General features: G+C 58.4%; 8 protein-coding genes across 17 annotated transcripts in view; 5 read left to right on the forward strand and 3 right to left on the reverse strand.

Annotated features, from left to right (window-relative positions):
• Positions 1–2750: 2750 nt before the first annotated feature.
• On the forward strand, positions 2751–9447 carry SLC25A41 (solute carrier family 25 member 41; the record flags this gene model as incomplete). The annotated part of the gene is made up of 7 exons (XM_080712280.1): positions 2751–2834; positions 3393–3548; positions 3663–3815; positions 3972–4079; positions 5543–5710; positions 7926–8073; positions 9275–9447. Exons 2-7 carry the CDS (start codon positions 3417–3419, stop codon positions 9445–9447), a joined length of 882 nt encoding a protein of 293 aa, XP_080568406.1. The 5' UTR covers positions 2751–2834; positions 3393–3416.
• Positions 9448–10953: 1506 nt separating this feature from the next.
• KHSRP (KH-type splicing regulatory protein) lies at positions 10954–18565 on the forward strand (the record flags this gene model as incomplete). Its single annotated transcript, XM_080712252.1, has 19 exons — positions 10954–11202; positions 12944–13040; positions 13698–13736; positions 13999–14038; positions 14540–14589; positions 14679–14750; positions 15378–15435; positions 15526–15700; positions 15773–15871; positions 16056–16154; positions 16226–16328; positions 16618–16718; positions 16800–16944; positions 17018–17178; positions 17259–17368; positions 17700–17788; positions 17872–18072; positions 18141–18218; positions 18288–18565. The coding sequence occupies 19 exons, from the start codon at positions 10954–10956 to the stop codon at positions 18563–18565; spliced, it is 2244 nt and encodes a 747-aa protein (XP_080568378.1).
• A 273-nt stretch (positions 18566–18838) lies between these two features.
• Positions 18839–27580, reverse strand: LOC308275018 (adenylate kinase isoenzyme 1-like; the record flags this gene model as incomplete). The annotated part of the gene is made up of 7 exons (XM_080713027.1): positions 18839–19005; positions 20499–20619; positions 21739–21852; positions 22059–22253; positions 25282–25395; positions 25672–25871; positions 27520–27580. 7 exons carry the CDS (start codon positions 27578–27580, stop codon positions 18839–18841), a joined length of 972 nt encoding a protein of 323 aa, XP_080569153.1.
• Positions 27581–29090: 1510 nt separating this feature from the next.
• Positions 29091–37179, forward strand: GTF2F1 (general transcription factor IIF subunit 1; the record flags this gene model as incomplete). 10 transcript variants are annotated; one of them, XM_080712264.1, is made up of 11 exons in its annotated part: positions 29091–29153; positions 33175–33368; positions 35001–35171; positions 35413–35603; positions 35842–35992; positions 36056–36117; positions 36194–36313; positions 36411–36484; positions 36556–36694; positions 36786–36906; positions 36975–37179. In XM_080712264.1, exons 1-11 carry the CDS (start codon positions 29106–29108, stop codon positions 37177–37179), a joined length of 1476 nt encoding a protein of 491 aa, XP_080568390.1. In that variant the 5' UTR covers positions 29091–29105. The 10 variants fall into 10 exon arrangements, with proteins under 10 accessions (XP_080568390.1, XP_080568392.1, XP_080568393.1 ...); XM_080712266.1 differs by having other exon boundaries at positions 36786–36888; XM_080712267.1 differs by having other exon boundaries at positions 36559–36694; positions 36786–36888.
• Positions 37180–39380: 2201 nt separating this feature from the next.
• Positions 39381–39905, forward strand: PSPN (persephin; the record flags this gene model as incomplete). The annotated part of the gene is made up of 2 exons (XM_080713028.1): positions 39381–39516; positions 39592–39905. 2 exons carry the CDS (start codon positions 39381–39383, stop codon positions 39903–39905), a joined length of 450 nt encoding a protein of 149 aa, XP_080569154.1.
• Positions 39906–40119: 214 nt separating this feature from the next.
• On the reverse strand, positions 40120–41776 carry ALKBH7 (alkB homolog 7; the record flags this gene model as incomplete). The annotated part of the gene is made up of 4 exons (XM_080712279.1): positions 40120–40276; positions 40345–40469; positions 40541–40714; positions 41573–41776. The coding sequence occupies 4 exons, from the start codon at positions 41774–41776 to the stop codon at positions 40120–40122; spliced, it is 660 nt and encodes a 219-aa protein (XP_080568405.1).
• A 2590-nt stretch (positions 41777–44366) lies between these two features.
• Positions 44367–48587, reverse strand: CLPP (caseinolytic mitochondrial matrix peptidase proteolytic subunit; the record flags this gene model as incomplete). Its single annotated transcript, XM_080712281.1, has 6 exons — positions 44367–44530; positions 45054–45159; positions 46244–46431; positions 48107–48203; positions 48318–48389; positions 48471–48587. 6 exons carry the CDS (start codon positions 48585–48587, stop codon positions 44367–44369), a joined length of 744 nt encoding a protein of 247 aa, XP_080568407.1.
• Positions 48588–60626: 12039 nt separating this feature from the next.
• ACER1 (alkaline ceramidase 1) overlaps positions 60627–65036 on the forward strand; it is a gene marked incomplete at both ends in the record, with an annotated part of 12794 nt that continues 8384 nt past the window's right edge. Inside the window, one exon of the mRNA XM_080712276.1 lies at positions 60627–60719. Within this exon, the coding sequence (XP_080568402.1) occupies positions 60627–60719 (93 nt within the window). The remainder of the gene's footprint in view (positions 60720–65036) is intronic.

The following is a 65036-nucleotide window of genomic DNA, read 5'->3' on the forward strand; positions in this document are numbered from 1 at the left end:
ACCCCGAACCCTGTGTCTCCGAGCTTGGCCACAGGGTTCTGGATGTCGAGAAACCTCAGCCTTCGGGTCCCGACACTACAATCCTAGATCCTGGGCCCCCACTGGATCCCGGATCCCCTGCCCTCACCTCTGGATCCGAGTTCCTTTCTTGACCCCGGGTCTCAGATCCCTCCACTCTGACTGCCGGATCCCTACAGTTCAACACCACATTCTCCACCCCTGCCGCTAACCCAGGGATCCTGGCTCCCAAGGGGCCAGCTGCACAACGGCAGATGCAGCCACTGGGTCCCAGACTCCAGAGCCCCCTCCCCTGGCCTCACTGGACACTGAACCTTCCTCGGAGAAGGCGCGTCCCCGATGCTCCCACCCGTCTAGACCCCAGCGGGTGCCACCCCATCCTGGACACACCCCCAGCCCGCTCCCACGCAGGAGCCCCCCTCCGGGCAGCCGGGGAGGCCGCCTCCTGGCCCTGAGTCCCAGCTCACGGGCTCGCCTCCGGCAGCTGGGGAGGGATGTGTCCCCACACCCGCATGGACGCTGGATCCCCCTCACCTCCCCGGCATGGCCACCCCTCCCGGACCTGGGGGGTCCCCACCCCACCCTGCCGTCCTCCTCTGTCCCTGCCCACCTCGTCCACTAATGACCCCAGGGCCGGTCCAGATTCACGTCCTGGGGGCTCACAAAGAGGTGGCCCTCTGACTGTCCCCGGCCAGGGACACAGCGAGAGGGTCTCCCCAGCACTGCCAGCCCTGCCGGGCCCCCCAGACTCCAGCATCGATTCTGCAGAAACAAATGAGCCAAGCCCTGGCCCCCGGGTCTGCCTTTCTACCAGAGGGGGACCCCTCCCAGCACCCCGCGCCCGCTGCACCCCTCCACTTCACCGCTGGATTCTGAGCTGGGGTATCGGGGACCCCCGCTCCACTGCTCCCCGGGTCCTGGGGGGCCATTCAGGGGCCGGAGGACCCCTCCCTCCCTACGTCATGCCACCTCCCCGCCTGTGTGTGTGTTTCAGAGGAAAAGAACAATACATTTTCTAAGCTCTTTGACTGTGGGCTGCTTTATTTCCCCTGACAGGAGGTGGGTGCATTGGGGAACCACAGCCGCCCCCCAGGGAAGGGCCAAGGGCCGGTGTCCCCGTCACTCACACACACACACACACACACACACACACACACACACACACACGAACCAGGCCGTCCCCATCGCAGGACCTGGAGGCTGGGGCAGGAGGCCAGCCTCAGCAAGTTAGCCAGGCCCTCCACAACTTAGACCTTGTCTCAAAATAAAGAATTAAACAGGACTGGGCGTGACTCCAGAGCGAATGCCCTGGGCTCAACCCCCAGGGCCGGGTGGGGACAGAGTCGCGGCCCGCCTGCGGGGTGAGCCAGGGTGGGCGGCGCGGGCGCCCCCTGCAGGCGGCGGGGCCTCCCTCACCGGCTCCGCCGCTCCCCATCTCAAAGTCCGCGGCCGCTGCCGCCAGGGCCGCCTCTGCTCACCCTCCACGTCAGGAAACTCCTCCGGGGGTCATGGGGGCTGAACTCGGGAGCATTCTGCCTGAGCGGCAGCTCCGAGGCCCTGTTTCCAAACAAAGAATAAAAAATAGGGCAGGGGGTGTATAGCTTGGAGGTCAGATGCCCCTGGGTCCCATCCCCAGACCCCCCCAAAAATAAGTAAATAAAAATAAAAAGGTCTGGGAACCTAGCTTGGAGGTAGAATGCCTCTGGGTTCAAACCCCTGTACCAAAGCAAAACGTGGTGGCACACGGCTGCCATCCCAGCACTCGGGAGGCTGAGACAGGAGGGTCGCAGGTTCAAGGCCAGCCTCAGCTACTTACTGACGCCCTGCTTCAAAATAAAGAATAAAAAATAGGGATGGGGGTGTAGCTCGGAGGTGGGATGCCCCTCCGAGACCGCCAAAAAAAAAAAAAAAAAGTGCTGGGGGTGTAGCTCAGAGGTAGAATGCCCCTGGGTTCCAGTACCATGCGCAGGTTCGAGGCCAGCCTCAGCTACTGAGTGAGGCTCTCTGCAACTCAGTGAGACCCTGTTTCCAAATAAAGTATAAAATAATTCTGGGAGTTTAGCCCCTGGGTTCCACCCCCAGTACCACACACTAAATAAATAAATAAATAAATAAATAAATAAATAACGCAAAAGGAAGAAACAGGAAAGAGGTTCCAGGAGATGACGCCTGCCCACCCGGCTGGTCCAGACCGGCCTTCCCACCCCCGACCCCTGCACAGTGAACCACCCCACACTGCCAGGCAGAAGTCCGCCTGTCGACGGGGCTGCTATGGCAGGACCCCGGGCACAGAGTGGCCTTTGTGACCTCCATCCCTTGGCTTCCTGGGGGCTGGCGCCCGGGATGAGGCAGCGTGCCCCGCCCACCATCTTGGGGCCACCTCCACGCCCATCCGCTGCCAGCCAGGGCTCCCACCTAAGAGTTTGGGCAGGACCAGGTCCCGCCCGACACAGCAAAGAGGCTCAGCTCTGGGGACCAGAATGTCGGCACTGGGGACTGGACAGCCGTCCTGCCTCCCCGGCCCGTGAGGTCACAAGGGCCTCTGTGACCTCATCCTCCCTGGGGACCCAAATTTCCCAGGCGCTCCCAGAGTCACTCCCAGGGGACCGGATCCCCAGGGACGAGAGCCTCGGCAGCCAACCGGCGCCATGGGAACTTGCCCTGAGGAACCCCACAAGTTGTGCTCTGGGGGCCCGCCCCTGCTTACGAGTGCCAGGACCCCGGCCCCCTCCTGGAACCCCGGCTGTACGCACGTGTGTGGCTACGTGTTTGGCCATTTGCTCGAAAACGGCCTGGAACACCTCCCAGCGCAACAGGTGAGTTGGGAAGCCGGCGTCCAGCCTGGACCGAGGGGCGGCAGCTACACTGCCATGCCCTCCAAGACACCTGGGGAGATCCACGTTGGGATGGGGGTCCGTCCCCAGGAGGGCTTTCCGGAGGGGTATCTGGGAGCCACGCGTGGCCCTACACGCCTGTCACCCCAGGATTAGGAGGCTCGCAGGTTCCAGGCCAGCCTCAGCAGCTCAGCGAGACCGTTTCCAAGTACAAAATTACAGAGGGCTGGGGTTAGGGTTAGGGCCAGCGGTAGGAAGCCCTGAGTTCCACCCCCAGGACCACACACACCACGCAAAACAGATAAATAAAATAGGGCTGGGAGCCGGGCGTGGGGCGCACACTTGGAATCCCAGCGTTGGGGAGGCTGAGATGGGAGGATTGCGGTGCGCGGCCAGCCTCAGCTACTTAGGAGGCCTCTGCCACTCAGTGAGACCCTGTTTTCATGCAAAGGATAAAAAGTAGGGCTGGGGGTGGAGCGCCCTGGGGTGAGCCCTCAGCAGCGGGGTGCGGCTGAGGACGGCAGGCTGGGTGCTCCACAGGTGCTGGACACGGGAGACGTGCTGATGGTCCCCATGGAGGTCTTGGAAATGGACAACCAGGGAGCCCTGTGGAAGTTCCTGCTGTCGGGGGCCATGGCGGGGGCCGTGTCCCGCACAGGCACGGCCCCGCTGGACCGCGCCAAGGTGTACATGCAGGTGTGTGCAGCGGGCTGGGCCGGGCGGCGGCGCGGGCTCTGGCGGGGGTGGGGGGGGGGGGTGGGGGGTGGGGTGGCGAGGTGGAGCCGGGGCTCCTCCCGTCCTCGTCCCCAGGTCTACTCCTCCAAGACCAACTTCATGAACCTGCTGGGGGGCCTGCGGAGCATGGTGCAGGAGGGGGGCGTCCGCTCGCTGTGGCGGGGGAACGGCATCAACGTCCTCAAGATCGCGCCTGAGTACGCCATCAAGTTCTCCGTCTTCGAGCAGGTGGGCGACCTCCCGCCCACCCTAGATCAAGTCCAAACCCTCCCGTGCCCCCAGAAACCCCAGGTCTGCATCCAAGACGCCCCTGCCCGCCGGGTTCCAGGCAGCAGGGGCCGGCTTCTCGCTCAGCACTCAGCGGCCTGCCTCTCTCCGTCCCAGTGCAAGAATTCCTTCTGTGGAGTGCACGGCTCCCCGCCCTTCCAGGAACGGCTCCTCGGGGGCTCCCTGGCCGTGGCCATCTCCCAGACACTCATCAACCCCATGGAGGTAAGAGGACGTCACCCCACAGAGGTCACCCCACAGAGGACGGGCACACACCGCCTGCGGGGGCAAAGCTCGCCCTCGGCCAGGGGCAGGGGCCCCGCTTGTCATCCCAGCAAGGGGAGGCTGAGGCAGGAGGGTGGCAGTTTCAAGAACAGCCTCATCAGCCTAGCGAGACCATGTTTCCAAATAAAGTAAGAGCCGGGCATGGTGGCGCACGCTTGTCCTCTCGGCATTTGGGAGGCTGAGACAGGAGGATGGCAATTCGAGGCCAGCTACTTAGTGAGGCCCTCTGCAAGTCAGTGAGACTCTGTTTTAAAGTAAAGAAAGCTGGGCGTGGTGGCGCACTCTTGTAATCCCTGCATTCGGGAGGCTGAGACAGGAGGATCATGGTTCACGGACAGCCTCAGCTACTTAGTGAGGCCCTCTGCAACTTAGTGAGACCCTGTTTCAAAATAAAGAATTAAAAATGGGGCTGGGGGTGTAGCTTGGAGGTAGAACGCCCCTGGGTTCCATCCCCAGATCCGCATTAAAAAAAAAAAAAAAAGAATAGGCCGGGCGCAGTGGCGCACGCTTGTAATCCCCGCGCTTGGGAGGCGGAGACAGGAGGATCGCGCAGGTTCAAAGCCGGCTTCGCTGGCTTAAGAGACCCTGTTTCCAAATAAAAATATAAAAAAATAGGTTTCTGGGAGTGTAGCCCAAAGGTAGAGCGTGTTGTTCGGAGGTAGAATGCCCCTGGTTTCCATCCCTAGTACCACAAAACAAACAAACAAACAAACATAAATTAAGAGCTGGGCAGGGTGACACATGCTTGTAATCCCAGGATTTGGGAGGCTGAGACAGGAGGATCGCAAGTTCAAGGCCAGACCTAGCAACTTAGGCCCTCTGAAATTTAGTGAAACCCTGTCTCAAAATAAAAGAATAAAATAGGAGCCAGGCGTGGGGCGCACGCTTGTAATCGCACCATTTGGGAGGCTAAGACAGGAGGATCGCGGTTTAAGGACAGCCTCAACTCAGTGAGACCCTGTTTCAAATAAATAACAAAATCACGCAGGGGTGTGGCTTGCGGTAGATGCCCCTGGGCTCATCCCGGGCACCACAGAGGCCTCCGCGAGCTGGCCAATGTGCAGGCGCAGGCGGGCTCCCGGCCCCCCATCCCCTTCCTTCCTTTCCAAGCACATGGCTCTGGGGAGCGAACCCAGGCACCTTCTAGCTCTGAGCTGTACCCCAGCCCTTTTTACTTTGACACAGAGTCTTCCTAGCTAAGCTGCTGAGGCTGGCCTCGACTCTGCGATCCTCCTGTCTCAGCTTCCCAAGCACTGAGATGGCGGGCCGGCGCCACCAGCCTCTGGGCGGAGCAGAAGGAACCGGGGTTTGACCCGGCTCTTTGCAATCCTGGGTGTCCCTGTCCTTGCGTGGCCACCCGGAGAGGATGAAATCAGACGAGCTCTCTTGCTCCCCCGCGCTAGGTGCTGAAGACGAGGCTGACCCTGCGCCGCACAGGCCAGTACCAGGGGCTGCTGGACTGCGCGCGGCAGATCTTGGCACGGGAGGGCACCCGGGCGCTCTACCGCGGCTACCTACCCAACATGCTGGGTATCGTGCCCTACGCCTGCACCGACCTGGCCGTCTACGAGGTGGGGCTCCCGCGGGCCGGCCAAGACCTTCCGCACTCTGTTAATTATTATTTTGGGGGGCAGTACTGTGGATGGAACCCAGGGGCTTCCTACCTCCAAGATCCACCCCCAGCCCTATTTCCTATTCTTTATTTTCGAACAGGTCTCGCTGAGTTGCAGAGGGCCTAAGTAGCTGAGGCTGGCCCTGAACCTGAATCCTCGTCTCAGCCTCCCAAATGCTGGGATTACAAGCGTGGACCACCACGCCCGGCCTCCTAGCCCTATGCCCCGCGGGGGTGTAGCTCAGAGGTAGAATTACCCTGGGTTCATTATCCAGCACCACAAAATGAATAAGAAACAAAAAAAAAAGGCCGGGGTGGTGGCGCACGCTTGTCCTCCCCGCGTTTGGGAGGCTGAGACAGGAGGATCACGCAGGTTCGAAGCCAGCCTCTCTGGCTTAAGAAACCCTGTTTCCAAATAAAATATAAAATAGGTCTGGGAGTGTAGCCCAGAGGTAGAAGGCCCGTGGGTTCCATCCCCAGGACGACCAAAGAAAGAAAGAAAGAAAGAAAGAAAGAAAGAAAGAAAGAAAGGAAAAGGGAGGGAGGGAGGGTGGGCCAAGGGCGGGCCGGGCGTGGTGGCGCACACTTGTAATCCCGGCACTTGGGAGGCTGAGACGAGGATTCAGGTTCTGGGCCAGCCTCAGCTTAGTGAGGCCCTTTGCAACTCAGTGAGACCCTGTTTCAAAATAAAAAAATAAAACAGGGCTGGGGTCTGGGAGTGTAGCCCAGAGGTAGAAGGCCCCTGGGTTCCATCCCCAGTACTGCAATTAAAAAGATAGAAATTAATTATTTATATGGTGCTAGGGACGGAACCCAGGGGATCCACCTCTGAGGTGCAACCCCAGTCCTATTTTATCTTCATTTTGAAACAGTGGTTCACCAGGTTGATGAGTCTATTTTCTGAAGCCGTCCTTGAACCTGGGATCCAGATCCAGGCTCAGCCTCGAGTGCTGGGATCACAGGCTGCCCCACCACGCCCGGCTAGGGCGTGACCCTCCCTCTGTGTATACAAGGGTGAAAATGGAAGGAGGGTTGGTCTGTCACTGTTTGCTAGAAACAATCAGTATCGGCTGTATTAGCTATTCTATTTTTTATTCTTTTATTTTATTTCTTTTTTTGGTGGTATTGGGGGTGGAACCCAGAGGCTTTCTACCTCCGAGCTACACTCCCAGACCTATTTTATATTTTATTTGGAAACAGGGTCTCACTAAGCTGCCGAGAGCCTCACTCGGTAGCTGAGGCTGGCTTCAAATCTGTGCGATCCTCCTGTCTCAGCCTCCCAAGCTCGGGGATTATAAGCGTGCACCACCACGCCCAGCTTATTCTTTACAAGCGTGTGCCACCACGCCCGGCTTATTCTTTATTTTTAAACAGGGTCTCACTGAGTTTCAAAGGGCCTCACTAAGTAGTAGCTGAGGCTGGCTGTGAACCGTGATCCTCCTGTCTCAGCCTCCCGAGTGTGCGCCACCACGCCCGGCTTGTTAAAGCTATTATTTTTATTTTTTTTTTTGGTGGTACTGGGGTTCCTGGAAGCCCTTCTACCTCCGGGCTACACTCCCAGACCTATTTTTACATTTTTATTTGGAAACAGGGTCTCCTAAGCCAGCGCGCGCGGCTGGCTTCGAACCTGCGCCATCCTCCTGTCTCTGCCTCCCAAGCGCCACCACGCCCGGCTGCTTGTTTAAGCTCTTTTAAAGGGACAGCTCATCCCGGCCAGCCATGGCTGTCCCCTCTGCCATCAGAGGACCCCCGATCCAGCAGTACCCAGTACCCACTACCCATCCCCAGTCCATTCTCTGCTCCCTCACCTGCCCCAGTCTCTGTAACCACTACGCTACTCTCTACTGCTATGAGATCTTTCTTTTTTCCTTTGCGGTACTAAGGATGGAACCCAGGGGCACTGTACCTCCCAGCTACACCCCCAGCCCGGATTTTTATTCTTTATTTTGAAACGGTCTCACTGAGTTGCAGAGGGCCTAAGAAGTAGTTGAGGCTGGCCGCGACCCGTGATCCTCCAGTCTCAGCCTCCGGACCTGGCTGATTTAGCATACGGTCCTCCAGTTCGGGGCTGAATACTAGTCCGCCGCGTGCACGCTTTGGCCAGCCCGCCCGGGACGCCCGCGGGCCCGGGTCTCGGTTCTCAGGCCTGGTGCCCTCGCTGTCTCCATTCACAGATGCTCCGGTGCTTCTGGCTCAAGTCAGGCAGGGACATGAAGGACCCCAGCGGCTTGGTCAGTCTGTCGTCAGTGACGCTGTCCACAACCTGTGGCCAAATGGCCAGTTACCCGCTAACGCTGGTGCGCACCCGGATGCAGGCACAAGGTCAGCAGGGCCCAGCGGCCGCCAAAAACGCTCCCTCCTGGTCGGACCCTGGCTCTTGGACGTTTTCATCCTCCAAACCGATCCTGTCCATTTCCACTGACCCCTGAGCCCACCAAGCCTTAGTATACTACCCACCCCAACCCAATCCCAGCCCTCAAATGAACACTTCAAAAAAACCACGAAGCCGGGCATGGCGGTGCAGGCTTGGAATCCCAGTACTCAGGAGGCTGAGACGGAGACCGCGGTTCACTGCCAGCCTCAGCTACTTAGCGAGGCCCTTTGCAATTAAGATCCTGTTTCAAAATAAAGAATAAAAAATAGGGCTGGGGATGTAGCTTGGAGGTAGATGTCCCTGGGTTCCATCCCCAGTAACACACACACACACACACACACACACACACACACACACACACAGAGGAATAAAAGCCGGGCCTGGCGGTGCACATTTGTAATCCCAGCGCTTGGGAGGCTGAGACAGGAGGATCGCGCAGGTTCGAAGCCAGCCTCAGCTACTTAGTGAGGCTCTCAGCAATTTAGTGAGACCCTGTTTCCAAATAAAGTATAAAAAAAAATAGGTCTGGGAGTATACTATAGCCTGGAGGTAGAAAGCCCCTGGGTTCACCCTCAGTACCACAAAAAAAAAAAAAAGAGAGAGAGAGAGAGAGAGAGAGAATAAAAATAGGGCTGAGAATGTAGCTCAGATGTAGAATGTCTCTAGTACAATCCCCAATAACACACTCACACACACACACTAGTAAAGAGGTATGGTGGTTCAAGCCCTTGGGAGGCTGAAACAGGAGGATCACAGGCTCAAAGCCAGCGTCAGCAAATTAGTGAGTCCTTCAACAACTTATCTATTTCAAAATGAAAAAATAAAAGGGCTGGAAGTAGATCAAAGGTAGAATGCTCCTGGGTTTAAGTTGTAGCTCAGAGACAGATTGCCCCTGGGTTCAATCTCCAGCACCCCTGCCCCCAAAAAAGGGATGAGGGTGTAGCTCAGAGGTAGAAAGCCTCCAGGTTCAATCTCTAGCACCCCTCCACCGCAGCACACACACACATAAAGAAAAAAAATCACTAAAACAACTATATCCCGGTGCCTCGGAGGCTCTCCCATAATACGACCCAGACCCCCCACACTGACCCCAAAGACAAATACCCCCTCAAATCAGCCCCTGCTCTGAGCTCGCCTCTGTGTCCACAGACACCGTGGAGGGCTCGAACCCCACCATGCGAGGAGTCTTTCAGAGGATCCTGGCTCAGCAGGGCTGGCCGGGGCTGTACAGAGGCATGACCCCCACGCTACTGAAGGTACTGCCAGCTGGAGGCATCAGCTACGTGGTGTACGAGGCCATGAAGAAAACTCTGAGCGTCTAGGCCAGAAGCTGGATTCTGCGACCCGGGCAGGGATGGGCCGTGAAGCCCCCAGTCCCTGGGTCCCCTGAGCCCTCCAGGTTCTGGCCCTGGGACGGTGTTTGGTTGCAAATGCCGGCTGGGGGCTTAGGTCAGAAGATTCCTGGGGCGCCCCCAACCCCGGGTACAGCCCGAGGCTTGAGTTTGGACGCGTCTGGCTTGTGAGGACTTGTCCTGGCTCCAGAGAGAGATGGTGTGCGTGCAGACAACCGGGAATAAAGAGGTAGTTTCTGCTGGACGTGTCTGGGATACCTGGATCTAAAATAGAAACTGGGGTCCTTGGGTCTAGCATGGGCGCAAACGGCTCGGATCCCTTGTGGGAAGGAAAGGGGGGGTAGGGAGGCTGGAATGTGGGGCTGGAACCCTCAGTCCTTGGGGAAGAGAGGAGCTGGTCCCGCGAATCCTGGAAGAGAGTGGAGACTCCAGATCCCTGGGTCGAGGGAGAAGGGCGTGCAGGGGATCCCTGGGATTCCCAGCTCCCCGGCCACCTCGCCCCGGGAAGCACCCCATCTAAGGGCTTCAAGCCGGCCACGTGCCGGGCCTGCCCACCAAGGCCCAGGGGCGGCAATCCAAACGCCGGGCCGAGTTCCGGCAGCCGGTCACCTGCGCCCACGTCGGCTGCCATTCACTCCGTTTCCGCAAATCCCCTCTCGCGCTCTGGGGGTCGGCTCCGCCCTAGTGCAGCTGCGCTCCCACTGGCTCCCTCCCAAACCGGGCCGTTTTATTCCCTTCGTTGCCATTTGTTCAGAGAGGTGTCAGTCACCTACATCCCGCCCTTGACCTTCAGCCATTGGCTTAGAATTCAGGCAGGGCTGGAAAAGGATTCTGGTTAACGAGAGAAGCCATCAGGTCCAAATCCAATCTGGTCGCCCAGAACTCATCAGGGACTGGATTCAAGGGACGGCCAATTTGACAAGTACCGCCTCCCGGGCGCGTCCATTGGCTGGCCCGCACGACTATCACGCCGAGCACCTGGCCTGCCAGTCCTAGGAGTCTTTCCCCAAGCCCCTCCTTCCTGCCCACGTGACTCCCCGGAGCCATCCATCTAATTCCGAAGCCGCCCCCGCGAATAGGGAACTCACCCTTCATTGGGCTTCCTAACTACTCGGATCGCCGGGATTTGCCCGCTCAGCGTCGGCACGCCTCACCTCATTGCCTCCTGGCGCTATCAGTCACTCGTTGCCGCCCGCCCACTGCCTTCCGCGGCGCTCCGATTGGCCATTCGCCTCCAGAGCCCGCGATTGGCGCGCAGCGGGCGACGGCCGCCGCCTATTGGCCCGGCGGCCCAGTCCGTCACGCCGCCGACGGGAGGGGCGGCCCTCTCCCCCCGCGTCGTCTTCCTAGCCGCTGGCTTCCCAGAGTGCTCCGCGGCCGTGTGGAGCGAGGCCTTGTTCCCGCGTTGAGCCGCCGCCGCCGCCGCCGCCGCCTCCTCAGCTTCAGCCTCCGCGCCAGGCCCGGCCCCGCCGCGCCATGTCGGACTACAGCACCGGAGGACCCCCGCCCGGGCCGCCGCCGCCGGCCGGCGGGGGCGGAGGAGCCGGGGGCGCCGGGGGAGGCCCTCCGCAGGGCCCGCCGGGCGCGGGGGAGCGGGGCGGCGGCGGCCCCGGCGGCGGCGGCCCGGGCGGGGGGTCGGCCGGGGGCCCCGCGCAGCCGCCCGGCGGGGGCGGCCCGGGCATCCGCAAGGACGCCTTCGCCGACGCCGTGCAGCGGGCCCGCCAGGTGAGCGGGCCGCGGCCGGGGGGCGCGGGGAGGGGGCGGCACGTGCGCGCGCGGGGCGCCGGGGCGGGGTCACGTGCGCGCGCCCGGGGTCACCGGGGGGCCGAGGCGGGCTCTGCGGGAGGCCCGGGCCCGGGGAGGCGGGCTCCGGGCTGCGCTGCCTCCCTCGCGGCCGGGGCCCCGGGCGCCCCCTCCCCTGCAGAAGGGGCCTGGTGGGGACGGCCCTGGCCCCGGAGCTGCGCCCCTGGCGAGGCTGAGCTCGGGCGACCTGGGAGGTGGGCCGGGAGGCAGGCGCTCTGATGTTTGGGGCAGTTGGACAGCGGGGTCTGCCTCTTGGGGAAGGGAAGAGAGGCCCACCTTCGCGTTTCGGGCTTGGCGACCGCACGGAGGTGGCGCGTGTTGGTGGGTTGAGGACCCCGTTCCCAGCCTCTCCCCCGCTGGAGGGGTGGGGGCCCTTGGGATGGGAGGGCTCTGCCGCCCTCTCCGGCTTGTCCCAGCGCCGCAGGGCTGGGGGCTGGCTTCTCCTGAGGTGGGAGGGCCCTCTAGATGGTCCATCGAGGTCTCCCCAGGTGTGGTCTCTGGCGTCCTCCAAGTAGGGTTAAGGTAGGCTTTCTTACTGCATTTGATTTTGTTTCCCCTCCCCATGTCTTGATTCTGGGGTGCCCAGTTTTTCTGGGGAAGGTGGTGGTGTCAATTGGAGTGACAGACACATGGCCCCCAATGGGCATCCTAGGAGCCTTGGTGAAAGGCAGGGGTCTAAGAAAGAGTTAGGAAGAGCCGGGCCTGGTGGCGCAAGCTTGTGTTCCCAGCATTCGGGAGGCCGAGCAGGAGGACCGCTGTTCACTGACAGCCTCAGCTACTTAGTGAGGCCCTTTGCAACTCAGTGAGACTCTCTTTCAAAGTAAAGAAGACCAGCATTCCGGAGGCTGAGACAGGAGGATTGTGGTTTGCAGACAGCCTCAGCTACTTAGGCCCTCCGCAACTCAGTGAATAAAAAATAGGGCAGGGGGTGTAGATTGGAGGTAGAATGCCCCTGGGTTTCATCCCCAGAACCACACACACACAAAAGTAAAGAATAAAAAATAGGGCTGGCGGTGTAGATTGGAGGTAGAATGGGTTCCATCCTTAGTACCACACACACACAAAAAAAAAAGTTGGGGAAGACTGATCAGAACTCAGGGTTAGGGTTTCCAAGCCACAAACAAGATGGTGGTCTTGGGTTGGTTTGTTGGGTTCAGGCATATTGAAAGTTGCTCCTCATGTATCTGAAATGCAATGTGTCCCAGAAGTGCCTGTGGTCTTGGTCACTGGAGGACTTCAGGTGCCTCGAGGCTGCTCAGCACTTGTTTGCAAAGAGGGTGAGGGTGGGGAGCGGAAGGGAAGGTGCACTTGATGGTACCCTCCAAGGACCAGGCTGAAGTGCTTCTCCAGTCTGCGGCATCCCACACCTCTATGCACAGAGGTGATCCAGGGGACCCCCCCCCAGCTGCTAATCCTTTCACCTCTTAGAATGACGAGGTTGTGGGTTACAGCTGCTGCCAACAGTTTAAACACAGGTCCTGCCAGAGAAAGGAAAAGAGATTTTGGAATTCCCAGATACCTTTGCTAACTTCTGGCCTTCTGTTAGTCCCACTTAGGGTGTCTGCACCCACGGGCTCTTCCCTAGGCTGAGGGGCCGTGAGGTTCCCCGCTGTGGAAGGTGGTTTTGGGGTGGTAACTCCTGTGCTTTCTACTTTATTTCTAGATCGCAGCCAAAATTGGAGGCGATGCTGCCACAACCGTGAATAACAGCACTCCTGATTTTGGTTTTGGGGGCCAGAAGAGACAGCTGGAAGATGGAGGTAACACTGCCTGCTGCTTGTAGCTTGGGAGGAAGGGCTGGGGACTGAGAGCAGCACTTGAGTGGGGTTCTGTCTTTTAAAACCTGTCGTTAGCTGAGCATGGTGGTGTCCCCACTTGTAATCTCAGCATTCAGGAGGATGGCGGTTCGCGGACAGCCTCAGCTACTTAGGCCTTCTGCAACTCAGTGAGACCCTGTTTCAAAAGAAAGAATAAAAAATATAGCAGGAGGTATAACTCAGGTAGAATGCCCCTGGGTTCCATCCCCAGTACTGCAAAAAAATAAACAAAATAAAAACAAACAAAACTTTTGTTGTCCCGCTAATGCTTTTGTTCAGTCTGCCACCTGGGGTCAGTTAGCTGCAAGGAGGGGAGTCGATTGTGACTAGCACAGTCATGAGCTCCCAAGGTCTTTCATCCCCTGGAGGCTGGGGGTAAGAGTGAGGCCGGCTGGCCCCGCGGCCTGCTCCTGACCAGCGCTGCTGTGGGCCTCCCCTAAACTGGAAGGGTCTGGGCAGCGCGGTCACAGTCGGCTCCCTGTTATAAAGGGCTCGGTGGGGGCTGGGGTCTTGCTCCCCTCCGGGCTAGGGGTGTTTCCTAGGACGGGTTGGGGCAGTCGCTGGCAGGTGGACATCGCTGACACTCTTTCTCTTCTGCAGACCAACCTGAGAGCAAGAAGCTGGCTTCCCAGGGAGACTGTAAGTCCGCTGGTGCTGTGCCCTGGGCGGTTCGGGCTTTGGGGTGTCTGGAGTTAGAAACGCTGGGCAGGTGGCGGCTCTCCTGTAGAGGCTTGTGGTCATTGTGGGGCCGTGAGTTTTAGGGATCCCAGAACCCTTTCCAGTTGAAGCCAAAAGCTGCATGTATTTTGGGGAGGGGGCACAGAGCCCCTAGGTTGGGGGTGGGCGTGTGTGGTGCCCAAGAGGGCTAAGCCAGCCTGCCCTTCGGGGCTTCTCTCTGCAGCGATGAGTTCTCAGCTTGGACCTATTCACCCTCCTCCGAGGTAAGCCACGATGGGGCAGGTTGGTTCTCGGCTGCCCCGTCCTGACCCAGCAGGGTTCTTTCGGGGCACACTGCTGAAGAGCATGGGAGGGGGAGGACGCCAGGCGGGCTCTGTCTCCCACAGGCACTGGTCCATGAGTGTCACTAGGACCTGGGACTCTTCCCTACTTCAGATAGACTTAGGTTAACCTGACTGCGTCATCCGAGACAGTTCTTAAAACTGCTAGGAGGAATAGGATAAGCAACCGGGTTTTTTTGTTTTGCGGTTCTGGGATTGAACCCAGAGGCATTCTACCTCCGAGCTACACCCCAGCCCGGTCTTATTTCTCATTTGGAAACAGGGTCTCAGTAGATGAGGGTCTCGCTGCTTGCTGAGGCTGGCCTCAAACCTGTGGTTCGTCTCAGCCTCTCTGGTGCTGGGGTCGCAAGCGTGCACCACCGCGCCGGGCGCAGCTGGCCTTATCACTGGAGGCTCAGGCCTAATGCCCAGTTCTCTCCGCAGGACCTCCATGACAGAAGAGTACCGAGTCCCAGACGGCATGGTGGGCCTGAGTGAGTGAGGGCAGCTGCCCATGCGGTGGGAGTGGCCGGCTGGGAGTCCTGGCTCGCCCGGCCAACGTCTGCTTTCCTTCTCCACCTAGTTATTGGCAGAGGAGGCGAACAAATTAACAAAATCCAGCAGGACTCGGGCTGCAAGGTGCAGATCTCTCCAGGTACGCAGAAGGTGGCCCTGCTCAGCTCCTCCCACTCCTTTAGTCCCTTCCTCTGCCTGGAGCCTTGGGGTGAGCCGGGGTCAGCCACTGTGGCACTGTGGCTGGTCTGACGGCGGCCGAGGCGAAGGCGTGGTCAGCGCGGCACCTCCTGCAAGCAGCGTGCTGCGACTCTCTTAAGCTGCGCCCTAAGCATGGGAAGGAGCGTGCGGCGGGGAGGTGATGGGGAACCGCGGTCTGAGTCCTGCTCTTGACTTTGGAGCCGGTCGGACAAGGCTGCGCTGCCGGAAGGCTGCTCGCAGGGCTCCGGGGATGCTCAGATGAAGTGTGTGGACTGTTCTTGTGTGGGGGCCTCAGTGCTGCTGGGGAGTAGCCTGGAAGTTTGGCCCTCTGAAATCTTCGCCTCCCTCCCTGTCTCTTGCCGGGAGGTGGGGGACTTTAAGTGTCCTGACCCTCTCTTGGGCTGAGCAGCGTTCCTGGCACTTGAGGGAGAGAGTGGGGAGGTAAGGGTGGTCAGGCTGAGGGATGGTGAGTGGGCGTGGTTTTCCTGGAAGCTGCCTCATCTCCAGGGCAGGCCTTTCTCTGCCCTCAGGCCCAGGAGGGCACTGACCGTCTCCCTCTTCTCTCCAGACAGCGGTGGCTTACCCGAGCGCAGCGTGTCCCTGACAGGGGCCCCCGAGTCCGTCCAGTGAGTCTCGGGCCGGTGGGGCCGTGGTGAGGGCGCGAATCCCTCCACGGTCCTTTCTCAAGGGGCGCCTCCTCTCCCTTCCCCTCCCAGGAAAGCGAAGATGATGCTGGATGACATCGTGTCTCGGGGCCGTGGGGGCCCCCCAGGACAGTTCCACGACAGCGCCAACGGGGGCCAGAACGGCACTGTGCAGGAGATCATGATCCCCGCGGGCAAGGCGGGCCTGGTCATCGGCAAGGGCGGAGAGACCATCAAGCAGCTGCAGGTGAGTGAGGGCGGCGCCGGGCTGCCCGCCCGTCCGCCCTGCGGAGCCGCCGACGCCGCCTTTTCTCGTTAGGAGCGCGCTGGGGTGAAGATGATTCTCATCCAGGACGGGTCCCAGAACACGAACGTGGACAAGCCCCTCCGGATCATCGGGGACCCCTATAAAGTCCAGGTGAGCCAGCGCTCGCGCGCAGGCGTGGCCGGTGGTTCCGCGCTCGCCATCCGCGGCTTGATCTGGGATGCCGGCTGCCGTGGGGCCCGCCGTGAGGCCCACAGGGAGCTCTGGAGTATCGTGCCTGCCGCGAGGGCAGGAGGGCACTGGGCCGGCCTGTGCCACTGCCCGCTTGTGTTTGCAGCAAGCCTGCGAGATGGTGATGGACATCCTCCGGGAGCGTGACCAAGGTGGCTTTGGGGACCGGAATGAGTACGGATCTCGGATTGGCGGGGGCATCGATGTGAGTGGGTCACCTGGGGGTGGAGGGCACAGCTGCGGGACGGCCGGGCTGACACTGGCCCCTCCTCCCAGGTACCTGTGCCCAGGCATTCTGTCGGGGTGGTCATCGGCCGGAGCGGGGAGATGATCAAGAAGATCCAGAATGACGCCGGCGTGCGGATCCAGTTCAAGCAAGGTCAGGCTGGCCCGCCGGGGCTGCGTGGTGGGCAGGTGGGCGGGTCGGCCGCGCCTCCGCTCACCGGACACGGGCTCCCCTCCGTGGGCTCACGCTTTGGCTGCCCTTGGTGCAGCCTCGCAGCATGGCTCAGGCGGAGGGGTCCTCCCAGAGGCTTTCCAGAGAGGGGCTGGTTCTCGGTGCCAGAGGCAGGAGGGCCCTCGGCCACCTTCTGCCCAGGTGTGTGGCCTGCTCTGAGACGTGGGGGCTGAGCCCCTGTCCCTTTAACACTGTCCTTGTGTCGCCTCAGATGACGGGACCGGGCCTGAGAAGATTGCGCACATCATGGGCCCTCCGGACAGGTGCGAGCACGCAGCCCGCATCATAAATGACCTCCTCCAGAGCCTCAGGGTAGGTGGGCAGCCAGAGCGGGCAGCGGGGGCCGCGGCAGCCGGGCTCCTGGCTCATCCTGCCTTCCCCTGTTGCCCGCAGAGTGGCCCCCCAGGCCCTCCGGGGGGTCCCGGCATGCCCCCAGGGGGTCGGGGCCGAGGACGAGGCCAAGGCAGCTGGGGGCCTCCCGGCGGGGAGATGACCTTCTCCATCCCCACACACAAGTGCGGGCTGGTCATCGGCAGAGGTGAGTCCAGCCCTCGCCCTGTGCTCCGGGCCTCGCCCACCTGCCCGCCCTCACCGGCTGCGGTTCCCTGCAGGGGGAGAGAACGTGAAAGCCATAAACCAGCAGACGGGCGCCTTTGTAGAGATCTCCCGGCAGCTGCCGCCCAATGGGGACCCCAACTTCAAGCTCTTCATCATCCGAGGCTCGCCCCAGCAGATCGACCATGCCAAGCAGCTCATCGAGGAGAAGATCGAGGTGGGCTCCCAGAGGGCTGGCGCCGGCTCGGGCCCAGCCCCTCTCACCCCCGCTTACCTCCCCTGCTTCTCCTTCCCCAGGGTCCCCTATGCCCAGTCGGACCAGGCCCCGGGGGTCCAGGCCCCGCCGGCCCTATGGGGCCCTTCAACCCTGGGCCCTTCAATCAGGGGCCACCAGGGGCTCCCCCACAGTGAGTATTGCTCTGAGCTCCCCGGGACTGGGGCACAGGGGTGCCACACTGACCAGAAGAGGGTCAGGCCCCATTGCTATTCCCACACCCCAAACATTGGGTGGGGCCCAGCACCAGCCTTCCCTGCTGCGGGTGCCATGCACGCACCCTCGAGTCCCGTAGTAGTTGGCCTGTCCCACCTCGTGCCCCAGGTGCCTCTGTGTGCCCGATTGTGGTGGCATCTGTCCTCTGCTTGCTAGCTGTCACAGATGCCTGGTACCCAGGGGCCTGCTGCGGGTGGTGACTGTGACCCCTGCAGCCCCGCTCACCTGCCCCTCCTCTCCTCCCACAGTGCCGGGGGGCCACCGCCTCATCAGTACCCACCCCAGGGCTGGGGCAACACCTACCCCCAGTGGCAGCCGCCTGCACCTCACGACCCCAGTAAGTGATGGCCACACAGTGGGCGGGCGGGGTGGGCACGGTGGCCAGGCTCCCGCAGGCCCTCAGCCACCCCTGTCCTGCAGATAAAGCCGCCGCAGCAGCCGCAGACCCCAACGCCGCCTGGGCCGCCTACTACTCGCACTACTACCAGCAGCCCCCAGGCCCAGTGCCCGGCCCCGCCCCGGCCCCCGCGGCCCCGCCCGCACAGGGGGAGCCTCCGCAGCCCCCGCCCGCCGGCCAGTCAGACTACACCAAGGCCTGGGAAGAGTATTACAAGAAGATAGGTAAGTGCAGAGAGCTGCCTGGCCTGCCACCCGCCTGGGAGGGCTGCTCTGACGCCCTCCCCCCACAGGCCAGCAGCCACAGCAGCCTGGAGCGCCCCCCCAGCAGGACTACACCAAGGCCTGGGAGGAGTACTACAAGAAGCAAGGTAAGCCGCAGGCGCCACAGGCGGCGGGGCCGGGGGTCTCCCAGCCACTCACCTGCCCCCACCCCGCAGCGCAAGTGGCCACCGGAGGCGGTCCCGGAGCGCCCCCCGGCTCCCAGCCAGACTACAGCGCTGCCTGGGCGGAGTATTACAGACAGCAGGCCGCCTACTACGGACAGACTCCAGGTCCCGGCGGCCCGCAGCCGCCGCCCGCCCAGCAGGGACAGCAGCAGGCAAGTGGGAACTGCCACCCTCCTCCTCCCCCCTTCTCCTTCCAACCCCCGGCCACCGTCCATCCTGCCTTAGTGGGGAGCGCCGGAAACCCCTTCCCCTGCGGGGTGTGCCCTTGATGCCTGCGGGGCCGAGTGGCAGACGGCGCAGTGCCAGCGCCCGCCGGGAGCGCTCGGGCCAGAGCCCGCGAAGAGGCCCTGCAGCCGCCTGCCGCGTGGCGCTGCGTGGCTGGAGCGAGCGCAGGTGGAACTCTGAACTGGTGGAGCCTGGGGACGGCGGCCGCCCCTCCCGACGGTCTGGCCTCTGCTCGCCCCTTGGAATCTGGCCACTTGGGAAGAAACGTCTTTTTTCCCTTCTGCACCACTTTTTTGGTTTTTGTTCTTTTTACCCTCTTATTCTTTGAAGCCACGATCTTTGTCCCCCGTGTCCGAGTGACTGTCGCGGGCGGCCCAGCTCCGGTGGGGACGAGGGGACAGCTGGCGCCTCCGCCCGCCCGCCCGCGGCCTGTGTCCCGGTCTTGTCTGTGAAGTGGGCATGACGATCGTTGCCGCCTTCCAACCTACCTCACAGGGGTGTTGTGGGGACACCGTGATGTGACTGTTGTGATGCGCCGGAGCGCCGCCCCCCGCCTGCCCTCACCCTGCTCTGCCGCCTCTGCGCCGCTCCTCCTCCTCCTCCTGCTCCTCCTCCTGCTCCTGCTCCTGCTCCTCCTCCTCCTCCTGCTCCTCCTCTCCTCCTCCAGGAGCTGTCTGACTCCAGCGAGTCCCGAGGGACTAGACAGCACGCGTGCCGCCCGCCGAGGGCAGGTGTGGAGCCGCTCCAGGGGCTCCGGCCGCCTCGGCCGGGCCCCTCCCCATAGTGACCAATTCCTATCTCTTCCCTCTCCGCAGGCTCAATGAATCGAATGAATGTGAACTTCTTCATCTGTGAAAAATCTTTATTTTTTTCTCCATTTTGTTCTGTTTGGGGCTTCTTGGTTTGTTTTATATTCCGTTGGCGAGGGCGCGATGGCCGCCGCGGGTGGCCCTCGCTCTCTCGCCCGTTCTGTCTCGCATACTCTTCCTTTCAAAATTGGGATCCTTCATGTTGAGCCAGCCTTAGAAGATAGCGAGAATTAAATCTCTGCCAAAAAATTTTTTTAATTAAAAATACAGAGCAGAACAAAACCTATAAAATTATATATGTATATATAAATCTATACCCCCAGCCTTCCTGAAAGCGCCTCTCTGAGGGGGAAGCGATTCATTTTCTCCCTACTGCCCCAGCCCTCTTCTTGTTTTTAAAATAAACTTTTAAAAAGGAAAAAAAAGTCACTCTTGCTATTTCTTTTGCTTTTTTTTAGTTAGAGTTGGAACATTCCTTGGACCAGGTGTTGTATTGCAGGCCCCCAGCTCGCTCCCCGCTCCTGCTCCTCCTGCTCCTCCTCCCAGCTCAGCCCCCCCCCCTCCCGCCCTCCCCAGGACTGGTCTGGTCTTTTGTCTTTTCATCTGTTCAAGAGGAGATTGAAACTGAAAACAAAACGAGAACAAAACAAAAAAATTGTATGGCAGTTTTTACTTTTTATCGCTCGTTTTTAACTTCACAAATAAATGATAACAAAACCTCCCCGTCTGCCGGGTGCTATCTGTCTCCTTCCTCCCTCCTCTCTGGTAGAGTTTTGAAGTTTGTTCTTTGTAGATTTTTTTTAAATGCCTGGTGATGGGGATTGGAAATGACAAGGTTTGTGTTTTTTTTTTTTTTTTAAGAAAACGAAATGTAAGAGAAAATAGTTTTCTGCAGGTGTATTGTGCTTTCTTAATTCTCCCCTTGCCCTTTTGTTAAATAAAATGCTTTTGTTTAAAAAAAAATACTGCATGCCAAAAATACTGTGCGCCGGCTGCAGTTTGCTCAAAGAAAGGGTTAACCGGTGGGAGTGGGGCGCGCCCCACAAGACCACCCTCAGGTGTGGGGCGGTGGCTGAGGCGCAGCCGCTGCCCCTGGGAGCTTGGGGAGGGGAGCACCCGGAGGGCCCCAGGGACGCGCGTTGCGCGGACGCAGCCTGGGGACCAGCACGGTGGCTGTGCCTCAGGGCGGCCTTGCTCAGCGCCCTGAGGTGGAAGACAGCTGTGCCTGTGCTGGGTGGGGTGACCCAATGGACGAGGGTGCCAGGGCCCATGGCCTTTGGGCCTGGACACTGGGAAGGTCTGGGGTTGTGGTTAAGCAGCATTTAACGATCAGATTGAAGCCGGGCGTGGTGGGCACGCTTGTCATCCCCGCGCCTGGGAGGCTGAGACAGGAGGATCGCACGGGTTTGAAGCCGGCCTCCGCAACTCAGTGAGGCTCTCAGCAACTCGGTGAGACCCTGTTTCCCAATAAAATATAAAAGGTCTGGGAATATAGCCCAGAGGTAGAAAGCCTCTGGGTTCCACCCCCAGTACCACCAAAAAAATAAAGATAAGATTGAGCTGGGCATGGTGGCACACTCTTGTCATCCCAGCATTTTGGAGGCTGAGACGGGAGGATCGCAGTTTGTGGCCAGCCTCAGCTACTTTGTGAGGCCCTCCACAACTCAGACCCTATCTCAGAATAAGGAATAAATAGGGCTGGGGTGTAGCTTGCAGGTAGAATGTCCCTGGGTTCCATCCCAGTGCCACACAAAAGGATCAGACTGGGCATGGTGGTGCACGACTGTGATCCTAATTGTTGGGGGGAGAGACAGGAGGATTGCGGGTTCCAAGACAGTCTCCTTAACTTAGCGAGTCTGTTTTGGGGGGGGTGTGTGTGTGGTACTGGGGGTGGAACCCAGGGACTTTCTGGGCTATGCTCCCAGACCTATTTTATACTTTATGTGGAAACAGTCTCACTAAGTTGCTGAGAGCCTCACTAAGTAGCTGAGGCTGGCCTCGAGCCTGTGATCCTCCTGTCTCAGCCTCCCCAGAGGAGGGTTGACAAGTGTGCACCACCACGCCCGGCTTGTTTCAGGATTTAAAGATCTGAAAGCCAGGCACGGTGGCACACGCTTGTCATCCCGGGACTTGGGAGGCTGAGACAGGAGGATGGCAGGTTCAAGGACAGCTGCAGCGAGTGGCGAGACTCATCAGCCTAGCGAGACCTTGTTTCAAAATAAAATAGGGCTGGGGGTGTAGCTCGGGTGAATTCCCCTGGGTTCAGTCCTCAGTACCAGAACTAAGCAAATGTCAGCCTGCCCACTCGAGCAGGCTGCCCGCAACGAGCATGTCCGCACGGCCCTAACAGCTGCCGCCTCTGGGGCCGGCACCGCGGTGCCCAGCCATGGCCCGGGGAGGGCGGTTACCTGGGGCTTTGCAGGTGTCGGAGCCCCACAGCCCAGGCCGCTCGGGCTCACCACAGACTCAATGACGGAGCAGCACTTGGCGAAAACATCCTCCCGAGCCGCCTCTGCCAGCACCTGGGGAGCACCGGGGCCTGGCCTGAGCCACCCGCCTGCCAGGCCAGGCCAGAGGGCAGGGGCTGAGGCTGGGGCACGGGGCACGGCATAGAGAAGCGTGCGGGAGCCGGGCAGGTCCCCAGAGCCACCACCGCCTCTGGAGCCCTCCCTGGTGTTGGAGGAAGTGGGACTGAGCCCGCGGCGCCGCCCGCCACGGGGATACCCACGTGCCACAACAGCTGCTTCTGTTGGTAGAAGGCAAGGACCGGCTGGCACAGGGTGTAGTGCGTCTCCAGGCGCCGGTGGATGGCCGCCTCCGAGTCGTCCGCGCGGTGCTCCACTGGGCCCCGGCGCAGCGCCCGCCGCACCATGGTCTCCATGGAGCAGTCAAACACGATGACGACATCGGGGGCCCGGCCCACCTGGGCCGACCAGGGACTGGTGAGTAGGCCCCCGCCCGCCGCGCCCCCGGCCTCCCTCAGCGATCTGCACTTGTTGCTGAGCCCCCAGGCCACCCTGGCATTCTTGATTTATTTTGAAACAGGTCTCAGTTGCTGAGGGCCTCACTTACATTGCTGAGGGAGGCCTCAAACCCACAAACCTCTCATCTTAGCCTCCCAAGTGCTGAGACGCCAGGCGCGTGCCACCATGCCAGGCTCCCGATTCCGCTTACCCACTCCACCGCACAGCCCTCCTCCTGCGGCAGCAAGGGCTTTACCCAGAATCAGAAAATCTTGCTGCAAACCCAACGACCTCAAAGTGACTTGCAAGGGCGTCTGGCAGCCCAGTGCTTGGGAGGCTGAGGCAGGAAGAGCTCATGTTCCAGGCCAGCCTCAGCAACTTAGTGAGGCAGGCCCTGTGTAGAAAGAAAAAAACAGCCCGGCGTGGGGCCACGCTTGTCAGCCCAGCACTCGGGAGGCTGAGACGGGAGGATCGCGGTTCCCGGACAGCCGCAGCTACTGAGCAAGGCCCTCTGCAACTCAGTGAGACCCCGTTTCAAAACTAAAGAATAAAATTTAGGGCTGGGGGTGTCGCTCAGAGGTAGAAGGGCCCTGGGTTCCATCCCCAGTACCGCAAGAAAACAAACAAAAAGTCCCGCACCAGAAACAAAGCAGAGTCCAACAGGAGACGCCAGAGGCGACATGAAGCGGCCTTTGCTGGCTATGGGTGTCAACCGAGCACCTCCCAAAGGAAAAGTGATGGCTGCTGATGGACGCGTGGGGCGGGCGGGAGGCTGGCCACCCCGGGCACCAGGGGCCAGGCCAGGGCGCCGTGATGCCCAAGTCGCAGCCTCGCCCCACAGGTTGGTTTTTCTTTCTGTGGTGCTGGGAATGCAACCCAGGGCCATCTACCCCTGAGCTACACCCAGCCAGCTCTTTTTATTTTTTACTTTTTGTTTGGAAACAGGGTCTTGGTAGGCTGTCTTTGAACCATGCGTGTCTGACGCCAGGCCTCCCGTAGATTTTTTTTTTTTTTTTTGGTAGTACTAGGGATTGAATTCAAGGGCATTCTGTCTCTGAGCGACATTCCCAGCCTTATTTTTTATTCTTTATTTTGAAATAGTTCCTCACTGAGTCACAGAGGGCCTCACTGAGTAGCTGAGGCTGGCTGCGAACCGCGATCCTCCTGTCTCGGCCTCCCGAAGGCTGGGATGACAGGACTGGACGCCACCAGCCCGCCAGACTTTAAGGCAGCTCCTCGGCGGGGCTTTGTCCAATCACAGCACCAGGACAAACACAGAGGAGCTTCCCGCAGGCCGGGGCCTGGGGACTTGCTGGGGCTTGCTGGATTCCAGTTCAAATCTCCTCAAAGAAGTCCAGAGCTTTGGTGGACTGGGACTGGAGGCCACTGGGGGCTGGCTGGGTGGCCCTGCCCTGGTCCACACCTCCAGGAAGCAGTTACGATTGGGATTCTCGGATGGACTTTGGGATTTTGGGGGTTTTTTTTCTTTGTTTTTGCACTGGGGATTAAACCCTGGGGCATGCTATCTCTGAGCTACACTCCCCACCCCTTTTTATTTTTTGTTTTTGTTTTGAAACAGGGTCTTGCCTGGCACGGTGGCACACAGGATTTGGGAGGGTGAGACAGGAGAATCCAGGCTCCCGGCCAGCCTCAGCCACTTAGTGAGGTGCTATGCAACTAGGTGAGACCCTGTTTCAAAATAAAGAATAAGCTGGGTGTGGTGGCACACGCTTGCTTGTAATCCCAGCATTTGGGAGGCTGAGATAGGAGGATCGTGGTTTGAGGCCAGCCTCAGCTACTTAGTGAGGCCCTCCATAACTTGAGGGACCCTGTTTCAAAAATAAAGAATAAAAATAGGGCTGGGGGTGTAGCTCAGAGGTAGAATGCCCCTGGTTTCTAACCCTAGTACTGCAAAAACTAAATAAATAAAAGAATAAAAAATCAGAAGAAGCCGTGCATGGTGGCACACACTTTAATCCCAGTGTTAGCGGGGAGCTGAGACAGGAGGATCGCGGTTCGCGGACAGCCTCAGCTACTTAGTGAGGCCCTCTGCAACTCAGTGAGACCCGGTTTCAGAATGAAGAATAAAAATCAGGCTGGGGGGTGTAGCTCGGAGGTAGAATGCCTCTGGGTTCGATCTCCAGCTCCACAAAAAAAGAAAGAAAGAATTTGTGGCCCACCTTAAAAAATGGGGGAGCTTCCACATGGAACTCCCTGCGTCTCTGGGAAACCTGGCCGACTTGGCACCTGGGGGTGCTGCTTGTCCCCATGGCAACAGCCTAAGAAACGGTTCCTGAGCGGTGCAGAGCGGCGCTGTTCTCAGCCCTGCAGGGGTGAATCATCTTCTGGAACGTTCCGTGTGTTCCCGCCACGCGCACTGGACTGCCATAAGGGGATGGAGGGCCTCTCCCAGGGCCACAAGGTTTAGAGGGTGAGGTGGGACTGAAGCGCCGACAGCCTCACACTCGAGGACCCAATTCTTTCTTTCTTTCTTTTTTTTTTTTTTTTTTGTGGTCCTGGGAGTGGAACCCAGGAGAATTCGACCTCCGAGCTCCACCCCCAGCCCAATTTTTTATTCTTTATTTTGAAACAGGGTCTCACTGAGTTGCAGAGGCCTCACCAAGTAGCTGAGGCTGGCCGCGAACCGCGATCCTCAGGTCTCAGCCTCCCGGATGCTGGGATGACAAGCGCGCACCACCATGCTTGGCCCAGCCCTATTTTTTATTCCTTATTTGGAAACAGGGTCCCACTAAATTGCTGAGGCTGTTTTGAACCTGTGATCCTCCTGTCTCAGCCTCCCAAGCGCTGGGATTACAAGTGTGCGCCACGACACCGGGCTCTGAAAACTCCATCCCCTCCAGTCCAGTCCCCTCCCTGGAGCCTCAGCCCTCCCTCCACTCAGCCGACCCCGAGGCCACCCTCCCGCCACACACACACACGCGCACACACGCAACACACGCACGCTCACACGCTCCTGGGCTCACTCACGAGGCGCTCGAACTCCTTGGCCTGTTTCAGCTCCCGGGGGAAGCCGTCGATGAGGAAGCCCGGGCTCTCTGGGTGGGCCAGCATGTTGTCACTGACCATGTCTAGGATGAGGCCCTGGGGAGGAGGTGGGCGCTTCGGTGGCGGGGCCTCCTCTCCCCATCCTCACCTCATTTGGAAACAGGGCCTCGCTGAGAAGCTGAGGCTGTCCACGAACCATGAGCCTCCCGTCTCGGCCTCCCGAGTGCTGGGTTACAGGTGTGCGCCACAGCTTTTGATGTGGTCCCAATTTTCCAGAGAACACAGTGGCTGGGCGCGGCGAGGCAGGTTTCCCGACAGGCCGCCCGGTCCTTGAGCGCCCTCCCCCACGCCCTGCGAGGCCGCCCGGCTCACCGTGGGCACCAGGAGGCCCTGCGCCATGAGGTCGCGGATCTGCCGGCCGCGCTGGGTGCTCCCCTGGGCCTCCTGCCGCAGCAGCTGCCCCAGACCCACGTGGCGGAGGCCATACTTGGTGGCCAGGCTCCTGCACTGGGTCCCTTTCCCGCAGCCTGGGCCGCCCACCACGAAGATGATGCGGGAGGACCTGAGCACATCTGCGGGCCGGGAGAGGGCAGCCGGGCTGAGCATGGCGGGCGGGTGCTGGCCCACCTCCCCTGCCCCTGGCGCCTGGGGGTGTCCGCACCCACGTGACCGCTGCCCAGGTGTGAACCCGCCAGGCCGGGCTGCTCCTGCCTTCTTTATTCCTTACTTCCTCCTTCCTCCTGCGACTGGGGATGAAGCCCGGGCGTTCCACCTCTGAGCTCACCCCCAGCCCAGCGCCTGCAACCTCAGGGCTTGGGAGGCTGAGACGGGAGGATCGCAGGTTCGAAGCCAGCCTTAAGCAGTTTCGGGAGCCCTTCAGCAACCCAGTGAGACTCTGTTTTCAAATAAATAAAATAGGGCTGGGAGTGCAGCTCGGACATAGAACAGCTTTGGGTTCAATCCCCAATACCCAATTTTCTGTGTGTGGTACTGGAGATGGAACCCAGGGGCATTTTACCTCTGAGCTACACCCCCAGCCCTATTTTTAAATTATCTTTTTTGGGGGTGACAGGGGTGGAACGCAGGGGCTTTCTACCTCCGGGCTACACTCCCAGACCTATTTTATACTTTATATAAAGTATAAGCCTGCGCCACCACGCCCAGCCTTATTTTTTTATTCTTTATTTTGAAACAGGGTCACACTAAGTTTCAGAGGGTCCCAGTAAGTGGTTGATGCTGGCCGCAAACCTGGGTCCTCCTGTCTCGGCCTCCCAAGCGCTGGGATGGCAAGCGTGCCCACCACGCCCGGCTTTTGCTTGCTTGCTTGCTTGCTTACTTACTGTGGAGCGCTTCACCACTTCGCCCGTGATCCTTGTGCAAGGGCCACGCTAACCTAGTCGGCATCATTCCGGCTTTAGTGTATGGGCTCAGGAAGCCAGCACTTTTACTTATTTACTGAGACTGGGGATTGAACCCACAGGTATTCTACTTCCAAAGTAGACACTCCCCAAACCTTTTTTATATTTTTATTCTGTAATTTTTTGGGGGGTGTGGTACTGTGCATTGGACCCAGGGGCATTCTACCTCCAAGCTACACCCCTGGCCCAATTATATTTTTATTTTGAAACAGAGTCTTGCTAGGTTGATGAGAGCCTCACTATTTGCTCAAATTGCCCTCACCCCTGCGATCCTCCCGTCTCGGCCTCCCGAGCGAGCGCCACCAGCCTTGGTCTCCCGGGCTGCTATGGGCTCCGTGACAACAAGCGCGGTTCGTCTCACTCCTGGGCGCACGCGGGTTGCCATGGTGCCTGGCGCCTAGTCTTGGCTGGGGACGATGCCCAAGGCTACAGGACGCATCTGCCGAGTCAGTGGCTCGTGGCCTGGTTTTGGGGGGTCTTGCTTCCCTGCCCCCTCGCTTAGCCAACTCCTAAGCATCCCCGAGGACCCCATAGACACCGCCCTTTCCCTGACCCTCAGAGTCTATTTTCTGAGTCGAGGTCCTCGGCTAGCTACTGTCACCTCCAAGGGCACCGAGACCTGGTTGAACCTCGGGGCCCGGGCACTGGGATAAGGGTCAAGGGATGGACGAGCGGGGAGCACGGCAGCTGTTACTGCCACGACGGGGGCAGTGTGCACACCTGGCGGGTGGGGTACCTCTCTCCTGCCCTCCAAGGTCTCCTTTCCTTCCCCCCAGTGAGCCAGCCATCCCCGCGAGGTTACCCTTCTCCTGGGGCAGCAGCGGTCTGCCCATCTGGGGCAGCGTGGACTTGCACAGACCCATGCCACCAGCAGCCCGCGGTGCTGTGGCCCCCGGTCCTCACCCCGTCCATGACCTCTGCCGTCTCTGCTCTACGTCATAAGGGACCCCCCCCCCCCGGACCATTTAAGGGATGCTGGGATTCCGCACACTGCGCTTAGGAGGAGGCGCGGAACCCTAAACGGGCCCATTTGCCGGTCAACCCAGAAGAGGCGCCGGTTGCTATGGTGACGCGGCCTCCACGCACCCACTTCCGGGGCAGGTCGCGCCTGCGCAAAGAGCCCGGGAGACACGAGGCGAGAACGTTTCCTCCTTTCCTACCCAGGACGCCCCGCGGCCCCTGGCGCTGTGACGTCACAGGAAGGCGTCCTCGCCCTCGGTGGTTGCTACCCGCGCTGGGTACGGTGAAGCGCGGCTGCTGAGAGCGGATTCCTTGTGATAGACCAAACCTAGGTGTGCTGCGCCTGAAAAGGGGCGCAGAGGGGTGAATAGAAGTAGGAACCATGGGGTGAGCCTCACGGAGGAAGTGGCCGTCCCGACGCGGGCCGCGGGGCAGTGCCACTTCCGGGGAAGGCGGCGGCGCAGGCGCAGAAGGCGCCAGCTGAGCGCCGCTTCCGGCCAGGTTTTCCCGGGGCGGGAGGCGGTTAGTGCTGGGGTTCCTCGCTGGGAGCCAGAGATCTGCCCGCGGAAGGAAGCCTCCCCGAAACTAAGGGACGGGGTCCCTCAGGGAAACGGAGAGAATCGGGGTCGAAACGGACCCGAACCCCTGACCGCAGCCGATGGCGGCCCTAGTGAGTAGCAGTCGGCGGGATTCCGGGGTCCCACGGCGCCGGCGGCGCCTCCTCACCATCCCACCTCCTCTCTCCGCAGGGACCCGGCAGCCAGAATGTCACCGAGTATGTTGTTCGAGTCCCCAAGTAAGTCGTTGGCCCTGCCTTCCACTCGCCCGTACCCCCAAAGAAACGCAAGCCCCGCGCTCCCGGGCGTCCCGGCCCCGCGGGGAGGCCCCGCCACGCCGCGAGCCACTGGAGCAGGGCGACGCCCAGCCGAGCTGGCGCTTTAGAGTGCAGGGAGCGAGCGAAGGGGCGCGTCCGTGCACCAGGCCTGGCCCGCAGGCCGCCGCGACCCGCGCGACCCAATGTAAAGCCCTTAGTTGCTCTCAGCGACTGCCCTCTTGCAGGCTGGCCAGGCCTGTGTAAAGTTGTCCCCGCTGTCAGGAGCCCAGGCCTCCTCCCCAGGTGACCCCAGTTGGGCGGATTCCCTTGATCCTGCCAAAGTCAGTCTGTCCCGTCTTCAGGAAGCACTCCCTGCTCCCGGGGCCTCTTTCTCCCTTATCTGCACATCTCGGGTTCCTCCGAATCTTTGTCTTCGTCCTGCCCGTTTGTATGAGGTGGGGAACCACACACTGCGAATCCCTGGAGTCTTTTAGGGGACCCCAGCGTCACCCATCGCAAAGGGCCGAACCAGGGAGGGGTTATTGAGTGAACAGTTGATTGACTCAGCGGTCCCTCTCGCCCACTCCAGGAACACGACTAAAAAATATAACATAATGGCTTTCAATGCAGCAGACAAAGTGAACTTTGCAACGTGGAATCAGGCAAGTCCCTGGCTCTGGGGATTCGAAGGGTGGAGAGAATCAGACTGGAGCTGATGGTTGTAATAGTTGCTTAGCTATAGTATTAAAAAGGTTAGTTTCACCACTGTCCTTAACAGTAGATAAAGTGTTTACAAAGGCCCTGGCCAGTGGGACATGGTGGCCACATATGTGACCCCAGTACTTGGGAGGCTGAGACAGTAGGATTTCAGGTTCAAGGCCACTCATAACAACTTAGGCCCTTTGCAACTCAGTGAGACGCGGTTTCAGAAATAGCGAGACTAGCCGGGCGTGGTGGCGCACGCTTGTAATCCCAGCATTTGGGAGGCTGAGACTAGAGGATCGAGGTTCGCAGACAGCCTCAGCTACTTAGGCACTCCGTAACTTAGTGAAACCCTGTTTCCAAATAAAGAGTAAAAATTGGGCAGCCGAGTATAGCTTGGAGGTCAAATACCTCTGGGTTCCATCCCCAGACCCGCAATAAATGAATGAAGGAATGAAGGAAGGAAGAGACTAGCCGGGTGTGGTGGCGCACACTTGTAATCCCAGTACTTGGGAGGCTGAGACAGGAGGATCGCACAGGTTCGAAGCCAGCCTTAGCTATTTAGTGAGGCTCTCAGCAACTTAGTGAGACGCTGTTTCCAAATAAAATAAAAAAGAGATCCGGGAGTGGATCCCAGAGGTAGAAGGCCCCTTTATTTTATCACTAGCACCACACAGAAATAAAGAGACTAAAAAATAGGGACAGGAGTGTAGCGTGAAGGTACAATGCCCCTGGGTTCCATCCCCAGTAATACACCAAAAAAGGGGGCCGGGCATGGTCACGCGCTCTTGTCATCCCAGCATTCGGGAGGCTGAGACCAGAGGATCATGATTCGCAGACAGCCTCAGCTATTTAGTGAGGCCCTTTACAACTCAGTGAGACCGGGTTTCAAAATAAAGAATAAAATATAGGGCAGGGGATATAGCTCAGATGTCGAATGCCCCTGAGTTCCACCCCCAGATTCGCAAAAAAAAAAAAAAAAAAAAAAAATGCAGCCGGGCGTGGTGGCGCACACTTGTAATCCCAGAGCTTGGGAGGCGGAGACAGGAGGATCGCAAAGGTTCGAAGCCAGCCTCAGCTACTGAGTGAGGCTCTCAGCAACTTAGTGAGACCCTGTTTCCAAATAAAGTATAAAATAGGTCTGGGAGTGTAGCCCGGAGGTAGAAAGCCTCTGGGTTCCACCCCTGGTACCACCAAAAATAGTAGAATGTTTCTGAGTGCAATCTCCAGTACCACATTCAAAAATAAATAAGCCGGGTGTGGTGGCACATGCTTGTAATCCTCACACTTAGGAGGTGGGGACAGGAGGATCATGCAGGTTGGAAGCCAGCCTTGCTGACTTAGGAGACCCTGTTTACAAAAAAAAAAAAAAAAATAGGCCTGTGAGTGTATCCCAGAGGTAGAAGGGTTTCCAGCAACCCCAGTACCACCAAAAAAATAAATCAATAAATAAATAATAGCCGGGTGTGGTGGCACATGCCTCTAATCTTGGTTGAGAGGCGGAGACAGGAGGATCGCGCAGGTTCGAAACTAGCCTTGCTGGCTTAGGAGACCCTGTTTCCAAATTTTAAAAAATATTAAAAATAGGTCTGGGAGTGTAGCGCAGAGGTAGAGGGTTTCCAGAAACCCCAGTACCACCAAAAAATAAATAAAGCCGGGCGTGGTGGCGCACGCTTGTAATCTCTGCGCTTGGGAGGCGGAGACAGGAGGATCGCGCAGGTTCGAAGCCAGCCGCGCGCGCTGGTTTAGGAGACCCTGTTTCCAAATAAAAATGTAAAAATAGGTCTGGGAGTGTAGCCCGGAGGTAGAGGGGCTTCCAGGAACCCCAGTACCACCAAAAATAAATAAATAAATAAAATAAATAAATAAATAAAAATAAAAAACAGCCAGGAATGGTGGCACATGCTTGTAATCCCAGCATTCGGGAGGCTGAAACCAGAGTATCGCGGTTCCTGGACAACCTCAGCTACTTAGTGAGGCCCTCTGCAACTTAGTGAGATCCTGTTTCAAAATAAAGACTAAAAAATAGGGCAGGGGGTATAGCTCGGACGTTGAATGCCCCTGAGTTCCATCCCCAGACCCTCAAAAATAAAATAAAATAAAATTTGCCGGGCGTGGTGGCGCACGCTTGTAATCCCCGCGCTTGGGAGGCAGAGACTGGAGGATCGCGCAGGTTCGAAGCCAGCCGCGCGCGCTGGCTTAGGAGACCCTGTTTCCAAATGAAAATGTAAAAAGAGGTCTGGGAGTGTAGCCCGGAGGTAGAAGGGCTTCCAGGAACCCCAGTACCACCAAAAAAATAAAAAATAAAAAATAAAATAAATAAAATAAAATAAAATTTAGCGGGGCATGGTGGCGCACACTTGTAATCCCTGTGCTTGGGAGGTAGAGACAGGAGGATCACGCAGGTTCAAAGCCAGCCTTGCTGGCTTAAGAGACCTTGTTTCCAAATAAAATATAAAATAGGTCTGGGAGTGTAGCCTGGAGGTAGAAGGGCTTCCAGGAACCCCAGTACCACTAAAAAAAAAAAAAAAAAAAAAAAAATGAAGGCATGGTGGTGGGTTTCCAGTACTTGGGAGGCTGAGATAGGAGGATTGCAGGTTTGAGGATAGCTTTGGCAAGTAGTGAGACTCTCATGAACCTAGTGAGACCCTCTTTCCAAATTAAAATAGGGCTGGGGTGTAGCTCTGAGGTAGAATGCCCCTGGGTTCAATTCCTAGCACCACAAAAAATGAGTAAATAAATAAATACAAATAAAAGAACATTTAGACAGGTGCGGTGGCACACACCTCTATACCCAGCACTTTGGAGGCTGAGACAGGAGGATCACAAGTTCGAGGCCAACCTAAACAACTTAGGCCTTGTTTCAAAAAAAATAAGAAATAGGTCTGGAGGTTGAGGGCCTTAGGGTTCCATCCCCAGTACCACATACGAAGAGAAAGAAGGGTGATTTCATTGGAAGCACCCCTCACGTTACCCTGGGTAACGTGAGGCTGTAACTGTCTTCTGTATCTCTATCTTAATAAACTCATTTAAATCTTTAAGAAACAAAAGAAAAAATTTAGGTATGGCAAAAAGTGCGCCCTTTAAGATATTTTGAGACCACAGTCACAGAACCTTCATTGTGGTATATTGTTGGGAATGTTCTTTTTTGTGTGTGGGGGGTCCTGGGGATGGAAACCAGGGGCTTTCCTACCTCTGGGCTACACTCCCAGGCCTGTTTTATGTTTTGTTTAGAAGCAGTCGCTGAGAGCCTAAGTAGCTGAGTCTGGCTTCGAACCTGTGTATCCTCCTGTTTCAGCGTCACAAGTTCTGGGGTTACAAGCGTGTGCCACACGCTCAGCTAGGGTTGTTCTATTTAAGTTTTAGTTTAGTTTTTTTGTGGCACTGGGGATTGAACCCAGGGTCATTCTACTTCCAGGCTACACTCCCAGCCCTGTATTATCCTTTGTTTTTATTTAATTATTTATTTATGGTACTGGGGCGGAACCCAGGGGCTTTCTACCTCCGGGCTACACTCCCAGACCTATTTTATACTTTATTTGGAAACAGGGTCTCACTAAGTTCCTGAGAGCCTCTCTAGGTAGCTGAGGCTGCTTCAAATCTGTGGGAACCTCGTGTCTCCGCCTCCCAAGCGCAGGGATGACAAGCGTGCGCCACCACGCCCGGCTTAAGTATCAGTTACCGTGGTAAGCCCTGGATCCCCTTTTCCCAGATTCACCAAGTACTGCTGTCCTGGACCTTTTTCCGGGGTGTGTGTGTTAGGGATGTAAGCCAGGGGCATTGTTGCCTCTGAGTGCACCCCCGCCCCATCTTAATCAGTTCAAGCGGGGTCTCAGTGAGGTGCTGTGGCTGGCCCGGAACCTGCGACCCTCCCGTCAGCCTCCCGGTCCTGGAGTTGCTGCGGGTCTGTGAGGCGGGAGGTGGCTGTGCAGAGTGCGGGTGCTGGCGGCGGGCGGCGGGCTCAGCCTCCTCCGCTTGCAGGCGCGGCTGGAGAGGGACTTGAGCAACAAGAAGATCTACCAGGAGGAGGAGATGCCCGAGTCGGGCGCGGGCAGCGAGTTCAACCGCAAGCTCCGGGAGGAGGCCCGCCGGAAGAAGTACGGCATCGTCCTCAAGGAGTTCCGGCCCGAGGACCAGCCCTGGCTGCTGCGCGTCAACGGGAAGTCGGGCAGAAAGTGAGTGGCGGTGCCGGCCTGGGGCGGGCCACCCACACGGTGCTTTCCGGGGTGCCCTTGGCCCGTTTCCCGGCCATCCTATGGGGTTGCCGATACCTCCCACCTGATTTTATTTATTTCTTTTGTGGTACTGGGGATTGAACCCAGGGGCACTCTACTGAGCTACACCCCCAGCCCTATTTTTTAGTCTTTATTTTTTGAAACAGTCTCACTAGTTGCAGAGGGCTTCACTGAGTAGCTGAGGCTGGCCACAAACCTGTGATCCTCTTGTCTCAGCCTCACAAGCACTGGGATTACAAGCGTGCACCATCACACCTGGCTCCAATTTTATTTCTTATTTTGAAATAGGGTCTAACTTGTTGAGGGCCTTGCTAAGTTGAAGAGCCCGGCTGCAAGTACTAGGGTTAGCGAGCGCCCCCATACCCAGCCTCATTTTGTTGTATTTTATTTATTTATTTTATTTATTTATTTTTGGCAGGTCTGGGAATAAAACCCAGGGGCATTCGACTTCCAAGCTACACCCCCTGCCCTATTTTTTATTCTTTAATTTTGCTTATTTATTTTTATTTTTTATTTTTTGGTGGTACTGGGGTTCCTGGAAGCCTTTCTACCTCCGGGCTACACTCCCAAACCTATTTTATACTTTTTATTTGGAAACAGGGTCTCGTAAGCCAGCGCACGCAGCTGGCTTCGAACATGCGCGATCCTCCTGTCTCTGCCTCCCGAGCCTGGGGATGACAAGCGTGCCCACCACGCCCGGCTACTCTTTAATTTTAAACAGGTCCTCACTAAGTTGCGGCTGGCCCAAGTAGCTGAGGCTGTCTGCAAACCGCGATCCTACGGCCTCAGCCTCCCGAGCGCGGGGAGACAAGCGAGCGCCCCACGCCTGTCTAGTTTACTTTGAAGCAGCACCAAGCTGGTGCCGTCTGGCTCTGAGTGTGGGGCGAGGCCCACACGTTGGCATGGTGGGGACCTGGACCCGTGGCCTGGGGTGCTGAAGTGTGCCGCAGGCAGCTCTGTGACAGATGGCAGCCTGCAAGGCTTGTCCAGGGCTCTGGCAAGGGCACAGCAGTCCTGGGCAGCCTTGGGGAGTGGCAGGCTGAGCGGGGACACGGGGCGCGGTGGGTGAGGGCGGAGGCTGTGAGGAGGCTGGGCAGTCTTTTGAGCTCAAGGACATGGTGGCCCAGGTTGAGCATCACTTCCTCGGCCAGCCTGCCCCGTCCCTGCCCCAGCTCCCTTGGGTGCCTGTGGCCGGCAGGTGGCTGAATTAGAAATGAGCTGAGAGGCCGGGCATGGGGGAGCTCTCAGGTCATCCCAGTACTCGGGAGGCCGAGACAGGAGGATCGCGGGTGCACAGCCAGCCTCCGCAACTTGGAGACCTTAGCAAGACCCTATTTCAAAATAAAAAGTAAAAGGGCTGGGGTGTAATTCAGATGTAGAACACCCTGAGTTCAATCCCTAGTACCAAAAAAAAAGACGCTGACATGCCCCTCCGCTAACAAGGCCCCTCGCCCTGCTCTCCTGCGTGGGCCTGCTCACGGTGTCCTCAGAACCCAGGGTGGCTGCAAGGGAGGCAGATCTGGGGTGCAGGGCGGGGTGGCCCGGCCAGGCGTGACGCCCGCCCTCCCGCAGGTTCAAGGGCATAAAGAAGGGAGGTGTGACGGAGAACACGTCCTACTACATCTTCACCCAGTGCCCCGACGGCGCCTTCGAGGCCTTCCCTGTGCACAACTGGTACAACTTCACGCCACTGGCCCGCCACCGCACGCTCACGGCCGAGGAGGCGGAGGAGGAGTGGGAGAGGTGAGCTGGCGGCCGTCTGTGTCCTGGGCCCCCACCCCCGGGCGCTCGGGCTGACCAGGCCTCCCCGGCACGGGCAGCTGCGGGGCCATCGGGCTCTAGGGAGGGCCTCCGGGGCAGCCCCCACGCGCCAGGTTAGGGTACGGGGCCCAGGGGCCGGGCCTCGCCAGCCGGCCGAACACCCCGACGGACAGGGAGCGCACGGCGCCTGTCAGGCCGACTCCGCCCGCACGCCTGCCCGCAGGAGGAACAAGGTGCTGAACCACTTCAGCATCATGCAGCAGCGGCGCCTCAAGGACCAGGACCAGGACGAGGACGAGCAGGAGCAGGGCAAGGAGAAGCGCGGCGGCAGGAGGGCGGGCGCGCTGCGCATCCACGACCTGGAGGACGGCCTGGACGTGTCCTCCGACGGCAGCGAGGCCAGCGGCGAGGAGGGTGAGCAGGGCGGACAGGCGCCCGGCGCCTCGTGCGAGACGCTGGCGGGGTGGGCGTGCCTGAAACCCCAGTGCATGGGAGGCTGGGACAGGAGGGTCACAGCATGGAGGCCAGCCTCAAGACATGGCAGACTCAGCGGGAGCCAGTTTCAGACGCAAAGGAAGAGGGGGGCGTGTTTGGGGGTAGAATGGCCCGGGCTCATCCCCGGGTGGGTACCTTGAGCCCGCCCTCGCCTCAGGCAGCCGAGCCCCGAAGGCCAAGAAGGCCCCGCTGACCAAGGCGGGCCGGAGGAGGAGGAAGAAGAAGGGCTCCGACGACGAGGCCCTCGAGGACAGCGACGATGGAGACTTCGAGGGCCAGGAGGTGGACTACATGTCGGACGGCTCGAGGTGAGACGAGGGCGGGGCGGTGGGGCCTGGCCCCGGGCGCCGCTCACCTCCACTCCCCTGCAGCAGCTCCCAGGACGAGGCGGAGGGCAAGCCCAAGGTGCCGCAGCAGGAGGAGGGCCCCAAAGGTAGGCGCGGGGCGGGCGGAGGGTGGGCGGGCGGGCGGGCGGCGGGCATGGCACCACCTCCACGCATCCTGCCCAGGGGTGGACGAGCACAGTGAGAGCAGCGAGGAGAGCGAGGAGGAGAGGCCGCCGGAGGAGGGGAAGGAGGAGGAGGAGGAGAAGAAGGGCCCCACGCCGCAGGAGAAGCAGCGCCGGAAGGGTGGGCCGCAGCTGGGCCTGGTGGGGAGGGGTCGGCTGGGCCTGGTGGGGAGGGGTCGGCTCGCCCCCTGACCCCGGCCTCCCCGCCCCTCCCTCAGACAGCAGCGACGAGTCTGACAGCTCGGAGGAGAGCGACATCGAGAGTGAGGCCGCCTCCGCCCTCTTCATGGCGGTAGGTGGGGCCGGGGTGGGGTGGGGCAGGGGTGTCCGTCTCCCCACTCACACCCACCCTGGCCCCTGCAGAAGAAGAAGACGCCCCCCAGGAGGGAGCGGAGGCCGTCGGGGGGCAGCTCGCGGGGCGACAGCCGGCCTGGCACACCCAGCGCTGAGAGCGGGGCCTCCAGTTCCACACCGCGGGCGGCGGCCAGTAGGCTGGAGCCAGGTGAGCCCCATGCCCACCTCGCACCCTGCCCTGTGCCCGCCCTGTGCTGCCCCGCCTGCCCCTTAGCCCTGACCCGCCTGCTGGCCCGCAGGGAAGCGCAGTGAGACACCGGCCGCCAAGCGGCTGCGGCTGGACGCGGGGCCCAGCCCACAGAGCCTGTCGGGGAAGTCCACCCCGCAGCCGCCCTCCGGGAAGTGCACGCCCAGCAGCGGGTAAGTTGGGGCGGTGCGGGGTGGGGGGGCACCAGGACCCCTGACCCCTGACCTGCCTGCGCCCCCAGCGACGTGCAGGTGACCGAGGACGCCGTGCGCCGCTACCTGACGCGGAAGCCAATGACCACCAAGGACCTGCTGAAGAAGTTCCAGACCAAGAAGACGGGGCTGAGCAGCGAGCAGACGGTGAACGTGCTGGCGCAGATCCTGAAGCGTCTGAACCCCGAGCGCAAGATGATTGGCGACAAGATGCACTTCTCGCTCAAGGAGTGAGCCGGCCTGGGCCCCCGCCCGCCCGCCGCGCCCGACCAGCGCCCCGGGCCGGCCACATGGCAGAGGTCTTGCCGTGTTGCCGAGGCGAGGAGAACCTGGAACCGCGATCCGTCTGGGCCGCCCCAGGACTGGGCCGCCGGCGTGAGTTACTGTCCGCCTGGCCAGCGTGGCGTCTCGGCGACATGACCCCACGTAGCCGTCCAGGCCCCTAATCCCAGGACTCGAGGCCGAGGCAGGGTGGCAGGTCTTGGCCAGCCTCACCAGCTCAGCCCTGCACAACTTAGACCCTGTTTCAGAATAAAGGATAAAGAGGTGGGAGCTTGGCCTGGCATTGGCAGCCGGGTTCTCCCTGTGAAATGACTGCGTTTCCAGTCACCCAGGCTGCCCGCCGTTGTGTTGAAGTGTCCACCCCTCTGTACTGCGAGCCGAACCCAGGCTGACCCCGCAGCCACAGCCTGCTTCTCGTTTCGGCTCGGTACTGGGGCTTGAGCCGGAGGCATGGCGCCCAGCCACGCCGCAGCGTCCGTTCCCTTTGAAACGTCTCATTTGTTGCTGGCTGGCCTCAGGTCTTTCATCCTCTGTTTGGCTTCCTGAATACTGGGGTTACAGGCGTGTGCCACTAGGCCCGGCTTTTTTCCCCCTACTAGGGATTGAACACGGGCATTCTATCTCCGAGCTGCACCCCCAGCCCCATTTTATTTTCTGGCCAGGTTGCTGAGACCCTTGTTGCTGAGGCTGGTTTTGCCTCCAGTCACAGCCTCCCGGCGCTGGGATGGCAGGCGTGCACCGCCGGCCCTAAGCCCCTCGCCCTGCAGTCTGGCGCTCTGGCGTCCCCAACCCGCCTGCCCCTTGCTGATGGCCACTCTGGTCTTTGTGGTTCGGGTGGGTGCTTGGTGGGCCCGGCTGGCCTCTGTCCAGCAGGCCGTGTGGACACGTGGCTCTGTCCCTAGGCGGCGCCTCGTTTGGTGCTGGCCGCTGGCCCGTGAATTTCTGGGGTTCCCTCACCCTTGCTCTGGGAAGGTGGCCCGCGTTCCTAGACAGTGATGTGGCTGAGAACCGATTTGGTGGCAGCCACTGTTCAAACCTGTGAGCGATGAGGCTGTTGCTGGAAGCTGCAGGTGGAAAACTGCCGCGCCCGGCGCGCAGACCCTTGGCTGCCGGCAGGAATGCCTGGGATAGCAGGCTAATTCCTCGGAATGCCCCCCACCCATCCTGGGCAGCAGGAAGCAGCTCTCGCTGTCCCCGCGGGGAGCCCAGTAGCCGGTGCAGAGCCTTGTGTCCTCAGTCCTTAATTCTGGGTGACTTGGGACAAGTGGAGGAGGAACGCGGGGGTGTTCTGCCTGTGAGCGGTTACACCCTTTGGGAGTGAAGCAGGGTTTCACTAAATTGCCGAGCGGGCCTCACACTTGTGGTCCCGACTCCCAGGTACTGGAGTGCTTTGTGCTTAAATTAGCCTGAAAGCACAAGAATGTCCACAAGGGACCACAGGAGAGGACGTGGTCGGTGGCCCCATCACAGGAGCCTCGGTGGCTGCAGGATCCTTGGGCAGGACCACCTCAATTCCTGCCCCAGGTGCGCAGGCCACACAGCTCCGGCCGTCCACCTGCAGCCAGCGGTGTGGCTGTGAGCCCTGGGCTTTGTGGGTCTGGGGTGCCGGCCTCCACCGTAACTGCCTCCTCACATGTGGCAAGAAGCTAGCCAGCTGCTCTCCTTAGCCGAAAGCCGGCAGCTCAGCGCTCCCGGGGGCCACTGCTTATCTCGGCTTCCACCTCTCTGCAGCACCCACTTCTCAGCTGCCCCTCCGCAGAGCCGAGTCCCTGCCCTGTCCCAGAGCCTGGCTGTCCCCAGGACACCTCCCTTTCCTGTTTTGACATTGGCTCAGCCAGGTCCGGAGACAGGGGCATGATGTCTTAATCCTGTGGAGACAGCCATGTTGGAAGGCTCCCCAGCACACCTTCCTCGGAGGGGAGGCCCTGGCTGCCAGCAGACTCATAAATCAGGGGCATCAGGGCTGCTGGAGCCAGGCCTGTGGAATGCCTGGCTGGGGTGGGGGCTGATCCCTTAACTTAGGAGGGGTGGGCGGAAGGACGCCTGGACCTGAGGACTTGGGGCAGGCTGCGTGAGGCGCAGAGTCACCGCAGCGCCCGCTGGGGACGAGTCCAGAGCTCGGGACTCCCCAGCCTCGGAGCCCACCGGTCGTCATGGCCTCAGGGAGTGTCATGCTTGCCGTCCTGCTGCTCACCGGCCTTGGCTGGGCCCCCAACCCATCGGGGGCCGAGGAAGAGTTCCCATCTGAATGGAGAGCGGAGGCCGGAGGAACCTGGAGGCCAGCGTTGGGTAAGAGCCCTCGAGACCCCAAGTGCCCCATCTCCTGCCTGCTGGGACGCCCTCCTCAGTGCCCTCTCTCCCCAGGCGTCCACCCCCGCCCGCGCCGCGCCCTGGCCGGCCCGTGCCAGCTGTGGAGCCTGTCCCTGGCCGTGGCTGAGCTGGGCCTGGGCTACGCCTCGGAGGAGAAAGTTGTCTTCCACTACTGCGCTGGCCACTGTCCCCGTGGCGGCCGCACCCTGCACAGCCTGACACTGGCCCGGCTGCGGGGCCTGGGCAGAGCCCATGGTGGGCCTTGTTGCCAGCCCACCCGCTACGCCGATGTCGCCTTCCTCGACGACCGTCACCGCTGGCAGCGGCTGCCCCAGCTCTCGGCAGCTGCCTGTGGCTGCGGCGGCTGACGAGGTGTAGCACGGGGCACCAGAGGCTTGGGTGCCGGGGTCGGCTGAGCCCCGCGAGGGAGGGCACAATAAAGGAACGGCTCGGCGGCCTGGCCAGCCAGCGTGTCCCCCGCAGGCCAGCCGGGAGCCAGCCAGTGCAAGAGGCCTGTGTCGTCTCCTCTCTGACTTTATTCACAAGTTGGGGTCTGGGAGGAGCTGAGGGACGGGCCTGGGGTCAGCAGGCGGGTGAGGGTGGCTGTCCTGGCTCCAGGTCCTCAGGGAGGGAGCGGCAGATCACAGAGATGCGTCTGCTTCGGGGGATCCGACGCTCCCCAAAATAGGACTCTTCGTCCCGGAGGATCTCATGGGAGAAGTCATAGCGGGCCGAGCCTCTGCAAGAGAAGGGGGCTGTGGGTGGGCAGTCCGGGCAGGGCAGCCCCAGGCGGCTGGGCCCTCGTACCTTAGGATGTAGAGGGAGCGCGGCTCCAGCAGCAGTTCCAGCCATTGCCCCGGCTCCTGGGTGTGCACCAGCCGCATCACGCTGGGGGACAGCAGAGACAGCCCCGCGATGGTGGCCCCGCAGAACTGGAAGGCGCCGGTGGTGAGACCGGCCTGGCCGCCCCGCCCCGCCTGCAGCCCCGCTGGCTGCTGCTCACCTTGATGCTGTCTACGTGGGGCTTGACGTAGCCCCGAGCCTCCAGGTCCAGCACGTGAACCGGGGACAGCAGGGGCTGGCCGGGGCTGAAGGCTGCCGCCTGCACGCGCTGCAGGATGGCCCGGCTGGCTGCCGACCAGCGGGACTTCTCTGTCTCCCGGAAGCCGTGGATGGCCTGCACAGAGGGCAGGGGTCAGCCGGGAGCTCCCAGGGAAAGCAGGGAAACCGAGGCACTGGGGGCGGGGCCAGCACAAAGCCTGTCCCTGCCCCCGACTCGCAAAACCAACCCTAGCCTGACCCTGGCCACACTGAGAGCCTAGAAGCCACGTAGGAACAGCTCCCCAGACCCGCCTCGGCCTGACCTCAGGCCCCGGCCCGGGTCCCCATGCCGGCTCCCTCCCAGTGGCCGGTGGTCTGTCCTCAACTTGATGCCCAACAGCCGGGTGCTCACAACTGCTGACCCCCTCAGTTTGTCACACCACTTCCTGACCCTCACCTCCGTCCCAAACATTCCTAACTCCGGATCCCGTCTCAGGTTATACCCGCCCTCATTTCCAAAGTGCTTCTGAGTCCCCAGAGCGTGCCCTCTCGCCCCTCTCCCGCCGCAATCCCAGGCCCCGCCCCACTAAAGCTCCGCCCCCACGCCCTTTATGGGTGCCTCCCACACCATGGCTGCACTTGAGTGCACCCGCCCCGCCTCCATACTCAAAGCCCCGCCCCCTGGCCTAGTGCCGCCGCAGGCCGGCCCTCCCCATCCCAGAGCGCCACTCCCGTGCCCGCCCCCGGAGGCCCCAGGCCCCGGCCCCAGGGTAATCCAGGCCCCGAGGCTCCGCACCCGTCCCCGCCCCTACCAGCGCCGGGCCCCGCCCCATCCTGGGCCCCGCCCACCCGCTCCCAGGCCCTTCCCCTCACCTAGGCCCCACCCCAGATCCTGGATAGCGCCCCGCCTCCCCACGGCCACCCAATCCCCGCCGCGCCTGCCGGTGCCTAGCCCCGCCCCGCCGCGCCTGCCGGTGCCTAGCCCGGGCCTCACCGCGTCCCAGTGGTCGTACTCGTATCGGCGGCGGCGCAGCTCGGGCTCCAGCTCGCGGCTCAGCGTCTCCTCCTCGTCCTCGCTCAGGAAGCCAGGCTGCACCACGGCCGCATCCTGCAGACGGCTCACCACCGCCGGCCCCGAGCCCCGCACGCAGCCCGACCGCGCCAGCGCCCGCAGCGCCCGCCGCCCGCCGCCCGCCATCGCCGCGGAGCCGGCCGGGGAAGAGGCGGGCTCCGGCCCCGCCCCGCCAGGGCCATTGGCCTAGGCCCCGCCAGGCCCTTCAGCGATTGGGCGCCCCGCCCGCCCGGCGGCTGGTGGCCGCCGGCCTGGCCTGCTACGCGATTGGCTCCCTCGAGCCCGCCCCCCGCGCCGTCCCTGGCCCCTGTGCGCGCGCGGCGGGCACGTGCTAGTCTGCGCCCCGGCCTCCGCGCCTGTTTACGTTGGCCCTGGGAAAGGTCCGGTTCGCTGGTGCTTGGCCACGACCTCGTCGGATGAGGACGGGACCTGGCCGGTGTCTGAGGTCGGAGGAAGACTTGAGCCTGGGCCAGGAACGATAGAGGCGAAGGGCAGAGCACAGTCCGCCGAGGTGAAGGGTCAGGGTGCAGGGGTGAAGCCAGAATCACGGAGTGGAGCGGCGCTGCATGCTTGGGAGGCCGACGGGAGGACCACAGGTTCGAGGCTAGCCCGCGCACTTTAGACCCTGCTTCGAAGTAAGGGCAGGTGACCGCAGAGGTAGAACCCCAGGAACACCCCGCCCTCCAACCCAGCCACAGTCGGCCTGCCTCGCCTTCGTCCAGATCGTCCGAGCCTCCCAGCTGGGCTCCAGGATCCTGGGCCTTGTTTTCGCTGTTGGGGACTGCACTCGGCGCTTGGTGCTTGCTCAAGCCGCCCTACCCGTGAGCCACAGCCCCAAGCGGTTTTCTGTCTGTGTGGTGCTGGGGGTCGAGCCCAGGCGCACTGTCTCCAAGACAGACCCCAGAACCTGCCATCCTCCCGTGTCGGGGTGACAGGCATGCCCAGCGTTCCCTGCTCTTGCTAGGCTCTTACAGCGCCTCAGAGACAGCACTTCGGAGGGGGAGACAGGAGGATCCCAGGTTCAAGGCTAGAGTGTCCCACAAAAGACAAAGCAGGAGCCAAGCCAACCCAGCTCCTCCACGCTCCACCCTCCTGCCTGCTTTGGCGGTGTCCGGGATCGACCCCAGGGCCTTGGACTCGCTGAGCACCTGCTTTCCTACCAAGCTACCCCAAGCCCTCACCTTGGGGGTGCTGGGGATGGAGCCCGGGGCACTGCCTCTGGGATACACCTCTAGCCCCCTTTATTTTTTACTTATTTTGTGGTACTGGAGGTGCCTCTGTGCTACACTCCAGCTCAAAAAGATTTTTTTTGGTAGTACTGGGGGTGGAACCCAGAGGCTTCCTACCTCCGGGCTATACTCCCAGCCCTATTTTATACTTTATCTGGAAACAGGGTCTCACTAAGTTGCTGAGGCTGGCTTTGAACCTGCGCTATCCTCCTGTCTCAGCCTCCCAAGTGCAGGGATTACAAGCGTAATCCAACTTTCATAATTTATTTGGAAACAGGTCTCACTAAGTTGCCGGGAGCCTGTGCGATCCTCCTGTCTCGGCCTCCCAAATGTGAGGATTTTGGGTGGCATGCGCCACCATGCCTGGTTCGCACTCTGCTTCTGAGCTACACTCCCAGTCCTGTTTATTTTATTTTTTCTTTGCAGGTCTGGGGATGGAACTCAGGGGCATTTGACCTCCGAGCTACACCTCCTGCCCTGTTTTTTCTTTATTTTGAATACTGGGTCTCACTGAGTTGCAGAGGGCCTCACTAAGTAGCTGAGGCTGTCCGCGAACCGCGATCCTCCCGTCTCAGCCTCCCAAATGCTGGGATGACAAGCGTGCGCCACCACGGCCGGCCTTATTTTGAAAGTCTCACGAAGTTGCAGAGGGCCTTGCTGGGCTGCAGAGGCTGACCTTGAACCTGTGACCCTCCCAGTACTGGGATTCGAACTCCGTGGCGCCCCCCAACGTCGGGCAGTCCTGCCACAGGCTTCTGCACTAGTGGCACCCTCGCCCTGGAATGCCATTTTCACGATACTGATGAGGCTCCTTCCCTCCGCGTCTTCAGGTCCTTGATCAAATGGCTTTCTCAGGCAGGCCGTCCCAGGCTACACCCTGAGGCCCGTTTTATTTTATAATAATAAACAGTGACCCTGGAAACAGGGTCTCACTAAGTTGCTGAGGCTGGCTTTGAACCTATAACCCTCCTGTCTCAGCCCCCCAGGTACTAAGCCACCACACCTGTCTTGATTTTGAAACAGGGTCTCGCTAGGTTGAGCCTCACTACGCGCTGGAGCTGTCCTCTCATCTGCAATTCTCCCATCTCAGCCTCCCAAGCGCTAGAACACAGGTGTGCGCCACCATGCCCAGCTTTCCCTTATTGTTAGCTGAACGGGGTCTTGCTCTGTTTCTGAGGCTGGCCTGGAGCCTGGAGCCTCCTCTCGGCCTCCCAAGGGCGGGCCCACTTCACCGGCTACCCCGCAGATGCTCCCTGGGCGCCGCCTTCTGATTTTCTGGAGCAGGCCGCAGCCTGGCCAGGGCGCGTCCAGCGGAGTCCACTGAGCCGGGTGGGAGGCTCAGCAGGCAGCCCCCGCGCACGCGGGCGCAGAGAGCGGGCGCAGAGAGCGGGCGCCGGGTCGGAGCGAGGGCAGCTTTAATTTAGACTCACAGGGTCTCCGCCCCGCCCTCGAAGCCCAAGTCGAGTCCCGCGGGCGCCTGCGAGCCCTCAGGTGCCGGCCGCGGCGGGCAGGTCTGCGGGCGCCGGCTCCTTCTGCACCAGTGCGGGCTCGTCCTCGCCGTCCTGCGGGGGGTGCACCAGGACTTTGTCCAAGATGCCGAACTCCTGGGCCTCCACGGGGCTCATGTAGCGGTCCCTCTCCATGGCCGACTCTGGGAGCGGGAGGCGGCGCAGAGGTGAAGAGCAGGGACGGCCCGAGCCCCCCGCCAGGCGGCCTCGGAGGTGGGGTCCGAGGGGCTGGCGAGGCCCGAAACTCCACTCTGCTCCTGGCAGCCTGCACCCAGAGCCCGCTCTCCCGCTCGAAGGCGGTGCTTTCAAAGGGCTGAGGGCGCTTCACGGCAGGTGAGTCCCCGGAGACCGTGGTGGCGGTAGGAGACACTGGCTTTTGCTGGGCTGGGGTGGAAGCCAGCGCCGGGCAGGCGCCAGCCCCAGCTCCACCAGCCCTGAGATGGTTTTGTTTTTTTTTTTCGATGGTACTGGGGATTAAACCTAGGGGCATTCTACCTCCAAGCCACACCCCACCCCCAGCCCGTTTCTAGTCTTTAACTGGAAAGGTCTCTGCTGCAGAGGACCTCACGCAGCAGCTCAGCCTGCCCAGTGTGGGCGAGCGCGGGAGCCGCTTCCCAGGCGGCGGGTGGGCGGCCGGGGTGCCCAGGCGGTGGCCGCCGCACTCACCGATCACCTGCAGGCTCTGCTTGGTGTGCTTGGCGTAGATGCCGTACAGCTGCTTCTTGAGCTTCAGGATCTCCTCGGCCTGGATGGCGATGTCCGTGGCCTGGCCCTGGGGAGGAGGCAGCCGGCTAGGGCGGCGCGGCAGCCCGCTCGCCCTCCGCCCGCCCCGCGCTTTCACTTTTTACTTGCTGGCACTTAGCTGAGTGCGCGCCCTGCCACTGAGCAGCACTGCCAGACCGGCTTGGTTTGTTCAGGTCCTGGGGATCAGCTCTTTTATTTTTCGGAAGGAGCCTAAGTTGGTGCCGGTCTTGCTGACCCTGGACTCCAACCTGCGATCCTCCCAAGGGCGGAGTACAGGTGTGCGCCACCACGCCAGGCTGACGGGTTCTAGAGTTCGGCAGCTGGGGCCTGCTGGTCAGGAGCGGCCCCCTCTCCCTCACCAGGGCTACTTACTGAGTTTACTGCTTGAGGTACTGGGGACTGAGCGCAGGCATCACCTCTGAGCTACACCCCAGCCCTGTGTGAAACAGTCTCCTGAGGCGACTGCCCTCTGGGCTTGAACCTGCGGCTCTACGCTCTCAGCCTCCCTCATCCTGGGATCGCCACTGTGCCAGCACGCCCTGGCCAAGGCTGCTGAATTCTTAGAGGTCACACACAGCTCGCCTACCTGTGCGCCGTCATCGCGCCCCCAGCACCGCAGGCCACAGCCCGGCCTCGCCCTGGCTGGGCTGGCAGTGCGGGCTGCATCCACCTTTCCTAATCACCACAGGCGGGGAGCCCTGCACCCTGCGCCCGCTCGCCCTGCCTCGTCTGCCCTCCCCGCAGAACCCGCCATAAAGGCTCAAGCCCTTGAGCGGGGCGTGCTGACACACACCTGTGATCCAGGACATGGGAGGCCACGGCAGGAGGGTCGCAGGTTGGAGGCCAGCCTCCGCGACCTGGCTACACCCCCTGCCCTATTTTTTATTCTTTGTTTTGAGACAGGGTCTCACTGAGCTGCAAAGGGCGCGAACCCAGATCCTCCTGTCTCGGCCTCCCGAATGCTGGGGCTACAAGCGTGAGACCTTGTTTCAAACAGAAAGGAAAGAAGGGCTGGGAGGAAGAAGGCCCCTGGGCTCAGCTGCAGCACCGCGCCCAGCCCGACCACACCGCCGCCCCTCGCTTCCCGAGGGCAGCGCGGCCCTGGCACTCACCCGGGCGCCCCCGGAGGGCTGGTGGATCATGATGCGGGAGTTGGGGAGCGAGTGGCGCATGCCCGGGCTGCCGGCCGCGAGGAGGAGCGAGCCCATGCTGGCCGCCTGGCCCACACACCACGTGCAGATGGGGTTCAGGATGTACTGCATCGTGTCGTAGATGGCCAGGCCCGAGGTCACCACGCCGCCTGCAGACAGAGGCGGCTGAGGAGCCCGGGGCGGGGCCTGGGGCCTAGGCCCCTGCGGAGCAGGCGGGAGGCGCCCGGCTGCTGACCGCGGCCAGTGGGTGCCCAGAGGAGCCCCTGCTGCGGAGTCGGCCGGGCGAGCGCAGGTCTACGTTTAAACCAGAAGGCAGAGGCCCGTGGCTAACGGGGCCGACAGCCAGCCGGCCCGGGGAGCAGCCTGGCCGGCCAGCTCGCCACCTCTGCGACCTTGGGCAAGGTACCCGGCTGCCCTGAGCAAGTCTGTCCAGGGCGGGACCAGCAAGTTAAATGCCGCCGTGGTACAGAAAGGCTGGGCAGATGAGGGCCTGGGGGACAGGAGGTCTTCCTCAGCAGTGTGGCTGGGATTGTCAAGGAGCGGGGTGGGGTAGCACACGTGCGTGACCACGGCACTTGGGCCCCGCGGGAGGAGCGCAGGTTCAAGGCCAGCCTCAGCAACTCAGTGAGGCCCTCAGCTACTTAGCAAGACCCTGTTTCCAAAAGAAATTAAAAAAAAAAAAAAAAAAAAAAAGGCTGGCAGTGTAGCTCAGAGGTAGAACGCCCCTGGGTTCAATTCCCACTACTATAAAAAAAAAAAAAAAGGCTAGGAATGGAACCACCATATCACATGGCCAAGCATCACCGGCATCCTCCCAAGAACTAAAATACTACTACAGTGATATATACACATTTTTTTTTTTGCGGGTCTGGGGATGGAACGTAGGGGCGTTCTACCTCCGAGCTCCACCCCCAGCCCTATTTTTTATTCTCTATTTTGAAACCGGGTCTCACTGAGTCCGAGGGCCTCACTAAGTGGCTGAGGCTGGCCGCGAACCGCGATCCTCCGGTCTCAGCCTCCCGAGTGCTGGGATCACAAGTGTGCGCCCCCACGCCCGGCTTCCATACCCACATCTATTGAAGCATAATTCACAACAGGCACATCATGGAGCCAACCTAGGTGTCCGTCCACGAAGAATGGGTAAAGAAAACGTGGTCTGTACACACAACGGAATTTTACTCAGCCCTAAAGTACAATAGTTATGTCACTTGCAGGAGACTGGATGAAACTAGAGACTTATCCTGAGATCAGCCAGTCTCAGAAAGTCAGGGGCCTGTGCTTTCTCTCTTATGTGGGAGCTAGAGAGAAAAAATAAGGAAAAAAAATAGGGCTGGGGCCGGGGTTTGGAAGTAGATCGCCCCAGGGTTCAATCCCCAGCACCACGAAAAAGAGTGAGAGAAAGCCCCGCCAGGCGCTCCCTGAGTGCACGTGAGTGTGATCACGGGGAATCTCACTCCGGCCGAATCACAACGCACCATCAAAGTACCAGAAGATGCCGCCACGGTAACCATAGCAATCAAAACTAGGGAATCTCTTTTGTGGGAGCAGGCAAAATCTATGAACTCTAAGACGCGGGCCGGGCACGGGCGCGGAGGTGCACGCCTGTCATCCCAGTAGTTGGGCGGCTGAGACAGGAGGGTCGCGGGTTCGAGGCCTGCCTCGGCAAGCAGTGAGACCCTGTTTCAAAGTAAATAAAAAGTAGGGCTGGGGAGAAAGCCCCGCACTCTTCCCAAAGAGAGGCCACCCCGGCGCAGAGCCGTCGGCCCAGAGCCCCGGGCCTGGGGGCAGGGCCGGGGGCGCCGGCGGCCCCGGGCGCGCGCTCACCGGGGCTGTTGATGTACATGTGGATGGGCTTCTTGTTGCTCTCAGACTGCAGGAACAGGAGCTGCGCGATGACCAGGCTGGCCAGGCTGTCGTCGATCTGCGGGGGGGCGGAGCTCAGGGCGCGCCGGGGGCGGGGCGGCCCCAGGGCGGGTGGGGTGCGGAGGCCCGGGGCGCCCCGGGGGCAGGGGGCAGGGGGCGGGCGGGCGCTCACCGGGCCCATGACGCACACGATGCGCTCGCGCAGGAGCCGCGAGTAGATGTCGTAGGCGCGCTCGCCGCGGCCCTGCGGGAGGGACGGAGACGGGGCGGGAGGTCAGGGGGCGCCGGCCGCGGCCCGCCCCGCCCCCCGGGCCGCCGTACCCACCGTCTGCTCCACCACGATGGGGATGAGCGGGAGCGCGCGGGCCGCCGTGCCGTGCAGGCCGCGCCCGGGGCCGCCGCCCGCCGCCCGCGCCGCCCGCGCCCATACTCGGGGCCACATGCTGCCGTCCGCCCGGCTTCCGGCCCCAGCGGAACTACAGCTCCCGGCGTGCTCTGCGCCCGCGGCGCGCCGCCCGGAAGTGGGCGTGGCCGGGAGGGCGGGGTGGGGAGGGGCTAAAGGAGGAAGTGAGGAGCTAGGAAACGTTTAGAAACACGAGTTCGAGTCCCCTTTGCGACGATTTGGCACCGGGTTTTTTGGTTTTGTTATGTTTTGTATTTTGCGGGTTTGGGATGGAACCCAGAGGCATTCGACCTCCGAGCTACAGCCCCTGCCCAATTTTTTATTCTTTATTTATTATTTTTATGGTGGTACTGGGGTTCCTGGAAGCCCTTCTACCTCCGGGCTACACTCTCAGACCTATTTTTATATTTTTGAAACAGGGTCTCTTACGCCATCGCGGCTGGCTTCGAACCTGCGCGATCCTCCTGTCTCTGCCTCCCCAAGCGCCGGGATTACAAGCGAGCACCACCACACCGGGCTTTATTCTTTGTTTTGAAGCAGGGTCTCACTGAGTTGCGGAGGGCCTCACTAAGTAGCTGAGGCTGGCCAAGAACCGCGATTCTCCGGTCTCAGCCTCCCAAATGCTGGGATTACAAGCGTGCGCCACCATGCCCAGCTTTTTTTTTTTTTTTCTTTTCTTTTTTTTTTTTTTTCCAGCAATAGAGTTGGAACCCAGGGGGATTCTACCTCCGAGCTATAGCCCAGCCCTCTTATTATTATTATTATTATTTTTTTTTTTTTTGCATGTCTGGGGATGGAACCCAGGGGCATTCGACCTCCAAGCTACACTCCCAGCCTTATTTTTTATTCTTTATTTGGAAACAGGGTCTCACTGAGTTGCAAAGGGCCTAAGTAACTGAGGCTGTCCATGAACCCGAATCCTCCTGTCTCAACCTCCCAAATACTAGGATTATAAGCATGTGCCACCATGCGTGACCCAGTACCGGGTTTTGAACCCAGGAACATTCATCTCCGAGCTACAGCCCCACTCTTTTTTTTCCAGTACTTAGGATGGACTCCAGGGGCATTCTACCTCCAAGCTACACCCCCTGCCCTATTTTTTATTCTTTATTTTGAAACAGGGTCTTGCTGAGTTGCAAAGGACCTCAATAAGTAGTTGAGGCTGACCACGAACCTGGATTCTCCTGTCTCAGCCTCCCGAATACTGGGATTACAAGTGTGAGCCACCACGCCTGGCTTGATATTTTAAATTTTGAAACAGGGTCTCAGTAAGTTGATTAGGGCCTTGCTGTTTGCTGAGGCTGTCCCGGAACCTGGGCTCTTCCTGCCTCAGCCTCCCAAGGACTGAGATTACAAGTGTGTGCCACCACGCCCAGCATCATCTCCTCCTGCTCCTTCCTCGCCTTGCCTGGCTCCGCTTGAATTCCTAAAGGGATGCTCAGTGCCCTATAGGTGGTGGCTTTATACCCTCCACGCCCTGCAGGGGATCGTAAAGACAGGGCGGGGTAGCGGCCTTCCCAGCCTCACCATGGAGAAGGCCTGGGACATTGTGGAGGAGGGCGTGGAGGCCACAGCCTGGAAATTGACTTTCCTGCCGCTGCGTCTCCCGCGCCCGAGGATGCAGGTGGGCACAGGTTGCCCCAGTTTCTGCTGTGAGTCAGGGAGGTGGCCCTGCCCGGCCGGTTCCCCAGGGCCCCAAACTCCTGCCCCACCCTGGGGAGAAGGGCCAGGCCTGAGTGTGCGCACCCACAGCCCTGTCCCCGGAGCTTGTCCAGCCCAGCCTCCATGGAGATGCTATCTGTGGATGCTCTTGGGCTCCTGGCCTCACTTCCCTGCGAAAGCTTCATATCCTGACCCCAATGGCGTTCCTCTTCTGGACCCGGCAGTCACCAGGATCTCCACAGCAGCCGTCCAGACAGTGGGCTTCTCCTATTTATTTATTTATTTATTTAGGTACTGGGGGTGGAACCCAGAGGCTTTCTACCTCCAGGCTATACTCCCAGACCTATTTTATACTTTATTTGGAAACAGGGTCTCACTAAGTTGCTGAGAGCCTCACTAAGTAGCTGAGGCTGGCTTCGAACCTGTGCGATCCTCCTGTCTCAGCTTCCCCAGTGCGGGGATTACAAGTGTGCGCCACCACGCCCGGCTTATTTATTTACTTATTTGCGGTACTGGGGAGAGACCTCAGGGGTATTCTACCTCCAAGATACACCCCCAGCCCTATTTTTTTTTTAGTATTTATTTATTTGATACTAGGAATTGAATCCAGGGATATCCAAGCTACACCCCCAGCCCTAGTTTTTCTTCTTTATTTTGAAACAGGGTCCCACTGAGTTGCAGAGGGCCTCACTAAGTAGCTGAGGCTATCCGCGAACCGCGATCCTCGGGTCTCAGCCTCCCGAATGCTGGGATGACAAGCGCGCCCACCATGCCCGGCTCCCAAATCCATTATTTTCTACATGAGACTTGAACATCTGAGGATTTTGATATCTGCAAGGGCTCCTGAACCGATCCCTCAGAGGCACCGAAGGGTGTTTCCTTCCAGGAAATTCAAATGGTGCCGGGCATTTGGAGGCTGAGACAGGAGGATCATGGTTTAAGGATAGCCTCAGTAACCAGTGAGACGCTCATCAGCGTCGTGAGACCCTGCTTCAAAAAAAAAATAAGAAAAATAGAGATGTGGGCATAGCTCAGAGTTAAATGCCCCTAGGTTCAATCCCCAGTACAATAATAATAATAATTATAATAATATAATTATAATAATAATAATACAAATGGTGACAGAAAGCTTTACCTATTTTTTGTGTGTGTGGTTCTGGGGAAGAAACTATTGGAACCCAGGGGCCTTCTTCCTCCAGGCTACACCCTCAGACCTATTTTATATTTTATTTGGAAACAGGGTCTCACTAAATTGCCGAGAACCTCACTCAGTAGCTGAGGCTGGCTGCGAACCTGCGCGATCCTCCTGTCTCGGCCTCCCAAGCGCGGGGATGACAAGCGTGCCCACCACGCCCGGCCACCTATTTCTTTTATGGCTGTGCAGTATTCTATGATCTGGAAGACTCCTAATGGATTTAACCAGTCCTGTAGGTGGATGTGTTTGTTATAATGTAACTATTTCCTCTTATCAGATTTGCCTCCTATGAAATCCTTCTAACTGGGCATGGTGGCACAAAGTGTCATCCAGGACTTGGGAGGCTGAGACAGGAGGATCGCAGGTTCAAGGCCAGCCTCAGCAAGTAGTGAGAGCCTTAGCAACCTAGCAAGACCCTGTTTTAGAATAAAAATAAAATGGGCCTTGGAGTATAGCTAGGAAGTAAAATGCCCCTGAGTTCAGTCCCCGACACACACACACACACACACACACACACACACACCCTTCCATCACAGACAGACTAAAGTAAATTTAGAAGCCAGACCACCACATCGCCTCATGAGCCAGTATTGCCAGCCAAGCTCTTCTGGGAATGTTATGGGGAACTGTCGGGGAATCGAAGGAGCTAACACTGCTGGGCGCGGTGGCGCACGCTTGTACTTCTAGTACTCGGGAGGTCGAGATGGAGGATCGCGGTTCGCGGCCAGCATCAGCTACTTAGAGAGGCCCTCTGCAACTCAGCGAGACCCTGTTCCAAAATAAAGAATAAAAAAAGAGCTGGGGGTGTAGCTTGGAGGTAAAATGCACCTGGTTCCGCAAAAAGAAAAAGAAGGAGGAGGAGGAGGAAGCGGCATTTGTGTTCTGTATAGCTTAAGAAGATACCTTATGAGCCAGACATGGTGGCACACGTTTGTAATCCCAGTACTTGGGAGGCTGAGACAGGAGGATCGCAGGTTGGAGGACAGCCTCAGCTACTTAGCTAGATTCTGTTTCAAAATAAAAAAAGCGGTAGGGGATCATCTCAGGGGTAGAATGTCCCTGGATTTAATCCCCAGTTAAAAAAATAAAAAGATCCAGGTGTGGTGGCGCATGCTTGTAATCCCAGCATTTGGGAGGCAGAGACCAGAGGATCATGGTTCGTGGACAGCCTCAGCTACTTAGCGAGGCCCTTTGCAATTCAGTGAGACAGACCCTGTTTCAAAAAATTAAAAAGACTAAAAAATAGGACTGGGGGTGTAGCTTGAAGGTAGAATGTCCCTGGGTTCCAGCCCCAGTACCACTAAATAAATAAATAAATAAATAAATAAAGATAGATAGATAGATAGAGATAGATAGATGATAGATGATAGATAGATAGATAGATAGAAGCTGGGTGTGGTAGTGCACACTTGTAATCTCAGCACTTGGGGGGCTGAGACCGGAGGATTGCAGGTTGGCGGATAGCTACTTAGTGAGGCCCTCTGCAACTCAATGAAACCCTGTTTCCAAATAAAAAATTTAAAAACTATAGGGCTGAGGGTGGAACTCAGGCAGAATGCCCTTGGGTTCAATCCCCAGCACCATAAAAAAATAAAAAAGAGAAAGGAAGGAAGGGGTAGGGGGCATGGAAGATGGCAGCAGCCGCAGCCACAGCGGGAACAGCTAGCAGCGGCCGAATGGGACATGTATTCCTCTGAGAAACCCCGGGCAACAGATTTTTGTTTAATATCTGATTGGGACAACATACAGAGACGATTCCAGCCATGACTTCCTACTTAAAATATAAGGGAGAAGAGATGGACCAAGATGGCGGTGGCGGTGGCCAGTATTCAGGAGAAGCAGACAGAGCCAATCCAACCCACCTTGAACTGTTGAAGAAATCTCCCCGAAAATAGACTGCTCCTGCCCCACACGCTCAGGAACTCTGGACAACATACTATGTAAGGAAAATGTCTGGGGCAAGTTGGAGGGAGTCTCGCCCATATGGCTGGGCAGGCTCGCTGCTCCGGGCTTCCCCGGGAGACCTCACCGCTCATGGCCGCCACGCTCCTCTGCACTCCACTGGGAGCCAGGGTGTGCTTGGAGCAGCGGATCCCGCTCTCCATGGTGAGGCTGTAGGCCTCCGCTTTTGATGGGGAGACAAAATCCATCGCTGCTAGGGGATCAGGCTCCCAGCTTCTGCAAATGACAAGTGCTGCTTTCTCCTACTTAAAAAACAACTATATGAAAGGGAAAACGGGGACCTCTGTGAATGTCCTGGCCATGGTGACGGGGACTGGAGCCAGCAAGGCTGGGCCCGGAGCCTGCTGCAGGGTGAGGCCAGGTCTGGAGCCAGCAAGGCTGGGCCCGGAGCCTGCTGCAGGGTGAGGCCAGGTCTGGAGCCAGCAAGGCTGGGCCCGGAGCCTGCTGTGGGATGAGGCCAGGTCTGGGGCCAGCCGAGGCTGGGTCCTGAGCCTGGCGTGGGGCAAGGCCGGGTCTGGGGCCAGCCGAGGCCTGGCTGAGCCTGCCGTGCGGCAGGCCTGGGACAGGAGCCTGCTCCCCAGCAAAGGGCCAGCGGATCCCTGCAACCGTGCGTCCAGGAAGCACTAGAAGGAAGCTGCTGCCTCCTCACCTCCTCTTTCAGCAGATTCTCAGATCCAAGTGCCCTTTATTAAAACAAATTGGTTGAGCCGGGCGTGGTGACGCACGCTTGTAATCCCCGCACTTGGGAGACCGAGACAGGAGGATCCCGCAGTTCAAAACCATCCTCAGCTGGTTTAAGAGACCCTGTTTAAAAATAAAATCGGTCGCCGGGCGTGGTGGCGCACGCTTGTCATCCCCGCGCTTGGGAGGCAGAGACAGGAGGATCGCGCTGGTTCGGAGCCAGCCTCGCTGGTTTAAGAGACCCTGTTTCCACATAAAGTTAAAAAAAAAAAAAAAAACTAGGTCTGGGAGTGTAGCCCGTGGGAGTGTAGCCCAGGGGTAGGAGGGCTTCCAGGAACCCCAGTACCACCAAAAATAATAAATAAATAAAATAAAATAAAATCGGTCTGGGAGTGTAGCCCAGAGGTAGAAAAGCCCCTGGGTTCCACCCCCAGTACCACACAAAAGAAAATTGGTTGTGAGTGGATCACCTTGTCAGTTACTCACCTTCTGGCTTTCAGGTTTTTAATAAGTGGGAATAAGTGTGGAGAAATAGAAGCTCTGATACACTGTTGGTGGGATTGCAAGTTGGTGCGACCACTTTGGAGAACAGATGGAAGACCCTCGGAAAGAGGAAAGTGCACTTACCATATGACCCAGCAACGCCACCTCCGGGGATCTACCGAAAAGAATGAGACCCAAAATACCAAACTAACGCACGAGCAACCGTGTTCACAGCCGCACAGTTCGCCATTGCCAAACCGTGAAGCCAGCCAAGATGTCCTTCAACGGATGAGTGGATTTCAAAACTATGGGATATGCACACAATGGAATTTTGCCCAGCCATAAGGGAGAACAGAATTATGGCGTTTACAGTGGAATGTCACAAAAAATAAGAAATCAGATGCTCTTCCTAATGTGCAAAAACTAGGGAGAGATGGGTGACAGGAGGAACCCTAGATGAAGAAGGGGCCCTAGAGAGGAGCAATGGAGGCGACCCATCGAGGGGATGGCAGGGGAGGGAAACTCACTAGAGCACAGAGGTGCTTAAACACACCAATCAGGAAGCCAAGCCTGGGGAGGAGGGGGAGGGACGGGGCTAGGGGGTGGGTGGGAGCCGATCGGGTGATGTGTGCATCTATATCTCCATAAGTTTTGTTGTTTTTTGTTTTGTTTTGTTTTTTGGTGGTACTGGGGTGGAACCCAGGGGCTTTTCTACCTCCAGGCTACACTCCCAGACCTGTTTTATACTTTATTTGGAAACAGGGTCTCACTGAGTTGCCGAGAGCCTCGCTCGGTAGCTGAGGCTGGATGGAACCTGTGCGATCTCCTGTCTCAGCCTCCTAAGTGCTGGGATTACAAGCGTGCGCCACCATGCCCGGCTATATCTCCACAAGTTTTTTCTTTTTTTAAATCTCATTAAAATGTATGACTACTGGCTGGGCATGATGGTGCACGCTTGTAATCCCTGCGCTTGGGAGGCAGAGACAGGAGGATCGTGCAGGTTCGAAGCCAGCCGCACGTGCTGGTTTAGGAGACCCTGTTTCCAAATAAAAGTGTAAAAATAGGCCTGGGAATGTAGCCTGGAGGTAGAAGGGCTTCCAGGAACCCCAGTAACGCCAAAAAAAAAAAAAAAAGTATGACTACAATGCACCAATAAAAATTTATTAAAAATAAATAAAATTTGGTGGGAGTGACTCTTAAAATCCTAAGGGGAAAAAAAAGAGGAAGGACAGGATGGAGAGAGGGAGGGAGGGGAAGAGATAAAAGGGCGAATCTCACAATAACCACCTGGACTCCTTGCCTCTTGGAAGAGGAGGCCATAGGAACGACACAATGTCAGCTCATGGAAGCTTTCCCAGGATTCTCCGGAGGGAAGCGTGGGCAGGGCCGTTACAGGCTGAGGTGGTAGCAGGCACCGTGGCGCGCACCTGTCCCCCCAGGCCTTGGAGACCGAAGCAGGAGACTTGGGCGTTGAAGGCCAGCTCAGCAACTTAGCACATCCCTGGCGACTCCGTGAGACGCTGTTCCAAGAAAAGGAAAGCCGGGCGTGGTGCTTGGCACCCCGCACCTGGGAGGCCGAGGCGGGGAGCAAAGGTTGGGCTGCAATCTCCTCAGTGCAGCAAGGCACTTGGCAGCCCAGCTCGAGCCTGTTTCAAAACAAAAATAAGCGGGCGTGGTGGTCCTCACTTGTCATCCCAGCACTTGGGAAGCTGAGTCAGGAGGATCACGGTTCGAGGACAGCCTCAGCCACTTGGTGAGGCCCTCTGCAACTCAGTGAGACCCTGTTTCAAAATAAAGAATGAAAATAGGACTGGGGGTGTAGCTCGAAGGTAGAATGCCCTTGGGTTCAGTCCCGATTGCCACAAAAATAAATGGATAAACAAATAAATAATAAATAAAAAGGGCCGGGGGTAGCTCAGGGGTAGAATGGTTCTGGATTCAATCTCCATTATAAGAGAAAGACACACACACACACACACACACACACACACACACACACACACAGTGAGTCAGTTCCAGGATCACCTGTGGATACCAAAATCCAGAGATGCTGAAGTGCTCTCTATGAACGGGACTTGCACTGAACTTACACACTTACTCCTAGAGACCTTAAGTTATCTCTAGATTCTTTAGAACACCTGATGCTCTGTAAGTAGTCATTGGTGTGTGTGTGTGTATATATGTGTGTGTGTATATATATATATATATAGTCTTTTGTTGCGGTACTGGGGATGGAACCCAGGGGCATTCTGCCTCTGAGCTACACCCCCAGCCCTAATCTTTATTCTTTATTTTGAAACAGGGTCTCACGACGTTGCAGAGGGCCTCACTAAGTAGCTGGGGCTGGCCGCGAACCCAGATCCTCCTGCCTCAGTCTCCAGTAGCCGGGATCCCAGATGCATACCAACATGCTTGGTTTAATACACTTTTTACTTTAATCGTAAACTGCTGGGCGTGGTGACACATGCCCATCTCCCAGTACTTGAGAGGCTGAGACGAGAGGACCACAGGTTCGAGGACAGCCTCAGCAAATAGTGAGACTTTGTTTCAAAACAAACTAAAAAGGGTTGGGGGAGCTGGGTGTGGTTGGCACAGGCTTGTAATCCCAGTACTTGGAGGCTGAGACAGGAGGATCGCGCAGGTTCGAAGCCAGCCTCGGCTACTTAGTGAGGCTCTCAGCAACTTAGTGAGACCGTTTCCAAATAAAATATAAAATAGGTCTGGGAGTGTAGCCCAGAGGTAGAAAAGCCTCTGGGTTCCACCCCTAGTACCACAAAAATTAAATAAAATAAAGAATAAAAAAATAGGGCTGGGAGTGTGACTCAGAGGTGGAAGCCCCTGGGTTCCATCCCCAGTGCCACAAAATACTGCTGCTGCTGCTGCTGCTGCTGCTGTTAGAGGGAAGCCCCATGCACACAGCACGCGGCTCCCAGGCGGTAGCACCTTTTGTTGTTGTTGTTTTGTTTTATGGTACTGGGGTGGAACCCAGGGGCTTTTCTCCCTCCGGGCTACACTCCCGGACCTATTTTATATTATATTTGGAAACAGGGTCTCACTAAGCTGCTGAGAGCCTAAGTAGCTGAGGCTGGCCTCGAACCCGCGCGATCCTCCTGTCTCAGCCTCCCAAGCGTGGGATTACGAGCGTGCGGCACCACGCCCGGCTTGGTGGCGTCTTACATAACTATACAGTTTCAAAACCAGATCGGCACTGATGCGAGCTGTGGAACACATTCAGATTTCCACAGCTTCAGTAAGCTTCCTGACGTACGTTTGTGCAATCTCATTCTGCCCAGAGGTTTGTGTAACCACTGCAATTACAGAGCCGAAATCCATTTCTGTGCAAAGGAAGCTTTGCAGCCCTAACCTCAGAATGGAAAGCGGAACCCTGGCATGAGGACAGACCTGTGTTAAAATAAATACAATGTCAACAATTAGCTGAATGTATTTAAGGGGATTCTGCAACAAGCTGAGAGGTCTGTGTCCAACAGATTGTTACTGAGTATAAAACGCGCTTGCGCTGAGAGCCGGGCGTGGTGGGCACGCTTGTCACACCAGCATCTGGGAGGCCGAGGCACTGGGTTCAACCCCCAGGAACCCGCTGCCCTGCCAAAATAATTGAAGAGGGCCGGGCGTGGTGGGCACGCTTGTCATCCCCGCGCTGGGGAGGCTGAGACAGGAGGATCGCGCAGGTTCGAAGCCAGCCTCTGCGACTTAGTGATGCTCTCAGCAACTCAGTGAGACCCTGTTTCCAAATAAAGTATAAAACAGGTCTGGGAGTATAGCCCGGAGGTAGAAAGCCCCTGGTTCCACCCCTAGTACCACCAAAATAATAATATAATAATTAATAATAATAATAGTAATAATAATAATTGAAGAGTATAGGAAGTGAACCCCTCTTTTTTTAATTCTCAGTAGTGGGAAGGACTCAGGATGTTTTTTTTTTTTTTTTGGTGGTACTGGGAATTGAACCCAGGGGCACTCTACCCCTGAACTTACACCTCAGCTCTTTGAATTTTTATTTATATATTCACTTGGTACTGGGGATGGAACCCAGGGGCATTCTGCCTCTGAGCTACACTCCAGCCCTATTTTATATTCTTTATTTTGAAACAGGGTCTCACTAAGTTGCAGAGGGCCTCGCTAAGCCGCTGAGGCCGTCCACGACCCGCCATCCTCCTGTCTCAGCCTCCCGAGTGCTGGGATGACGAGCGTGTGTCAGCACGCCCGGCTTTTATGTTTTCTTTGACAGAACCTCACAGAGTTGCTGAGGCAGTACGGAGGCTGGCTTCGCAGCGAGCCTGCAGCTCGGCCTCGCCTGCACGCACACTCACGACCTCCCCCGACCCGGCCGTGCCGCAGGCTGGCTGCCTCTGCCTCCTGTCACCTCTGTAACAGTCCTGCGTGTCCACATCATCTTCTAGCACAGGTGTGCAACTTGAGCTCTGGAGAGGGGAGTTCGCTTGCCCGAGGCACACGGCCAGTGGACTGCAGGAGGCCGACTTCCCGTCCACACTCAGCTCCACGCTGCCCTGGGAGCCAGGGCCGCAGACTGTGGGCCTGGAAGTCACAGGCGGCTGCTCTCAAGATGCCACCTGGCTGAAGATGGCATATCCCCAAAATACAGGGCCTTCTCAAAAGTGTGCGTGCGTGCGTGCGTGCGTGCGTGCGTGCGTGTGTGTGTGGGGGGTATTGAAGATAACTTTGAGTTACACCACCAGCCTGATTTTCTCTTTTTTTTTTCTTTTTTTTTTTTTTGGTGGTACTCGGGGTAGAACCCAGGGGCTTTCTACCTCCGGGCTACACTCCCAGACCTTTTTATATTTTATTTGGAAACAGGGTCTCACTGAGTTGCTGAGAGCCTCGCTAAGTAGCTGAGGCTGCCTTCGAACCCGTGCGATCCTCCTGTCTCAGCCTCCCAAGCGCGGGGATTTTTTTTTTTTTTTTTTTTTTTTTTTTTTTGCGGATCTGAGAATGGAGCCCAGGGGCATTCTACCTCCGAGCGACACCCCCAGCCCTATTTTTTGTTCTTTATTTTGAAACAGGGCCTCACTGAGTTGCAGAGGGCCTCGCTAAGTAGCTGAGGCTGTCCGCGAACCGCGATCCTCAGGTCTCAGCCTCATCCCAGTGCTGGCTTGCCAGGCGTGCGCCCCACACCCGCTTCTCTCTCCTCAATTTGATAAAATCCCTTCGGTTTCCTCTTTTCTCTCTGGCTCCCACCAGGTATGATGGTACAGAACTTGAGAGGCTGAGAAAGGAGGATCTCAAGTCCAAGGCCAGCCTCAGCAACTTGGTAAGATCCTGTTAAAAAAAAAAAATACGCCGCTGGAAGCCGGGCGTGGTGGCACATGCTTGTAATCCCAGTACTTGGGAGGCTGAGACAGGAAGATTGCAGGTTCAAAGACAGCCTCAGCAATTTAGTGAGGCTCTTAGCAAAGTTTTCAAATAAAGGATAAAAACAGGGCTGGGGGTGGAGCTCTGGGGTAGAATGCCCCTGGGTTCCAGCCCCAGTACTGCAAAATAAATAAATAAATAAATAATAAATTCAGTCAGGTTTGGTAGCCTACATTTGTAATCCCAGCACTGGGGAGGCTGTTTGCGGACAGCCTCAGCTACTTAGTGAGGCCCTCCGCAACTCAGTGAGACCCGGTTTCAAAATAAGGAATAAGAAATAGGTCTGGGGTGTAGCTTGGAGGCCGAATGCCCCTGGGTTCCATCCCCAGTACTGCAAGTAACAAAATAAAATAAATGAAAGAGAAAAATAAAGTAGGGCTGCGAGTGTTGTGTTGGGGCTCATGCCCCAATGCCACACACGCACACACACACGCACACGCACACGCAATCAGCCGGCACCTGGTGCCCGCAGCGCGGTGGGAGGGGGCCTCTGCGTCCACCCGTGCCAGCTGACTTGTCTCAGCCCCAGGGTGATGCCCAAGGCCACTGCGGCGCGCGGTACCAGCTGGGCCGCCCTGGTGCAATCGCGAGCCGCCCAGCAGGTTTTTCCTCCCTGGCCGTCTCCCTGCTCGCCCGGCCGGCTCCCACACTCACTCGCCCGGCCGCGGACCGGCGTCGGGCACAGGTGCCGGCGCTGCGGGACTATGCCCAGCATCTTGGCGTACCAGAGCTCCGAGGTGGACTGGTGCGAGAGCAACTTCCAGTACTCGGCCCTGGTGGCTGAGTTCTTCAACACGGTGAGTGAGCGGAGCACGGTGGCGGGTTCGAGACCCGGCTCCGCCACCTCCCGCGGGCAGTGCACGGTCCCTGGCTGAGCCCTCATGGCGTGGTGGGGCGCTGGCTCTCCCCCACCCCGGGGTCGTGAGTTGGCGTTGAGATCTGTAGGAAGAGGGGGGGTCTGTGATGTCCCTGAGCCAGGGCGCTGATGTATTTGCACCGGGTGATGGTGAGGTCATGGGGGCACCCAGAGGAAGCGTTGATCACGGAAGGCTTCCTGCAGGAGGCTGCAGTGTTCAGTCTCCTTCTCAGCTGTACCTCCAGAAACTTTTCCCAGGACAGTGTGTGTGTGTGTGTGTGTGTGTGTGTGTGTGTGTGTGTGTGTGTGTGTGTTACTGAGGACTGAACTCAGAGGCATTCTACTGCCAAGATCCTCCCTGCTCTATTTTTTTACTTCTTTTTCTTTTCTTTTATTCTCTTTTCTTTTCTTTTCTTTTTGCAGTACTGGGGATGGAATTCAGGGGATTCTACCTCCAAGCTACACCCACCCTTATTTTTTATTCTTTATTTTTCTTTATTATTATTATTAATTTTTTTTGCAGGTCTGGGGATGGAACCCAGGGGCATTCAACCTCTGAGCTACACCCCTTGCCCTGTTTTTTATTCTTTCTTTTGAAACCTCTGAGTTGCAGAGGGCCTCACTCAGTAGCTGAGGTTGTCCGCGAACCGCGATCCTCCCGTCTCAGCCTCCCAAATGCTGGGATGACAAGCGTGCGCCACCACGCCTGGATTCTTTTATTCTTTATTTTTGAAACCGGGTCTCACTGAGTTGCAGAGGCCTCACTAAGTAGCCGAGGCTGTCCGCGAACCGCGATCCTCCCGTCTCAGACTCCCGCATGCTGGGATGACGAGCGCGCCCACCGCGCCTGGCTCCCTACTTCTTATTTATTTAGTTATTTTATTATTTTTTTCTGAGCTATACCCCAGCCCTAATTTATTTTTATTTTGAAACAGGGATTCACTAAGTTGCCAAGGTGGACCTCAGAGTTGCAATCCTCCTGTCTCAGCCTCCCACACTCTAGGGTTACAGGTGCCGACGACCATGTCCATCTGGGCTGTCCAGTCTTTAGCACTGAAAGGCCGTCTCCAGGGCAGTAAGATGGCCAGACGTGTGTCTCCAGGTGCTGCTCTAGCCCGACAGCAGAAACACCCAAACACCGAGTGCAGGTGCCTTACCTGGGGCCACAGTAAGCCACACAGACAGATGAACACCTGCTGTGTGCTTTACTGTGCTGGGCCGCGGACTAAACATTTCACCAGAAAAATGGCGTGTGATTTTGGGGGCATCGATATAACATTCATCCAACCCAGTGTGGTGGCGCATGCTGTAATCCCAGCACTTGGGAGGCTGAGATAGGAGGATGGCAGTTCAAGGCCAGCCCCAGCTACTTAGTGAGGCCCTCTGCAACTCAGTGAGACCCTGTTTCAAAATAAAGAATAAAAAGTAGGGTGGGAGTGTCGCTCAGAGGAGAATGCCCCTGGGTTCCATCCCCAGTACTGTTTAAAAAAAAAAAAAAAGCCGACCCCCATCTTGCTAAGTTGCTGCTTGCTGTGGCTTCTGTCCCATGTGGCCACCCAGTCCCTTCCTGGGGAGGGAGTACCAGGGATGGAACCCAGGGCCATTCTACCTCCAAGCAATACCCATAGCCCTGTTTTATTAATTTTTTATTTTTATTTATTTATTTATTTATTTATTTTTGGTGGTACTGGGGATGAAACCTAGAGGGTTTCTACCTCTGGGCTATACTCCCAGACCTTTTTTTAAATATTTTATTTGGAAACAGGGTCTCACTAAGTTCCTGAGAGCCTCACTAAGTAGCTGAGGTTGGCTTCGAACCCGTGTGATCCTCCTGTTTCAGCCTCCCAAGCACGGGGATTACAGGCGTGCACCACCACGCCCGGCTTAATTTTTTATTTTTAGTTTTTTTGTGGTACTAGGGGTGGAGCGTAGGGGCATTCTACCTCCAAGCTGCACCCCAGCCCTATTTTTTATTCTTTATTTGGAAACAGGGTCTCACTGAGTTGCAGAGGCCTCACTAAGTAGCTGAGGCTGTCCATGAACCGTGATCCTCAGGTCTCAGCCTCTGGAATACTGGGATGACAAGCGTGTGCCACCATGCTGGGCTTTTTTTTTTTTTTTTTTTTGGTGGTACTGGGGTTCCTGGAAACCCTTCTACCTCTGGGTTACACTCCCAGACCTATTTTATACTTTTATTTGTAAACAGGGTCTCTTAAGCCAGCACGGCTGGCTTCGAACCTGTGCGATCCTCCTGTCTCTGCCTCCCAAGCTTGGGGATGACAAGCGTGCACCACCACGCCCGGCATTTTTTCTTTTTTAGTGAATCTTGCTAAACGCTGAGGCTGGCCTTGAACCTGCGCTCCCCCTGTCTCATCCTCCGAGTCCTAGGGTGACAGGCTCACGTCTAACTCTCTCTTAGATGTTCGGCTCCACAGCATAGGGAACCTCCTAGTGAAGGCAGGCGTTGGGAGATGGGCAGGAGTCTGGGGCCGACGGGAGAGAGGAGAGGAGAGGAGAGGAGAGGAGAGGAGAGGAGAGGAGAGGAGAGGAGGGACAGAGGCTGTTGAAGAAGCCGGCAGTGCAGCCTCCAACACCCTCCACGCGGCTCCAGGCCCTGCTTCCAGCCGGCTGGCCCCTGGGTGCTGGGTGGTCCAGGGGAAGCATCCCTCTCTCAGCCCGTCAACATGCGGTGGCAGGACCAGGAGCTCTGGGCTACGCCTGGACGGGGCCTCCCACGCCTCCCTCTCCTGCCTCCTCTTCACTCACATCCCTGCCAAGAGCAAGCAACAACGGGGCGTGGTGGTGAACTCGTCATCCCGCTACTTGGGCGGCTGAGGCAGGAGGATCCCTGGTTAGAGGCCAGCCTCAGCAACTTAGCGAGACCCTCCGTAATTTAGTGGGAACCTGCTTCAAAATAAAAAATATAGCCGGGCGTGGTGGCACCCGCTTATAATCCCAGCATTCGGGAGGCTGAGACCGGAGGATCGCGGTTTGCGGCCAGCCTCAGCTACTTAGTGAGGCCCTCCGCAATTTAGTAAGACCTTGTTTCAAAATACAGAATGAAAAATAGGGCAAAGGGTGTAGCTCAGAGGTCAAATGCCCCTGGGTTCTATCCCCAAACCTGCAAAAAAATAAAGAATTAAAAAAATAGGGCCAGGGGTGTAGCTCGGAGGTAGAATGCCCCTGGGTTCCATCCTCTGTACCACAAAAACTAAAACAAAACGAAACCCACAAAGAGTAAGGGTGGCCGATGAGGCCTGACCGAGCTAATCCTTCTACCCATCAAGCTGGAGTTATGGGTGGAATTTATGAGCTGAGTTTAAGAGTTTGGGTTTTATTTATGGAAACCACAGGCCTGTTTTATTTATTTATTTAATTATTTTGTAATTTTTGCGGGTCTGGAGATGGAACCCAGCGGCGTTCAACCTCCGAGCTCCACCCACAGCCCTATTTTTTATTCTTTATTTGGAAACAGGGTCTCACTGAGTTGCAGAGGGCCTCGCTAAGTAGCTGAGGCTGGCCGCGAACGGTGATCCTCCGGTCTCAGCCTCCCGAGTGCTGTGATGACAAGCGTGTGCCACCGCACCCAGCAACACAGGCCTGTTTTAAATGGAGGTATCTGAGTTCCGGGAACTGGTTGGGTCGGCGTCTCTAGGCAGGTGTGCGTGTGCCTGATGGCTGGGGTTTACCTGGGGCACCGGGTTTGCTGGGCTGTGGGTACCTCACACAAATGGGAGGCTGGCTGGGCTGGGACGCGGTGATTAGTGCTTGCCTACCACGTGCCAGGCCCTGGGTTCCACCCGGGGTAGAGGGAGAGGGAGAAGGAGGGGGGGAGAGATGTTGATTCTGGCCAACATTTCTCCCCCCCCCTTTTTGTGGTGCTGTCTATCTCTGAGCTATACCCCCAGCCCTATTTTATTTTTTTATTTTAAAACAGAGTCTCACTAAGTTGCTGAGGGACTTATTAAGTTGCTGAGACCGGCCTCAAAACTGTGACCCTTCTCAGCCTCCCAAATACTAGGATTACAGGTGTTGCCACCACGCTTGACTTAACTATAAGCCTTGAGGGCTCACGTGAACAGTTTCTAGTGCCCCAGATCCTATCCTTTCTCTTTCTTTCTTTCTTTCTTTCTTTCTTTCTTTCTTTCTTTCTTTCTTTCTTTCACAGTACTGGGGATGGTACCAGGGGCATTCTACCTCTGAGCTACACCCCCAGCCCTATTTCTTATTCTTTATTCTGAAACAGGGTCTCACTGAG

This window comes from Muscardinus avellanarius (genome assembly GCF_963383645.1).
Source record: "Muscardinus avellanarius genome assembly, chromosome: 16".
Classification (NCBI taxonomy): Eukaryota; Metazoa; Chordata; class Mammalia; order Rodentia; family Gliridae; genus Muscardinus; species Muscardinus avellanarius.